Below are 72089 nucleotides of genomic sequence, written 5' to 3' on the forward strand. Positions count from 1 at the left end.
ATATTTATCAGGCTCGGTCACGTGATTATTGGTTAGAATTTCCTCAGTCACTAACTTCAATAGTTAGATTCAACATCAAGACTTGGCTTCACCATCAATAGGGGTAGAAAACATTCACGGTGCTTAATTCCTAGACTATCACCGTCTCGAACAAGAATAAGCCCAGCGACCATCCCGGGCCCTCAACAGCACCAACATTGTCGAATGACCCAACAGCATCTTGAAAGACAACATTGCGGAGAAGCTTAACTGTATCAAGTGTAACAACACAGTGACTAAAGAGCAGGGCAGAGGCTGGGTACTCTGCGAGGATTGACTCACCACTTTCCCCCTCAATGTCTCTCCACCATTTACAAAGCTCTCTTCAGGAGCATGGTGTATACTTCCCACTCACTTGAATAGGTGCAGCCTAGACAGCCCACACAATGTTCAAAACAATGAAGCACCATGTTTTTTCGGTCTGCACCCGTGCCACTGGATTCAGTGCCCCCACCACATGCACACTGCACCTTGAAAGGGGAAAGGTAAAGAATAAAGTTCGTGTAGAGTAGAGTTGAATGACGGGGGCTCGGTTCTATACAGACAATGGTCAAGGAGAGCAGGGTGCAACTATAGGAGGGGCGGTACTGAGGGAGTGCCGCACTGTCGGAGGGGCAGTACTGAGTGAGCGACGTACAGTCGGAGGGGCACTATTGAGGGAGCATCGCACTGTCGGAGGGGCAGTACTGAGGGAGCGCCGCATTGTCAGAGGGGCAGTAATGAGGGAACGTCGCACTGTCAGAGGTGTCATCTTTCAGATGAGAGGTTAAACCCGAGGCCCCATCTGCCCGCTCAGGTGGATATAAAAGATCCCGCAGCCACTATTTCAAAGAGGAGCAGGGCAGTTCTCCCCGCTGTCCGAAGGCCAATATTTATCCCTCAACCAACATCTGGTGATGATCACATTTCTGTTTGTGGGAGCTTGCTGTGCACAAACTGGCTGCCGGGTTTCCTACATTACAACAGTGACTACACTTCAAAAAAAAAGTATTCATTGGCTGTAAGGAGCTGTGGGACGTCCTGAGGTAGTGAAAGGCGCTATAGAAATGCAAGTCTTTCTTTCTTCAATCAAAGGCTCACTCGGGGCGAGTTGGATCAGTGACTTGCTGTGCAGCAGATTGAAAGTTCCCGGTCTGTGCGGAGCCGCCTGATTGGTCAGTAGCCTGGAGCCCAGGGTTGCAGGACTGGTGGGGTGGGGGGTCGGGGAGTGTGCTCTGTACAAAAACCACTCACAACTGGGTATTTAGAACAAGAGTGGGAAGAGAAGAGCCGAAAGGGCGTTTGTAAATCTGATGCCAAGGTGTCCATTTAATCCAGCGGGCTGATCCACCATGTGGGCCATCGCAACCGGTGCAGCATGTGTGTCCATTCGCACACGGGCGGGCCTTTCAACCCACGCCGGGAGGGAGGAGGGGGGTGGAAAGGGGTGAGGGGAGGACAAAGGAGGTCACTGGATCGCAGTCGGGATCAGGAAGCCCGGTCGACGCTCCCGTCTCACACAGCCCAGGGAGGGCCCCAGTCAAACTGCAGCGTCGCCAAGGCGCTTTGCGATGGGCAGCGCGGTGAGATCGCGGGCGTGGCGGAGTGACGCTCGCGACACAGGCCGACCCCGAAGACCCCGCGGCCCCCCTCTCCACCAGCTGGAAAGCAAGGGCCGATCAGTCAAACCCGCAGGCTCCTTCCCAGCACAGACAGAGGCCAGTCGGCCCCTCCAGCCTGCCCTCCTTCTGTACGCGAGCAATCCCCAAACCCATCCCACTGCCCCGCTCTCTCCATTGACAAATATTGATCTCAAATTCCCCCTTTCACAGAAGCCATGGTCTCTACCTCAACCTCCTCCCCATGGCTTCAGTGAGGTGGAGGATTGGAGAAGCTGGGATTGTTCTTCGAGCAGAGAAGGTTTAGGGCAGATTTAACAGAATCATAGAATGATACAGCGCAGGAGGAGGCCATTCGGCCCATCGTGCCTGTGCTGGCTCTTTGGACCCACTCCCCTGCCCTTTCCCAGAGCCCGGAAAATGTTTCCTTTTCAAGTATTTATCCAATTCCCTTTTGAAAGTTATTATTGAATCTGCTTCCACCGGCCTTTCGGGCAGCACATTCCAGATCACAACAACTCGCTGTGTAAAAAAAAATAATCTCATCTCCCCTCTGGTTCTTTAACCAATCACCTTCAATCTGTGTCCTCTGGTTACCGACCCTTCTACCACTGGACACAGTTTCTCCTCATTTACTCTCAAAACCATTTATGATTTTGAACACAATCTTCCCCTTAACCTTCTCTGCTCTAAGGAGAAGAATCCCAGCTCCTCCAGTCTCTCCACATAACTGAAGTCCCTCATCCCTGGAACCATTCTCCTAAAGAGCGGCGTTCAAAATCATGAGGGGTTTTGATCGAGTAAATGAGGAGCAGTACTGAGGGAGTGCTGCACTGTCGGAGGGCAGCACTGAGGGAGCGCCACACTGTCGGAGGGGCAGCACTGAGGGAGCGCCGCACTGTCGGAGGGGCAGCACTGAGGGAGCGCCGCACTGTCGGAGGGGCAGCACTGAGGGAGCGCCGCACTGTCGGAGGGGCAGCACTGAGGGAGCGCCGCACTGTCGGAGGGGCAGCACTGAGGGCGTGCTGCACTGTCGGAGGGCAGTACTGAGGGAACGCCGCACTGTCGGAGGGGCAGCACTGAGGGAGCGCCGCACTGTCGGAGGGGCAGCACTGAGGGAGCGCCGCACTGTCAGAGGGGCAGCACTGAGGGGGCGCTGAACTTCATAGGTGCTGTCTTTCGGATGAGACTTTAAACCGAGGCCCCATCTGCCCTCTCAGGTGAACGTAGAAGACTCTGCAGCCTCTATTGGAACAAGAGCAGGGGAAGTTATCCCAGGTGTCCTGGGCCAATATTTACCCCTCAACCAATAATCAATAAAAACAAATGGTCTGGTCTTATTTTTAATCCATTCCTGGGATGTGGCCGTCGCTGGTAAGGCCAGCATTTATTGCCCTTCCCTAACTGCCCTTGGGAAGGTGGTGGTGAGCCGCCTTCTTGAACCGCTGCAGTCTGTGTGGTGAAGGTACTCCCACAGTGCTGTTAGGTAGGGAGTTCCAGGATTTTGACCCAGCGACGATGAATAAACGGCGATATATCTCCAAGTCAGGATGGTGTGTGACTTGGAGGGGAAACCTGGAGGTGGTGGTGTTCCCAACATATTGCTGTTTGTGGGAGCTTGCTGTGCGCAAATTGGCTGCTCTGTTACCTACATTACAACAGTGACCACACTTGAAAAAGTACATCATTTGCTGTGAAGAGCTTTGGGATGTCCCGAGGATGTGAAAGTCGCTATATAATTGCGAATCTCTTTGTTGTCTATGGAACAATAGCGTCCCATCCCTGGTCAGTCCCTGGACACTCCTGCAGGGATCCTCCAGGACACTCCTGCACTGAGCCCTGGGTGCGTCTCTGTTCCGGGACCTGGTTCCTTTGTTTGCTGCGATGCTTCGATCAGGCACAGGATGAGATTCCTTCTTTGATCCCTTTCGATGTCCTTTTGGTGACTATCCCTCCCTCCCCTCTCTCCCTCCCCTCCCCTCTCTCTCTCCCTCCCCTCTCTCCCTCCCTCCCCTCCCCTCTCTCCCCTCTCTCCCTCCCCTCCCCTCTCTCCCCTCTCTCCCTCCCCTCCCCTCTCTCCCTCCCTCCCCTCCCCTCTCTCCCTCCCCTCCCCTCTCTCCCTCCCTCCCCTCTCTCCCTCCCCTCCCCTCTCTCCCTCCCTCCCCTCCCCTCTCTCCCTCCACTCCCCTGTCTCCCTCTCCCCCCTACCCCTCCCCCACTCCCCTCTGTCCCTCTCTCCGGCCCCTCCCCCTGCCTAGCGAGCCCCGCGTTGCCAGGGCAATTTTGGGGCGCGAGGGCAATTTTGGGGTGTTTGGTCTCCCTGCCCCTGTGTGTCCCCCCTCTCCCTGTCATGTCCTCTCCCTGTCCTATCCCTCCCTCCCCTCCCCTCTCTCCCTCCCCTCCCCTGTCTCCCTCTCCCCCGCTCCCCCACTCCCCTCTGTCCCTCTCTCCGGCCCCTCCCCCTGCCTAGCGCCTGAGGTCCGGTGCCGTTGCTGAGGTCCCCCGCGTATCGCGCGGCTGATGGACGGCCGCTGCGTGCGGGCGTGCGGCGCATGCGCGGTGAGTGCGGGCGGCGCATGCGCGGTCAGTGCGAGCGGCCCGCGGGAGCCGGCAAGGCCGTTAGCGAGCTGGAAACTTCGGGCGGCGCGCCCGCGCTCCGTCCGCGACACCTGAGAGGGGGAAGTAGAGAGAGACAGAGAGGGAAGAGGAGAAGGAGAGAGAGGGAAGAGGAGAGAGGGAAGAGGAGAAGGAGAGAGAGGGAAGAGGAGAAGGAGAGAGAGAGAGAGAGAAATTTTTTCAGCTTCAGGCCCCGAGTCCCCCCTGCGCGAGGGTGAGGAGGAGGGGGGGGTGGTTGCTAAACACAATATAAAACTCAAATAAATTGTTAATTAATTGCCTAACACATAATTGAAATATTTACCTTAGTTCCCTAACACACAGAAAGTGTGGGGGAAAAAATCGTGGAAAATCAAGATGGCGGCCACTCACCTCGCTTCAGAAGGATAAGGCCCGCCCACACACGCACCGATTGGTCGACCAGTCAGGTCACCGAAGCGTAGGATTGGTCAATCGTCGAGTCACTCGACACTCAACTGTAGGAAGACCTCGACGTCACACGGTCGCTAATGAGATGCTAATGAGCGGAACGCTGAACGTTTTTGGGATACCGCGGGCGGGATTTTTGTCCGGCCGAAACGTAAATACGCCTATGACCGGTCTGGAATCGCAAGCTTTCTTTTGAGGCGATGCGCGCGTCGGTACGCTCTGTAACTTCCAAACGTATAGAGACCAGGCGGACAGACAGACAGAAGAGCCGCTTTATATATATAGATACTAGCTGGGGAGCCCCGCGTTGCGAGGGCAATTTTGGGGCGCGAGGGCAATTTTGGGGCATTTGGTCTCCCTGACCCTGTGTGTCCCCCCTCTCCCTGTCATGTCCTCTCCCTGTCCTATCCCTCCCTCCCCTCTCTCCCTCCCCTCCCCTCCCTCCCTCCCCTCCCGTCTCCCTCCCTCCCCTCCCCTGTCTCCCTCTCCCCCCCTCCCGTCTCCCTCTCCCCCCGTCCCCTGTCTCCCACTCCCCCCCTCCCCTGTCTCCCACTCCCCCCCTCCCACCTGTCCCTCTCTCCGGCCCCTCCCCCTGCCTAGCGCCTGAGGTCCGGTGCCGTTGCTGAGGTCCCCCGCGTATCGCGCGGCTGATGGACGGCCGCTGCGGGCGGGCGGGCGGGCGGTGCATGCGCGGTGAGTGCGGGCGGCGCATGCGCGGTGAGTGCGGGCGGCGCATGCGCGGTGAGTGCGGGCGGCACATGCGCGGTCAGTGCAAGCGGCCCGCGGGAGCCGGCAAGGCCGTTAGCGAGCGGGAAACTTCGGGCGGCGCGCCCGCGCTCCGTCCGCGACACCTGAGAGGGGGAAGTAGAGAGAGACAGAGAGGGAAGAGGAGGAGAGAGAGGGAAGAGGAGAGAGGGAAGAGGAGAAGGAGAGAGAGGGAAGAGGAGAAGGAGAGAGAGAGAGGGAAGAAAGAGAGAGAGAGAGAGGGAAGAAAGAGAGAGAGAAATTTTTTCAGCTTCAGGCCCCGAGTCCCCCCTGCGCGAGGGTGAGGAGGAGGGGGGGGGTTGCTAAACACAATATAAAACTCAAATAAATTGTTAATTAATTGCCTAACACATAATTGAAATATTTACCTTAGTTCCCTAACACACAGAAAGTGTGGGGGAAAAAATCGTGGAAAATCAAGATGGCGGCCACTCACCTCGGTTCAGAAGGATAAGGCCCGCCCACACACGCACCGATTGGTCGACCGGTCAGGTCACCGAAGCGTAGGATTGGTCAATCGTCGAGTCACTCGACACTCAACTGTCGGAAGACCTCGACGTCACACGGTCGCTAATGAGATGCTAATGAGCGGAACGCTGAACGTTTTTGGGATACCGCGGGTGGGATTTTTGTCCGGCCAAAACGTAAATACGCCTATGACCGGTCCGGAATCGCAAGCTTTCTTTTGAGGCGACGCGCGCGTCGGTATGCTCTGTAACTTCCAAACGTATAGAGACCAGGCGGACAGACAGACAGATAGAAGAGCCGCTTTATATATATAGAATATTTATATGTAATTCATAAGACGATAGTCATTTCCTCAAACTCCCCGCCAATAGTGTTACTTGGAGTGAGGTGACGCCAGTTGGACCTGAGTGAAACAGTCGCTGTTACTTTGAGTTTTGTTCAGTGTTTCTTTGACACGAAAACTCACCGTCCTGTTCGGGTATTTCCAAGCTCGGGTTCGAGCTTCGCTTTTGTACCGGTGACATTCGATTCTTCTGGGATCTTATGTTTCCACCCTCCGTTTACTCAGCACTGTCTGTATTTGGGGAGTGGTGTTCTGGGACCCCGGGCTTGGCCACTGATGCTCATTACTGACTTTATTTGGTTGTATTTAGTGAATTTAAGGCAGTGATCAAATGCTCGACCTAAATCGCTCACATTTCACTTGAGTTTAAAATGACATCGGAGGCCATTAAGTTGCACTGATCTTTCAGAATTTATTCGGACGGTATATCATTTCCGGCCATTGTATTACACAACCGTCTCATCACTTTAACACTGCCTCAGACTTACAAAGCACAATTTTGTGCCCTCGGCTGCTATCTATAACCGGCTAAAGACTAAAATATGTTAAATAAACTGCTCAATGACAATGAATCAGACACAATTTGCTTGTTTAATAATGTTTGAATAACACTGTACATCAACATAGATTTTACTTGGACAATGTAGACACACATCAATCAGTTTGCATGGAAATATTTTAAATACAACACTGAATAATACAAATTAAAATACATTTTGGTCTGTCGAGCCTGAGTCAAATAAATTACACATTTCAACACTTACAACTTTTCAATTTTCAAATTCAGCTTCTGCTTAAACTTTCGTCGATACTTTCTTAAACTTTGAAAACTACCATAACTGCATTTTACTGATCATCTGTGTTATGTTCATTAATAACTAGTCATTTTTATAAAGAACAGCTAGCTTTTGCTAGACACTTTATTGAGCACATGTGGACTAGGTACAGTATCTGTAGAGGCCTCCATCTTGACTGCTGCCTTGTGGGTAGCCTAGTGCATCATGGGTAGCCCACTCTTATATACATACAGCACCACCTAGTGTACCATTCCAGAATGACAGGTTACTGATCATTACATCCCCCTTCTTTGAGGTTAAACAAAATCAGTATCAATCAATATCAATCAATAACAACATAAACATCTTCAACAGTCAATACATTTTCAATGTAGTTTTCTTTGTACTCAAAGATTAAGTCTATCAGGCTTTTTTACTTCACGTGTGGATCTTCTCAGCACAGGTAAGTCTGATGTGTTTTCATGAGAGCCTATATGTGTTTTTGTGTTAGATTGTTCTGGTGGTGAGTGACAAGATTCAGTTGCGGCATTGTCATCGATTTGCTCTTCGATAGTCTCTTGTGTTTTTAGGAGGGAACGGCGGTTCCTCCTGAGAATCTGTCCTTCCTCAGTTCTAACAGTGTATGACCTTGGTCCTACTTCCTCAAGAACTGTAGCTTTCCTGTTCCATGCATCTGGATCCTCAATCCTGACAACATCATCCCTTGTCAATGGTTTAAGAGTTTTGGATGACTTGTCATAGTATGATTTCTGTTTCAGCTTTAACAGTTGAAGTCTCTGTCTCAGTTCCTTACTCTGCTTTTCTTTTGCACAGCAGGGTAGCATGGTACGCAACTTGCGACCCATTAGGAGTTCAGCAGGTGAAGAACCAGAGTCTAAAGGTGAGGCTCAGTAGCTCAGCAGGGCGAGATAAGGATCAGACTTGTTTTCTGTCGCTTTCTTCAGTAGCTGCTTGAGAACTTGAACACCTTTCTCTGCCTTACCATTTGACTGAGCATACAAAGGACTGGATGTGATGTGTTGAAAGTCATAATGTGCTGCAAACTGTTGCCACTCCTTACAGTTGAAGCACGGACCATTGTTGCTAACGGCAATCCTGGGAATTCCATGTCTGGCGAAGATGGATTTCACATGCATTATGACACTGCTTGCTGTGGTGCTTGAGAGCAGCGCCATCTCAGGATAGTTAGAATAGTAGTCAATCACTATTAGATAGTCTTTACCATTTAAATGAAAAAGGTCCATACCAACCTTTTGCCATGGTGCTGTTGGTATGTCAGCTACTATCATTGGTTCCTTTGCTTGTTTGTTTTGGTGTTTCTGACATGTCTCACATTTGCCTATCATGTTCTCAATGTCCTTATTTATGCCAGGCCAATAAACAGTGTCTCTTGCTCTCCTTTTGCATTTTTCAATTCCGAGGTGTCCCTCATGAATCCTTTTGAGCATGTCTTGACGTAGAGCCTGTGGAATTACTATTCTGTTCTGTTTTAGTAATAGTCCACTTGCGACACTCAATTCTGACCTTATGTGAAAATATTTTGGACAGGAACCTTTTGGCCAACCATGATGAATGTTCTCTATTACTGTTTGTAATACTGTATCTTTTACTGTTTCTTCTGCTATTTGCTTTGATTTTGTGTCTGACACGGGCAGCGCAGCAGTGACCATACTCACATGAACATCCACGTCTTCTTCAGTAGAGCTCACATGACTCATTGTGGGTGCTCGGGATAGTGCATCTGCTAACACTATGTATTTGCCTGGTGTGTAGATCAGTTCAAAGTCATATTTTTGCAGCTTCATCATGAGTCATTGAATCCTTGGAGACATCTCATTCAGGTTCTTTTTTATGATGGCAACCAGTGGGCTGTGGTCTGTCTCAACTGTGAAGGTGGGAAGTCCATATATGTAGCCATGAAACTTTTCCAGTCCATCTACCAAGCCTAGACATTCCTTTTCAATCTGGGCGTATCGACACTCAGTATCAGTCATAGACCTGGAGGCATAGGCAACAGGCTTCCAATCTTCACCCTCTGCTTGTAGCAAGACCGCACCTAGGCCATCTGTTGATGCATCCGTTGACACTTTGATTCTTTTTGTTGGGTCAAAGAAGGTGAGTACAGGTGTGGTTGTCAGCACTGTTTTGAGGTTTATCCACTCTTGTTCATGTCTTTCTGTCCATGCGAACTCATTTGTTTTGCGTAGCAGATCTCGCAGACAGGCTGTCTTGGCTGACAAGTTAGGAATGAACTTTCCAATGAAGTTTATCATCCCCATGATGTGTAGCACTCCTTTTTTGTCAGTGGGTCGGGGCATTTTGAGTATGGCGTTTACTTTTTCCATATCTGGCTCTATTCCATTACCAGATAGATTATCTCCTAGGAAAGTGACTTCCTGGACGCCAAACTGACACTTGGCTTTGTTGAGCTTCAGTCCATTCCGGCGTATGCTCTGTAGCACTTTAGTCAGTCTCTCACTGTGTTCTTTCAGTGTAGAGCCCCAGATGATGATGTCATCAACATAGACACGAACTCCTTCCAGACCTTCAATTGCGTGTTCCATCACTCTATGAAAGATTTCAGATGCAGATATTATCCCAAAAGGCATTCTGAGGAAACAATACCTGCCAAATGGTGTGTTGAAGGTACAGTATTTGGTGCTCTCTTCATCCAGTTTTAGTTGCCAAAATCCTCGTGAGGCATCGAGCTTTGTAAATTATCTGGCACCTGACATTTCACTGGTGATTTCTTCTCGCTTGGGAATCTGGTAGTGTTCACATTTTATGTTTGCATTTAAGTCCTTTGGATCCATGCATATTCTTAGATCATTGTTCTTTTTCTTTACACATACCATGGAGTTAACCCAGTCTGTTGGCTCTTCGACTTTCCTGATGACTCCTAGTGTGGTCATTCTGTCCAGTTCATTCTTGAGCTGGTCACGCAGGGGCGCTGGAACTCTTCGTGGAGCATGTACCACTGGCTGAGCATCCTCCTTTAGCTGGATCTTGTAAGTGAATGGTAGAACTCCAAAACCTTTGAACACATTCTGGAAATTATTTACTACAGAATCCACCGAGTCATCTGGTCTGCTTATGGCACAGTTTATACGGTATACTCTCTTGACCAGTTCTAAGTCCTCACAAGCTTTGTCACCCAGTAGTGAATCAAGTCCTTCAGCCACAACAGAAAACATGAGATGATGCACTTTGTCTTTGACTGTCACTTTAAGTCTGCATACACCTAAGCTATCTATTTTCTGTCCATTATAGTCCTTCAGTAGTACTGACTTTTTCTGTATTTTGGGCTTTTCTTTCATGTTTTTAATGTCACTCATACTGATTAAGTTTGCTTTTGCCAGTGTCCAGTTTCAATGTAACTAATGCTCCATTTATCTGCAGTGGGATCATCCATTTGTCCTCTTTTACCAATCTCCAGTCTCCGAAGTCAGAGGGAAGGAGAGAGGTAAAAAGTAATCCAAGTGTGACGTCACCAGAAAGCGGGTAAGTGATTGGTTGGTAGGTATTTCTCTCTTTTTTAAGCTTAAACTCTGTGGTTTATAGTTTCTAAGGTGCGATATTCATCATCTAGAATCGGGGCAGAGGGTATTTAAAAATAATATTAATAAATTTAATTAATTACATAGAATGGGAGATCAGGTGATGTGTTGCTGCTGCAATATGTGGGAGCTGGTGGACACCATTGATGTTCACGGTGATCACATTTGCAGTAAGTGTTGGCTGCTTGAGGAATTCCGGCTCCGTGTTGAAGAACTGGAGTCCGAGCTTCAAACACTGAGACACATCAGGGAGGGGGAGAGTTACCTGGACTCTGTGCATCAGGAGGTAGTCACACCAGTTAGATTAATTAATTCAGATGTAGTCCGTGGCCAGGGTCAGGATGGTGTGACTAGAAGTGAGGCAGGTACGGGGATCCAGGAGGTAGTGTTGGAGGAGCCGCAGACCTTGCTCTTGTCCAACAGGTTTGAGGCTCTTACTCCCTGTGAGGATGGGAACAGGGACTGCGGGGAGGATGAGCAACCTGGCCACAGCACCGTGGAGTGGGGGGCCAGTCAAGTGGGGGGAGTTAAAAGAAATGTTGTAGTGGTAGGGGATAGTATCGTTAGTGTTCTTTGCAGCCGAGAGCGAGAGTCCCGAAGGCTGTGTTGCCTGCCCGGTGCCAGGGTTAAGGACATCTCCTCTGGGCTGGAGAGAAACTTGGAGTGGGAGGGGGAGGATCCAGTTGTCGTGGTCCACGTTGGTACCAATGACATAGATAGGACAAGGAAGGAGGTTCTGCTGAGGGAGTTTGAGCAGCTAGGGGCCAAATTAAAAAGCAGAACCACAAGGGTAATAATCTCTGGATTACTACCTGAGCCACGTGCAAATTTGGCTAGGGTAAATAAAATTAGAGAGTTAAATGCGTGGCTCAAAGACTGGTGTGGGAGAAATGGGTTTTGCTTCCTGGGACACTGGTATCAGTACTGGGACGGGAGAGAGATGTTCTGTTGGGACGGACTTCACTTGGCCAGTGCTGGGACTAGAATCCTGGTGAATCGAATAACTAGGGCTGTAGAGAGGGCTTTAAACTAATTAGTGGAGGGGGGGGAGGTTTTAAGAGAGCGAAAAATAAAAATGACAGCGGAGAAGGCAATAGAGCAAGGTAGCAGTGGGGGAATTAAAAACCAGAGCGTGTCAGGAAGGGACAGAATGTATAATGATGAAGGTAAAGTAGTAAAAGGGGTAAAAGCAGGAATAAATTGTCAGAAAACATATTTGAAAGTTCTTTATCTGAATGCACGCAGCATTCGTAACAAAATTGATGAGTTGACGGTGCAAATAACTACACATGGGTATGATCTGGTGGCCATTACGGAAACATGGCTGCAAGATAATCATGAATGGGAACTAAACATACCAGGGTATTTGACAATTAGGAAGGACAGACAGGAAGGAAAGGGAGGTGGGGTTGCTATGTTAATCAAGGATGGAATCACTGCAATAGTCAGAAATGATATTGGGTCAAAGGATCAGGATAGTGAAACAGTTTGGGTGGAGATAAGGAATAATAAGGGGAAAAAGTCACTAGTGGGCGTAGTCTATAGGCCTGCTAACAGTTGCAACTCTGTTGGTCAGAGTATAAATCAGGAAATAGTTGGGGCTTGTAATAAGGGAACAGCTATAATCATGGGGGATTTTAACTTTCATATTGACTGGACTAATCAAATTGGGCATGGCAGCATTGAGGAAGAGTTCATAGAGTGTATTAGGGATGGGTTCCTTGAGCAGTATGTAACTGAACCAACCAGGGGGCAGGCAATCTTAGATCTGGTCCTGTGTAATGAGACAGGATTAATAAAAAATGTCCTAGTAAAGGATCCCCTTGGAATGAGTGACCATAATATGGTTGAATTCCAAATTCAGTTTGAGGGTGAGAGAGTTGGATCTCAAACCAGCGTACTAAGCTTAAATAAAGGAGACTATGAAGGTATGAGAGTAGAATTGACTAAAGTGGACTGGGAAAACAGATTAAAGTGTAAGACGGTACAAGAGCAGTGGTCTACATTCAAGGAGATATTTCACATCTTTCAAGATAAATATATTCCACTGAGGAAAAAGGGGAGTAAAAGAAAAGACAGCTATCCGTGGCTTAGTAAAGTAATAAAGGATAGTATTCGACTGAAAACAAGGGCATATAAATTAGCCAAATCTAGTGGGAGGATAGAAGATTGGGAAGCATTTAAAAGCCAGCAAACAATAACTAAAAGATTAATTAAGAAAGGGAAGATAGATTATGAAAGTAAACTAGCAAAAAATATAAAAACAGATAGCAAGAGTTTCTACAGCTATATAAAAAGAAAAAGGGTGGCTAAAGTGAACGTTGGTCCCTTAGAGGATGGGACTGGGAAACTAGTGGTGGGGAACATGGAGATGGCAAAGACGCTGAACAAATATTTTGTATCAGTCTTTACAGTAGAGGACACTAAAAATATCCCAACACTGGACAAACAGGGGGCAATGGGGGGGGGGGAGGAGCTAAACACGATTAAAATCACTAAGGAGATGGTACTTAGTAAAATAATGGGACTTAAGGTGGATAAATCCCCCGGACCTGATGGCCTACATCCTAGGGTCTTGAGAGAAGTGGCGGTAGGGATTGTAGATGCATTGGTGATCATTTTCCAGAACTCCCTGGACTCAGGAAAGGTCCCGGCAGATTGGAAAACTGCTAATGTAACACCCTTATTTAAGAAGGGAAGTAGACAAAAAGCTGGAAACTATAGACCAGTTAGCCTAACATCTGTGGTTGGCAAAATGTTGGAGTCCATTATTAAGGAAACAGTAACAAAGCATTTGGATAAACATAATTTAATAGGACAGAGTCAGCATGGTTTTACGAAGGGGAAGTAATGTTTGACAAATTTGCTCGAATTCTTTGAGGATGTAACATACAGGGTGGATAAAGGGGAACCAGTGGATGTAGTGTATTTGGACTTCCAAAAGGCAATTGACAAGGTTCCACACAAAAGATTACTGATCAAGATAAAAAATCACGGGATTGGGGGTAATATACTGGCATGGGTGGAAGATTGGCTATCTAACAGAAAACAAAGAGTTGGGATAAATGGTTCATTCTCGGGCTGGCAATCAGTAACTAGTGGTGTTCTGCAGGGGTCAGTGCTGGGACCCCAACTCTTTACAATCTATATTAACGATTTGGAGGAAGGGACCGAGTGCAACATATCCAAGTTTGCCAATGATACAAAGATGGGAGGGAAAGCAGTGAGTGAGGAGGACATAAAAAACCTGAAAAGGACATAGACAGGCTAAGTGAGTGGGCAGAGATTTGGCAGATGCAATATAATGTTCGAAAGTGTGAGGTTATGCACTTTGGCAGAAAAAAAATCAAAGAGCAAGTTATTATCTAAATGGAGAGAAACTGCAAAGTGCTACAGTACAAAGGGATCTGGGGGTCCTGGTGCATGAAACACAAAAAGTTAGTATGCAGGTGCAGCAGGTGATCAGGAAGGCCAATGGAATCTTGGCTTTTATTGCGAGGGGGATGGAGTATAAAAACAGGGAAGTCTTGCTGCTGTTATACAGGGTATTGGTGAGGCCACACCTGGAATACTGCGTGCAGTTTTGGTTTCCATATTTAAGAAAAGATATACTTGCTCTCGAGGCGGTTCAGAGAAGGTTCACTCGGTTGATTCCAGAGATGAGGAGGTTGACGTATGAGGAAAGGTTGAGTAGGTTGGGACTCTACTCACTGGAGTTCAGAAGAATGAGGCGATCTTATCGAAACATATAAGATTGTGAGGGGGCTTGTTATCGGGTGGATGCGGTGAGGATGTTTCCACTGATGGGTGAGATTAGAACTAGGGGGCATAATCTTAGAATAAGGGGCTGCCCTTTCAAAACTGAGATGAGGAGAAACTTCTTCACTCAGAGGGTAGTAAATCTATGGAATTTGCTACCCCAGAGAGCTGTGGAAGCTGCAACATTAAATAAATTTAAAATGGAGATAGACATTTTCCTAGCAGATAAGGGAATTAGGGGTTACGGGGAGAGGGCAGGGAAGTGGACGTGAGTCTAGATTCAGATCAGCCATGATCCTATTGAATGGCGGAGCAGGCCCGAGGGGCCGTATGGCCTACTCCTGCTCCTATTTCTTATGTTCTTATGTTAACATTTTGAAATCCCACCTGACTTGCACCTTGTAGAAGGTGGAGAGGCTTTGAGGAGTCAGGCTATGAGTCACTCATCACAGAGCACCCGGCATCTGCCCTGCTCTTGTAGCCACATTGTTGATATGTAGGTCCAGTTAAGCTTCTGGGCAATGGTAACTCCCAGGATACTGATGGCGGGCGAACTTGGCAATGGCTGTACCGTTGAATATCAGGAGGTAGCTGGTCCTTTCTCAGTGGAGTTGGTCATTGCTTGGCATTGATAAGCTTGACTGTTAGCTGCCACTTGTCAGCCCAGGCCTGGATGTTGCCGAGCTCCTGCTGTAGGCTGGCACAGGGTGCAACAATATCTTAGGAGATGTGAATGGAGCTGAACATTTGGAGATTGTCAGCTAATGGTAACGGTGTTATACTGGTAATGTTACTGGACCAGTAATCCTGTCGGCCTGGACTAATAACACAGGGGACAAGAGTTCAAATCCCACCTCGGCAGCTAAGTAAAGAAATCTGGAATAAAAAACTAGTATCAGTGTTGTGTATGTACCTTTAAGAGAGAACTGCTTTTATGTTGTAGTACCGGCAGTGACCACACCTGTATATAAAGCAGTAGCAGGCTTCTGTACTTTCAGTTCAGCAGACTCTCTGTGCAGTAAACATCTATTATTATCGTTCTCCTGCAGTCCGTGTGTTATTAAGGCGCGGACACTACAGTGGCAACGAGCAGGTTTGAACTCACCTGCAGTACTGCATCACCTCACGGGGATCCATCCCTGGGAAGAAGCTTCTTGGAGGTCGAAGCCAGAGCAATGGGCGTCGACCGGGGGCAACCGCCCAGTGATCCATCGGAGTCCAGAGAGTTGCAGGGGAAGCTGTGGCGAGCTGGGCCTGGTTCTCCAATCAAGGTGTCCCAGCAAATCGGACTGGTAGCAGGTCGTGCGCTGACCCTCCCCGGACTACGGCGGGCTAGAGCTCGGGCGAGCGGCTCTGTAAGGAGGCCGAGCAGCGTCATCGGGAAGACAGAGAGAGAGAGGGTGGAGCGCACAGGGCGCGGCCGGTGCTGAAGAGTCGGGCAGCGTTGAAAAAGAGACGCGCAGAAAGCCGTGGGGCGCCGCCATTACCTGTTAGAACGCGAGGAGCAGCATTGGCAGCAAGGGGAAGAAGGAAAAGTGCAGGAGGCGCCATTTTAATCCTTTGGGGAAGAAGGAAAAGCGCGGAGGCACCATTTTAATCCATTGGGGAAGAAGGAAAGCACGGGAGGCGCCATTTTAAACCACCCAAGATGCCGAAGAGTGGCAGCATCACTGTTTTCGATAACGAAATAGAAGACTGGACCACGTATGTGGAAAGAGTTGAAGTGTACTGCAGGGCAAATGAGGTGGCCGCTGAAAAGAAGGCGTCGATATTATTAAATTTGATGGTCGCGAGAACGTACGGCCTATTGCGAAATTTAATTACCCCAGCTAAACCAATGGAGAAAAATTTTGAAGAGATTGTCAATATCTTACAGGAACATCTAAACCCTACACCGCTGCTGATAGCAGAAAGGTTCAAGTTCCATAAACAAAACCAGCACAAAGACGAGAGTAATGCTGACTATCTTACGGAACTACGCAAGTTATCGACACACTGCCAGTTCGGAACAGGACTGGCAGATACCTTAAGGGATAAGTTTGTCTGTGGGCTCCAGAGTGAAGGAACCCAGAAACGACTACTTTCGGAAAAGGACCTTACGCTAGAAAAAGCTTTCAGCGTTGCAGTATCCTACGAAGCAGCATCACGGGGAGCTGCGGAAATACAACAGAAACAGCAAGAATATAGCACTAATGAAATGGCATATGGAGCAGAAAAGTGCTATCGCTGCGGCAGAACAACCCATGACCAGAAGGATTGCTGGGCTAAGGACAAAGTATGCAGGCAATGTGGAAAAATGGGACACATAGCACGAGTCTGCAGGTCGGGAACGAAAACCAACACTAAAAGAACTACTAAGGAAAAGTACAAGAAAGTAGAAAAGATGACGGACGGTAGTTCAGAAGACCAGAGTAGTGACAATGACTCCGGGAGCAGGGGACTAAGTTGTCTAAAGCTACACAACGTGATCGCAAAGGAGGATCACCAAACCATTTGGGTCACCCTCGTGATAGCAGGGTCCCAAGTAAAGTTGGAATTGGACACAGGATCAGCCCTAACAGTCATGAGTCGACGAGACTACGAGCGGCTATTCTCACACATTCCTTTGAAGGATATATCCATTCTCTTGAAGACTTATACGGGGCAAAAAAGTCTACCCCAGAGGAAAAATAAGGGTGCCCGTTAAATACAACGGCAAGGATACACAGGAACTGTATCTATATATACTACAAGATGGAGGACCACCATTATTGGGACGTGAATGGATCCGAAAAATACAATTGGATTGGCATTCCATTCAGGCACTAACTGTGGCTGACAAAAAAGTTGACGACGCCACACCTGGACGATGGTCAAAAATTCTAACTGATGCGAAAGAGGTGTTCCAGCAAGGACTTGGGACTCTAAAAGGCGTAACGGCAATGATAAAAATTGAAGATAATGTAAACCCAAATTTTTTTAAGGCCAGACCGGTACCGTATGCGATCCGCCCAGCTGTTGAAGCAGAGCTGGAGAGTCTGGAGTGTTCGGGTGTGCTGTCCAAGGTGGACTGGAGCGAGTGGGACACACCCATCGTCCCTGTAATGAAGAAATCATTGAGCAGCACGCCTGGGGAACCGAAGAAGATTCACATCTGTGGGGACTTTAAGGTTACTGTGAACCCAGTCCTTCACACGGTACAATATCCACTTCCGCGGATAGAGGATATTTTCACCTCACCAGCTGGGGGGAAATGCTTTACGAAGATTGATCTGGCCCAAGCTTATCTACAAATGGAGGTAGATGAATCATCTAGAAAATACCTCACGATAAACACTCACAGAGGTCTTTACCAGTACAATCGACTGGTATTTGGGGTAGCATCAGCTCCGGCTATTTGGCAGAGGGCGATGGAACAAGTCCTGCAAGGGATCTCGGGGACCCAGTGTTATTTGGACGACATCCTGGTTATGGGCGGAAATGACAGTGAACACCTTGCCAACCTGGAGCAGGTGCTCACTAGATTACAAGAATATGGACTACGAGCCAACCGCCCCAAATGCGAGTTTTTCAGGAAACACATCTCGTATTGTGGCCACGTGATTGATGAAGAGGGGTTGCATAAGTCCCCAGACAAGATTGAGGCAGTAGTCAAGGCTCCAGCGCCGGAAAATGTGTCACAACTGAGGTCGTTCCTCAGGTTGGTGAACTACTACCATAAGTTCTTGCCAAATTTGTCTACAATTCTGCACCCGCTGAACGCCCTGCTGCAAACTGGAGTAGCATGGAAGTGGAGTGATGAGTGTAGGCGTGCCTTTCAGAAATGTAAATGCCTAATTACTTCAAAAGAAGTATTGGCTCACTACAATCCATCACTACTGATTCGGTTGGCATGTGATGCATTTCCCTACGGCATTGGAGCGGTGCTGTCGCACAAATTCCTTGACGGTTCAGAGAGGCCAATAGCCTTTGCGTCACGCTCGTTAACATCAGCCGAGCATACCTAGGCCCAGATTGACAGGGAGGCCCTCAGCCTGGTGTGGGGGGTGAAGAAGTTCAATCACTACCTGCACGGGCAGAAATTCACCTTACTGACTGATCACCAGCCTCTTGTCTCCATTTTTAACCCAAAGAAGGGCGTTCCGGTGATGACGGCGCAACAGCTGCAAAGATGGTCCCTTTTTCTAGGAGCACATCAATACGACATAGAGTATAAGGGCACGAAACAGCATGGAAACGCTGATGGGCTGTCGCGCCTGCCGCTGCCTACGGTGGAGGAAGCACCTGCAGTGGACCCTGTTGAGATATTCCATTCGACCATAGTCGAATGTCTACCTGTTACAAACTCAAGTATAGAGAAGGAAACCCTAAATGACCCGACACTCTCTCGGATCTATGATTTGACGGTGAAGGGATGGCCAGCACATGGTGACTCACTGTTGCCAGCATTCTCGCCAAGGAGAGAACAGCTGTCAGTGTGCCGTGGGACCTTGATGTGCGGATCCCGAGTGGTAATTCCACCCAAGTTGAGAGATAGAGTGCTCAATGAGCTTCATGATGGTCATCTGGGAGGGGTAAAAATGAAGAGCCTAGCCAGGGCGTTTGTGTGGTGGCCGGGAATCGATAAAGAAATCGAGGAAATGACCAAGAGATGCACAGGATGCCAGAAAGTCCAAAACGCTCCACCACAGGCCCCGCTACACCCATGGGAGTGGCCCTCATCTCCATGGCAACAGGTACACATTGATTTTGCTGGTCCATTTATGGACTCAATGTTTTTAATCGCCGTGGATGCACATTCGAAATGGCCAGAGGTCATCAAAATGTCCTCCACCACCACGGAGAAAACTATTGCAGTCCTATGGATCATCTTCACCAGGAATGGCTTGCCAGAACAGATTTGCTCCGACAATGGACCACAGTTTGTGTCCGAGGATTTCCGGATGTTTTTGAGGAATAATGGGGTGAAACATTACACATCCGCCCCATATCATCCAGCCACAAATGGATTGGCCGAGAGGTTTGTTCAAACCTTTAAAAAAGCAGTAAAGGCGATGTATAACGACAACATACCACTGCAACACAAGGTGGGTAATTTCTTGTTCGCTTACCGAAATGCGACACATGCAGTCACCAACCAATCTCCAGCCATGATGTTCTTTAACCGCGGGTTACGATGTCACCTGGACTTGCTCAAACCAAACATAAGACGAGATGTTGAGAATAAGCAATTCCAGCACGTCAATGAAAGGCCAACCAGGAGCTTCAAGATAGGGCAACCAGTCTTGGCCCGCGACTACCGAACAGAAAAATGGCAGCCAGGAATGATATGCACACGGCAGGGACCACTAATGTACACAGTGGACGTTGGAGAGAGCATCGTGAGACGCCATGCTGACCAGATTCTAGAGTCACAGGAACAAGTCAAACCCATACCACGAGCATGCGCACCTGGTGATGAAACCGAAGTCTATCTCAGAATCAGTGGTATTGGAAGCTGACGAACCAACCAATGACAATGAGCCAGAATCGACTCCGCCGCAAGAACAGTATACTCGAGAAAGGCGCTATCCAGACAGGATCAGGAAGCCTCCTCAAAGACTGAATTTATAAATGTTTACTTTCAGCTGATGTATATAGTACAAAGAAAATTGTAATTGTAATTAGTTATTATTCAATTGTTAAATGAATGTTATGTACTGGTTATCTAAAAGGGGAAGAATTGTTGTGTATGTACCTTTAAGAGAGAACTGCTTTTATGCTGTAGTACCAGCAGTGACCACACCTGTATATAAAGCAGTAGCAGGCTTCTGTACTTTCAGTTCAGCAGACTCTCTGTGCAGTAAACATCTATTATTATCGTTCTCCTGCAGTCCAGTCCGTGTGTTATTAAGGCGCGGACTCTACAATCAGTAATTGTGACCACGAAGCTACCGGATTGTCGTAAAAACTCAGCTTGTTCACTAATGTCCTTTAGGGAAGAAAATCTGCCGCCCTTACCCGGTCTGGCCTGTATGTGAGTCCAGACCCTCAGCAATGTGGTTGACTCTTAATGGCCCAGCAAGCCACTCAAGGGCAATTAATGCGGGCCTTGCCAGTGATGCCCACATCCCGTGAATGAATACAACAAAACAATGGCCCCACTCAAGACCTTATGACAGAAGCGAGGTTGTTGGCGAAACATCTGGGCCAAGGATCCTGCATCCTGAATAACTCCTGCAGCGATGTCCAGATGGAACCTTCATGCCGTAATCTCAGACAAGTGAGAACCAAATACAATCTTAAACAAAACAAGGCAGTGAAGCCTAAGGCATTCCCTATCCACACGACATAGAAGACGATAGAAATCTGCCATTAAGGCGTGCAACTCACTGAGTCCTGCTCACAGAAGTTGCTGTCTTGAAAAAATAAAATAAACCTCACAGGAGCTCATGTGATTCAAAGTGTCATTACCAACATGCTTGGGAAAGTGCAAATAACGGATGTGCATTTGACGACACTCTCCTTTATTGAGATCACATGCTGCCCTGCTGCCTCACCCTGAAACCCATATTCTGAGGAAACTTGGTGACAGTCGTGTTTCACCAGACCAAGATTGCAGGACAAGGCACATCACCTACAATTAGATCAAACTGCAACAAGGATGTAGTGGGCAAAACAGCTCCATAAAGCCCAGTACAGCCATGCTAGATACAAATTTCCTTTGCTGCCGATATCTCTACCACCAGTCGCTGCGTGTTCAAGAGCCAGGCATCCAATTGAAAGTTTCAAAGGCCACTGTGGCAAGTACCAGATGAATGAGAGGGATCTCCCACAACCACAAGTCTTCCATCCAGGATTCTGGAGCAAAACTGGCAGTTTTTTTTTAATACGGCCACCAGAACTATCTCTGGATAGCTTTAATTTTTCTTTTATTAATTCCTGGGATCTGGGCATCGCTGGCAAGGCCAGCATTTATTGCCCATCCCTAGATGCCCTCGAGAAGGTGGTGGTGAGCCTCCTTCTTGAACCGCTGCAGTCCCTGTGGTGATGGAGGAATCTGGGACGTTGGCTGAAAGGTATGATTCTGTGAGTATGACTACGTCAGGCTGTTGCTTGACGAGCCTGTGGGACAGCTCTCCCAATTTTAGCACAAGTCCCCAGATATTAATGAGGAGGACTTTGTAGGATCGACTGGGCTGGGTGTGCCTTTGTTGTGTCCTAACCTGATGCCAGGGTCGATGCCGGGTGGTCTGTCTGTTTATTTCATTCTTATTGTATCTTTTTGTACAATAAGATTACAACTGAGTGACTTGCTCGGCCATTTCAGAGTGCAGTTCAGAGTCAACCACATTACTGAACCCCTGAACCACTTCACCACCCCTTGAATCCATTTCCCCACCCCATGGATCAATTTCCCCACCCCTGAACACCTTCTCCACTCCTGAACCCTTCCCCACCCCCTTCCCACCCTCTGAATCTCTTCCCCATTCCTTGAACCCCTTCCCCACTCCCGAACCCCTTCCCCACCCCCTGAATCTCTTCCTCACCCCCTGAACCCTTTCCCACCCCTGAACCCCTTCTCCATTCCCAAACCCTTCCCCACCCCTGAACCCCTTCTCCACTTTTCCATGCCCTGCACCACTTCTCCACGCCCTGAACCCAGTACACAAAGGATAACAGGGAACGTTTCACTCCCATCCTGGATTCTACAGCTCCATCCCCCCATTTTAATTCTAGTCACACCTCTCTCTATCTCCCTCTGTTGGTGTCTCTCTGTATCACTCACTGTACTCAGTCACACCTCTATCTCCCTCTGTTGGTGTCTCTCTGTATGACTCACTGGACTCAGTCACACCTCTCACTATCTCCCTCTGCTGGTGTCTCTCTGTATCACTCACTGTGCTCAGTCACACCTCTCACTATCTCCCTCTGCTGGTGTCTCTCTGTATCACTCACTGTACTCAGTTACACCTTTCACTATCTCCCTCTGTTGGTGTCTCTCTGTATCACTCACTGTACTCAGTCACACCTCTCTCTATCTCCCTCTGTTGGTGTCTCTCTGTATCACTGTACTCAGTCACACCTCTCAATTCACAATTCACAATTCAAATCGCTTTATTGGCATGATAAGTTACATCTTATGTTGCCAAAGCATCAAAATACATTTATGGTTGAGCACATAAACGCAGTTCTATTCATACAGTGTATAAACAGGTATATCCCTGAGTGTATAAATATACATTTGCATTGTTTATATATATTCATTTCTTAGTTTACTGGTTGTCCCTCTGTTCATGGCAAGCTGTAACATAGTGTGCCGCCAGTGTTACACAGCTTCTCTCCTCTCCCAGTAGGAATGGGAGTTTTTGGTTGTCATTCAGATTTCTGAATTCAGGGCATATTTGTGAGAATTTTTGGTAGAAATTCTCCCTGATGTCCTGATATTTTCCACAGGCTGTGAGGAAGTGCATCTCTGTCTCCACTACTCCCTGACTGCAGTGAGAGCATATCCTGTCTTCTCTTGGCAGCCTGGTCTGCCTGTGTCTGCCTTTTTCGATCGCTAGGCTATGTTCGCTAAGTCTGTACCTTGTCAAGGTTCTTCTCAGTTTGTTATCCTTTACCATGGTCAGGTAATCAGCTATGTTGTATTGTCTGTTTAGGGCCAAGTAGCAATTGAGTTTGCTTTGGGTTTTTGTTGTTTCTGCCCAATATGTCAGATATTTTTCCTTTTGCTTAGCGACGATTGTGTTGGGTCGAATTCTTTGTGTTACGCTGTCACTGTCCTGTGGCTGGTTATTGTTAGTAGTGTTAGAAGTTACTTCACTGAGTCCCAGGACTAGTTGACTGAGGGTATTCTTCTTTATGGTCAGCTCTTGGCATTTCAGGGCGTCGTAGTGATAGCATTGGGGGTTGCTCATTTGTAGGTGATTCCAAAATTTGGTGGCTCTTTTTTGGATAGTGATTATTAATGGATATTGGCCTAGTTCCGCCCTGCATGCATTGTTTACTGTTTTCCTTTGAGTCCGGAGGATACTTTTACAGAATTCTGCATGTAGGATCTCAATTCGGTGTTTGTCCCATTTTGCGAATTCTTGTTGAGTTAGCGGTCCCCATACCTCACTGCCATAGAGTGCAATTGGTTCAATTACTGATTTGAAAATTTTGAGCCAAATGCTAATTGGGATTTCTATTTGGATTGATTTTTTGATGGCATAGAAAGCCCTTCTTGCTTTCTCTTTCAGTTCATTCACAGCCAGTTTGAAGTTTCCCGTAGAACTGATTTTTAAGCCCAAGTATGTGTGGTTAGTGGTTTGTTCAATTTTGGTTGTTCCTACTGTGAAATTTATTTTGGGTCCCTGATGTTTGGATCTTTGCTGGAACACAAGGACTTTGGTTTTTTGGGGATTTATTGTCAGGGCCCAAGTCTGGCAGTACAACTCCAGCAGGTCCAGGTTCTGCTGTAGACCCTCTTTAGTTGGTGACAGCAGAACCAGGTCATCTGCATAGAGGAGGAATTTAACCTTGGATTCATATAGGGTGAGGCCGGGTGCTGTAGATTGTTCAAGTAGTTTTGCCAATCCATTTATGTAAATATTAAAGAGTGTCGGTGAGATTGGCGAGCCCTGCGTCACCCCCCGCCCCTGTGGGAAGTATTTTGTTTGTTTGTCTCCAATTTTAACTGCACATTTGTTGTTTGTATACATTGATTTAATTACATCATATGTTTTCCCTCCTACCCCGCTTTCAATAGGTTTCAGGAATAAACCGTCATGCCAGATGGAGTCGAAAGCCTTCTGGAAATCTACAAAGCATGCGTAGATTTTGCTTTTGTTATGGTGAACGTGTTTGTCAATTAGGGTCTGTAGGGTGAAGATATGATCGGATGTTCTATAGTTTGGCAGGAATCCAATTTGGCTTTTACTCAAGACATTGTGCTCCTCAAGGAAGTTTATAAGTCTTTTGTTTATGATGCTACAGAATACCTTCCCCAGGTTACTGTTTACACAGACGCCTCGATAGTTGTTTGGGTCGATTTTGTCCCCACTTTTGTATATGGGCGTTATGAGTCCTTTGTTCCAGATATCAGGGAAATAACCGACACTCAGAACCAAGTTGAAGAGTTTTAGGATAGCCAGTTTCATTTTGTTGTCTGTGTGTTTAATCATCTCGTTTAGTATGCCGTCTGTCCCACAGGCTTTTCCTGGTCGCAGGTCCTTGAGTTTTTCAAGAAGTTCTTTTTCTGTTATTATGGCGTCTAGCGGGTTTTGGTTATCTTTTATGGCCATTTCTAGCTTTTCCAGTTTTTGGCATATTTGGTGTTGCTCTGATCTTAGTGTGTTTTTCTGGTATAATTTTTCAAAGTGGTTTACCCATGTGTCCCCATTTTGAATGGCCAAATCGTCGTGTTGTTTTTTGTGTAGTGTTTTCAAGTTTTCCCAGAAACAATTGGAATCAATGGATTCCTCCATGGAGCTGAGTGTATTCTTAATATATTGCTCTTTTTTGGTTCTGAGTGTGTTTCTGTATTGTGTTAGTGTCTGACAATAAATAAGGCGTAATTCCTTGTTTTCTGGATGTCTGTGTTTTTGGTTTGATATTTTTCTAAGTTTTTTCCTCATGTTATGGCAATCTCGGTCAAACCATTTTTCATAGTTTTTTGTTTTGGGTTTGTTCTTGCAAGCTTTCAAGTTTGCATTTGTTGCCAAATTATCAAAAATATTGTTTAGTTTAATAACTGCCCGGTTTATGCCTTCTTTATTGTGAGTGTATATGTTATCCAGAAAGGTGTCTAAGAGAGCTTGAGTTGATGCATTGCTAATTGTTTTCTGGTATTTTTCCGTGTCGTTTTTGGCCCATCTGTACGATTTTTTGGTGTTGTACAGTTTACTGGGTTGTGTTTCTATGTTGTTTGTTTCTGTCTTTTTGAGGAACATAGTAATTTGACTGTGATCTGACAGTGTTGTTTGTGGTTTGACTGTGAATGCTCTGAAAGAGGATGGGTCTAAGTCTGTAATCATATAGTCTACTGTGCTGCAGCCAAGAGGTGAGCAATAGGTCGATCTTCCTAGGAGGTCTCCTGTGAACCTACCATTGACAATGTACAGACCCAGGTTTCGACAGAGCTGTAGTAGCTGTTTTCCATTGGTATTTGACTGCTTGTCACAGTTATGCCTGTATGGAAGGGAAGGGATGTCAAAGTGGTTATTCCCGAAAATGTAATTGTTTCCCTGATTATTGGTGAAGTCTGGTTCTTCGCCCGTTCTTGAATTGAGGTCCCCACAGATCAACACGTTCCCCTGGGCCTGGTATTGGATAATTTCCCCCTCCATGTTGGAGAAGGTGTCCTCTTTAAAGTACGGGGAATCGATTGGGGGGATATAAAGTGCGCAAATGTAAACATCTTGGGTGTTTGAGATAATCTCCCTCTCAAGTTTGAGCCACATATGGTTTTCGCCCTTTTTTATAAATTTGATGTAATTCTTAAGTTCTGTTTTAAACCAGATCAGTATGCCTCCGGAGTCTCTGCCTTGGGTTACACTTGGTAATTTATTGGAGGGGACCACCAGCTCAGTGTACCCTTGGGGACAGCCAGTGTGTCCTTTTCCTTTATACCAAGTTTCCTGTAAAATGATGATATCTAGGTCTTTAGTTTCATCTATGAACTCTGGGGTCCTACTCTTCACGTCTCGCACTGAAGAGCGCAGACCTTGGATATTCCAGGTCGAAATATATAAGGATTTCATGTTAAGTTTGATCTTTTACTATGATAGGTTAAAGAGTGGTACGTGTTTGTCGTGTCTAAGTGTGGGGGAAAAAAAGATCACTTCAGTTGTCTATAAAAGTTAATACAATTTGGTTACAGTTCTTTCTATTAATTAGTCCTTGATCCATAAGGCGGAAGTAGATGCTGCTGCACATCTGCTTATTGTCTCTTAATGGATTGTTTCTGTCTGAGGTATTGCGTACGTCCTGTGCATCTCTCCCTCTGTCTGGCTGGGAGCGGTCCTATTCCCCTGTGGGACAGGAGTGGTGCAGGTCTGATATTGTTGTTTTGCATGGGGATCCTCTCTGGTCTCGGTTGGTGTGTTGGTGGTCTTTGTAGTGTTCCTGATATGTACCCCGCTGATCTCTGGTGGTCGGGGGGGGGGGGTCCTCTTGGAGTCTGGGTATGGACCCGGTTAAAAGCGACGTCCTTCAGGGCTTTAGCAAAGATCGATATTCTTTGCCTTTGGATGTGGACGTGGTCGTAAAGACATTCCTCATCGAGGGTGGGGTGTTGGGCCAGGTGTACGTTGTGATTTGATTCGCAGTCTCTTGCTATGCTGGCATTTATCTCATGAATTGTGTTGTTGTTGAAGTCTGTTCTCGGCAATATTGTGGAAACAGTGATTCTAGTGTTTGGAAATGTACTGCTTGCCTTCCTAATCATTGCTCTGAGCGATGTTGCTACCTCTTTCTGTTGGGCCTTTAGGTCATTTGTGCCCGTGTGTATTATTATGTGTTGGGGGGAGCCTAATCTGGCTTTGGTCAGCCATCCCATGGCTCTGTTTGTTGTTGGGCACCAGATCTTTTCTACTTTACTTCTAGGGAAAAGCTTTTTCTCCCATAGAAATTTCCCATTTGAGTCTATGAGTATTACGACGTCAGCCTTGTTTGTGTTTACTGTCTGGTGGCTTTCGCTTGGACTCATAGTGTGTGTGCTGGGCTGGGGTGTCTGGTGTGTGCGTATCTCTTGTGAGCGGCTCGCTTGTGGTTTCACGGTGGTGGGGGAAGATTGCGAATCAGTATGCTGGTCGGTTTGTGTGGCACCCCTTGTATTGTGTGTCTGTTGCTTTTGTTCCGTGTGGGAGTGCAGCCGTTCCGTCCGGCTCTGTCTTGTCTTATCTCTAGCCTCTGGTTGCTGGTCTAATGGTGTTATCTCTCCTCTATGGCTCTCTTCTTTTTCCTGCAGCTCTTTCACCTGATTCCTAAGTAGATTCACCTGGTTCTCAAGTAGATTCAGCTCTCTCTTGTGTCTCTCCCTCTCCTGATTTTGTTCGTCATTCATTTTGAGGAACTCCTCTCTAAGTTTAACCATCTCTATCTCTAATTGATTAAATTTATCTTTTGGTTGTATCTGTCTGTGTGATCCCGGGGTATGTGTCTGGTCGGCCCTGGAAGGCTCACTCACTTCCTGGCTAGGCTGGTCGGCCCTGGAAGGCTCACTCACTTCCTGGCTATGCTGCTCTTCTCTTGGTGAGCTGGGAATGTTAGGGGGACTATGTGTGGCTTCCTCCCTGGTAGTTATGCTGGGGTTTGTCAGTTGTATCGTGTGGCTGTGGTTCCCCGGGGTTAGTGTCTGGTTTGAACTGTGTGGCTCGTTCACCTCCTGACCAGGCAGATTTTCTCCTGGTAAGTTGTCAATGTTGGGGGGAGTGCGGGCCACTCTGGGGCTGTTCCTTCCCCCCTTAGTTAATCTTTTCAGTGTCCTGAAGGTCGTTGCAAATCTGTCGAGGTTGCCTTGCACTAATATTGTTCCGGTATTGTACGCGTTGACCGTCGTGGTTGAACTGTCTCCTGGTGTGTTAATTTTCATTATGGACCCATTTGCGGTATTTTCTAGCTTAACATTGGTATAGTGTGATTTTATTGCTGTGATCCAAGCCGCTGGCTGATGTGAGTAGAAAATGAGGTTACTTTTTGTCCCATTGTTGTAACAGTCAGCAAAAAGAGTTTCTGGTTTTTCTCTCATCTGATCATGCTTGATCGCTTTTATAGCTTTTTTTGCGGTGTTGGGGGGAATCTGGAAGCGGGGCTGTTGTGGATCTTCTGATTCGCTCATTTTTGGTAAAGTATTGTTGATCTTAGAATAAGCTTTTCTGGGGCCCCGGGTTTGGTGTTTCCCTCTCCCAGTTCGCGAACTTTCCCAGTCCCCCTCTCCGACCCCGTGGTCCCTGAGCCTCGGCTCCTGAGTTCACCCTTCTCAGGTCTGAGTCTGTGAGCTGCTGTTTCCCGGTGCCTTCGGGCTGTTCCCCTCCCCCTCAGAGGTCTCTGGGCCTCTGTCTCGGCCTGGCTCCTCGGGCCTTTCCCTGGCTTCAGTCTCCCTCCCTGGGCCCTGTACTCACAGTCTTGGATTGCTTCTGGGAGCCTTCTGGTTGCTCCCCTTCTCCTCCGATGTCTCTGGGCCTGGCTCCTCGGGCCTTTTCCGGGCTTTCTATCCCAGCCGCCGCTCGGGCTGTGCCTCGTTCGCCGTTCGGGTGCTGGACTGCGGCCGTCGCTCGGGTGCTGGACTGCGGCCGTCGCTCGGGTGCTGGACTGCGGCCGTCGCTCGGGTGCTGGACTGCGGCCGTCGCTCGGGTGCTGGACTGCGGCCGTCGCTCGGGTGCTGGACTGCGGCCGTCGCTCGGGTGCTGGACTGCGGCCGTCGCTCGGGTGCTGGACTGCGGCCGTCGCTCGGGTGCTGGACTGCGGCCGTCGCTCGGGTGCTGGACTGCGGCCGTCGCTCGGGTGCTGGACTGCGGCCGCCGATCGGGCCGTGTCTCTTTCGCCGCTCGGGCTCCCCGAGTCACCTCGCTCCGGCTGCCGCTGCGTCTCCGTGCGGCCTCCCCGATTCGCCTCGCCTCGTTTCCCGAAGCGGCCTCCCCGAGTCACCTCGCTCCGGCTGCCGCTGCGTCTCCGTGCGGCCTTCGTCGAGTCACCTCACCTCGGTTCCCGATGCGGCCGAGTCACCTCGCTTCTGCTGCTGCTGTGGCCCCGTGCGACCGCTGTTCTTTGGTTTGTACATTTCTTCCCTTATTTCTTTATTGCTTTGGCTTTTTTTTTCTAATTTCCTCTGGTTTTTGTTTTCCTTTGGTGGTCTCTTTGGCGGTCTTTTCCTTCCTTACTTAATCTAGACTAAACTAAACTTAAACTTAACTAAACAAAACTAAACTAACTTAACTAGAACTAAATTTAACTTTAAAACCTTTTTAAACTTGAAATGAACCTTTTTTTCCCCACTTTAAACACTAAAAACACTAAAAATTCAGCAGCCCATCTTCAGCGTGTGTATTCACTCTGTCTGGCTCTCTCAGACACTCTCACTATCTCCCTCTGTTGGTGTCTCTCTGCATCACTGTACTCAGTCACACCTCTCACTATACAATACAATACAAATCACTTTATTGGCATGATAAGGTACATCTTGTGTTGCCAAAGCATCAAAATACATTTATGGTTGAACACATAAACGCGGTTCCATTCATACAGTGTATAAACAGGTATATCCCTGAGTTTATAAATATACATTCGCCTTGTTTATATATACTCTTGTCTTAGTTTACTGGTTGTCCCTCTGTTCATGGCAAGCTGTAAAATAGTGTGCTGCCAGTGTTACACAGCTTCTCTCCTCCCCCAGTAGGAATGGGAGTTTTTGGTTGTCAGTCAGATTTCTGAATTCAGGGCATATTTGTGAGAATTTTTGGTAGAAATTCTCTCTGATGCCCTGATATTTTCCACAGGCTGTGAGGAAGTGCATCTCTGTCTCAACTACTCCCTGACTGCAGTGAGAGCATATCCTGTCTTCTCTTGGCAGCCTGGTCTGCCTGTGTCTGCCTTTTTCGATCGCTAGGCTATGTTCGCTAAGTCTGTACCTTGTCAAGGTTCTTCTCAGTTTGTTATCCTTTACCATGGTCAGGTAATCAGCTATGTTGTATTGTCTGTTTAGGGCCAAGTAGCAATTGAGTTTGCTTTGGGTTTTTGTTGTTTCTGCCCAATATGACAGATATTTTTCCTTTTGCTTAGCGACGATTGTGTTGGGTCGAATTCTTTGTGTTACCCTGTCACTGTCCTGGGACTGGTTATTGTTAGTATTGTTATTAGTTACTTCACTGAGTCCCAGGACTAGTTGACTGAGGGTATTCTTCTTTATGGTCAGCTCTTGGCATTTCAGGGCGTCGTAGTGATAGCATTGGGGGTTGCTCATTTGTAGGTGATTCCAAAATTTGGTGGCTCTTTTTTGGATAGTGATTATTAATGGGTATTGGCCTAGTTCCGCCCTGCATGCGTTGTTTACTGTTTTCCTTTGAGTCCGGAGGATACTTTTACAGAATTCCGCATGTAGGATCTCAATTGGGTGTTTGTCCCATTTTGCAAAATCTTGTTGTGTTAGTGGTCCCCAGACCTCACTGCCATAGAGTGCAATTGGTTCAATTACTGATTTGAAAATTTTGAGCCAAATGCTAATTGGGATTTCTATTTGGATTGATTTTTTGATGGCATAGAAAGCCCTTCTTGCTTTCTCTTTCAGTTCATTCACAGCCAGTTTGAAGTTCCCCGTAGAACTGATTTTTAAGCCCAAGTATGTGTAGTGAGTGGTTTGTTCAATTTTGGTTGTTCCTACTGTGAAATTTATTGTGGGTCCATGTTGTTTGGACCTTTGCTGGAACACAAGGACTTTGGTTTTTTGGGGATTTATTGTCAGGGCCCAAGTCTGGCAGTACGACTCCAGCAGGTCCAGGTTCTGCTGTAGACCCTCCTTAGTTGGTGACAGCAGAACCAGGTCGTCGGCATAGAGGAGGAATTTAACCTTGGATTCATATAGGGTGAGGCCGGGTGCTGTAGATTGTTCAAGTAGTTTTGCCAATCCATTAATGTAAATATTAAAGAGTGTCGGTGAGATTGGCGAGCCCTGCGTCACCCCCCCGCCCCTGTGGGAAGTATTTTGTTTGTTTGTCTCCAATTTTAACTGCACATTTATTGTTTGTATACATTGATTTAATTACATCATATGTTTTCCCTCCTACCCCGCTTTCGATATGTTTCAGGAATAAGCCGTCATGCCAGATGGAGTCGAAAGCCTTCTGGAAATCTACAAAGCATGCGTAGATTTTGCTTTTGTTATGGTGAACGTGTTTGTCAATTAGGGTCTGTAGGGTGAAGATATGATCGGATGTTCTATAGTTTGGCAGGAATCCAATTTGGCTTTTACTCAAGACATTGTGCTCCTCAAGGAAGTTTATAAGTCTTTTGTTTATGATGCTACAGAATACCTTCCCCAGGTTACTGTTTACACAGATGCCTCGATAGTTGTTTGGGTCGATTTTGTCCCCACCTTTGTATATGGGTGTTATGAGTCCTTTGTTCCAGATGTCAGGGAAATAACCGACACTCAGAACCAAGTTGAAGAGTTTTAGGATAGCCAGTTTCAGTTTGTCGTCTGCGTGTTTAATCATCTCGTTTAGTATGCCGTCTGTCCCGCAAGCTTTTCCTGGTCGCAGGTCCTTGAGTTTTTCAAGAAGTTCTTTTTCTGTTATTATGGCGTCTAGCGGGTTTTGGTTATCTTTTATGGCCTCTCCCTCTGTTGGTGTCTCTCTGTATCACTCACTGTACTCAGTCACACCTCTCACTATCTCCCTCTGCTGGTGTCTCTCGTTTTACGCTGAGAAGGTAATCACTTCCTCCCTTCGAACACCCCGTTTATCTTGTTCCTTCCTGCCGTCTGCCCAGGCTGCTGTTACTCTGCTTTCCTCCGAATCAACCCCGTCCCACACTGATCACTGACCCACAGCTCCCTTATCTATTCTACCAGTTACATCCTCAACAAATTCCAGTAAATTATTCAAACACGATTTACCCTTTGTAAATCCATGTTGACTTTGTCCGATCCTGTCACTGCACTGGAGTGTCCGCCTAGATTTTTGTGCTCAAGTCTCTGGAGTGGGACTTCCCACAACCTTCTGACTCAGAGGCGAGGGTGCTACTTACTGAGCCACTGGCTGACACATTGCCAACCCACCATTTTAATGTATTATTTATTCATTCATGGGATGTGGGCGTCGCTGCCAAGGCCAGCATTTATTGCCCATCCCGAGTTGCCCCTTGAGAAGGTGGTGGTGGGCCTTCTTGAACCGCTGCAGTCCGTGTGGTGAAGGTACTCCCACAGTGCCGTTAGCGAGGGAGTTCGAGGTATATTCTCAACGAATATACATTCCATGGAGAATTAAACATGCCACAGGAAAAGTGGTCCATCCGTGGCCAACTAAAGATGTTAAGGAGATTATTACATTAAAAGAGGCTTATAATCTTGTGCAGAATAGTAGTATGTCTGAGGATCGGGAGAGCTTTAGAAACCAGCAAAAGATGACCAAAAATTGATAAAAAGGGAGAAAATAGAATATGAGAGTAAAGTAGCAAGAAATATAAAAACAGATTGTAAGAGCATCGACAAGTATGTAGGAAGGAAGAGAGTAGCAAAAGTAAACGTTGCTCACTTAGAGGCTGAGGCAGGAAAAATTCGAGTCTCACTCCACAAACTTCAGTACATAATCCAGGCCGACACTCCCAGCGCAATAATGAGGGAGCGCCGCACTGTCGGAGGGGCAGTACTGAGGGAGCGCCGCACTGTCGGAGGGGCAGTACTGAGGGAGTACCGCACTGTCGGAGGGGCAGTGCTGAGGGAGCGCTGCACTGTTGGAGCGGCAGTACTGAGGGAGCGCCGCACTGTCGGAGGGGCAGTACTGAGGGAGCGCCGCACTGTCGGAGGGGCAGTACTGAGGGAGCGCCGCACTGTCGGAGGGGCAATACTGAGGGAGCGCCGCACTGTCGGAGGGGCAGTACTGAGGGACCGCCGCACTGTCGGAGGGGCAGTACTGAGGGAGCGCCGCACTGTCGGAGGGGCAGTACTGAGGGAGCGCCGCACTGTCGGAGGGGCAGTACTGAGGGAGCGCCGCACTGTCGGAGGGGCAGTACTGAGGGAGTGCCGCACTGTCGGAGCTGCCGTCTTTCGGATGAGACGTTAAACTGAGGCCCCGTCTGCCCTCTCAGGTGGACGTAAAAGACTCTGCAGCCTCTATTGGAACAAGAGCAGGGGAAGTTATCCCAGGTGTCCTGGGTTAATATTTATCACTCAACCAATAATCACTAAAAACAGATGGTCTGGTCTTATTTTTAATCTATTCATGGATTTATGGGATGTGAGCGTCGCTGTTAAGGCCGGCATTTATTGCCCATCCCTAGTTGCCCCTTGAGAAGGTGGTGGTGAGCCGCCTTCTTGAACCGCTGCAGTCCGTGTGGTGAAGGTACTCCTACAGTGCTGTTAGGGAGGGAGTTCCAGGATTTTGACCCAGCGACGATGAAGGAACAGCGATATATCTCCAAGTCGGGATGGTGTGTGACTTGGAGGGAAACTTGAAGGTGGTGGTGTTCCCATCACATCACTGTTTGTGGGAGCTTGCTGTGCGCAAACTGGCTGCTGTGTTGTCTACATTACAACAGTGACCACACTTCAAAAAGTACATCATTGGCTGTGAAGAGCTTTGGGATGTCCCGAGGATGTGAAAGGCGCTATATAAATGCGAATCTCTTTCTTGTCTATGGAACAATAGCGTCCCATCCCTGGTCAGTCCCTGGACACTCCTGCACTGGGCCCTGGGTGCGTCTCTGCTCCGGGACCCGGTTCCTACCGCTCAGAAGGACAAGGGCAGCAGGCGCATTGGAACACCATCACCTCCAAGTTCCCCTCGAAGTCACACACCATCCTGACTTGGAGATACATCGGCCGATCCTCCATCGTCGCTGGGTCAAAATCCTGGAACTCCCTCCCTAACAGCACTGTGGGAGCACCTTCACCACACGGACTGGACCCAGTACATTTAAAAGAAAGACTTGCATTTATATAGCACCTTTCACTACCACCAGACATCCCAAAGTGCTTTACGCCAATGAAGCATTTTGAAGTGTGGTCACTGATGTAATGTAGGAAACGCGGCAGCCAATTTGTACACAGCAAGCTCCCACAAACAGCAATGTGATGATGACCAGATAATCTGTTTTCTAGTGATGTTGGTTGAGGGATAAGCGCTATATAAATGCAAGTCTTTCTTTCTTTGAATAAGGTTAGATTTAAAAAAATAGAAAATAAATTTATATTTAAGAAATTAAGATCATGTTTTTTTAAATCAAATAGATTACAATAAAATTAAAGAGGGGTTAAAAGGAGCTAATGTTTTTAAGTGTGACTAAGTGTAAGAGGTTGAAGTGAATGAGAAGTTTGAGTGGAATGTGAAAGTGCTGCTCAGGTTGAACTGGGCTGAATGTGGGTCCTGGGCCTGAGGCTGGGGGAGGGGAGAGGAGGGGGACCTGGGCCTAGTCTCCAGGGCCCAGCCCGCCCACTCATTCCCGCTCCCGGCGCCTCTCCGGCCCCACTTACCCCAACTCCGGGGCCTTATCGGCGACTAGCGGGTGCCCACTCCCAGGGTGGCTCTTTCTCCGCGGCTCCGGCGGGTTTTTTAAACCCGGTTTTCTTCCTCTTTTAAACAACAAGAAGCCGCTTTTCCCCCTCACATGGGCGCCGCCATCTTCCTTCCGGCCTGCGTCCCCGCGCTAAACCCACCGGCCGGCGCACCTCACCCCGCCAACAAACGTTCCGCCTGACTCCCCTCGGGTCAGAGGCAATTCAGTCATTTTCAGAATAAAAAGAAAGACTTGCATTTATATAGCACCTTTCACGACCACCGGACGTCTCAAAGCGCTTTTCAGCCAATGAAGTACTTTTGGAAGTGGAGTCACTGTTGTAATGTGGGAAATGCAGCAGCCAATTTGTGAACAGCAAGATCCCACAAACAGCAATGTGATAATGACCAGATCATGTGTTTTTGTTGCACCCACTATTAGAGCCAGGGGAACTTAAACAGCAGAAGAGAGAAGACTGGGGGAGAAAGAGCAAAGGATGGCAACGGATGGCCAAGGAGCTCCCTCGGGAGCTGCCAGCCCAGGAGCTATTTGTAAAACAATTGATCTTTCACAATTTTGTGCCCTCGACCGCTATCTATAACTGGCTAGAGGCTAAAATATATTAGCATTAAATAAACTGCTCAATGACAATGAATCAGATCACAATTTGCTTGTTTAATAATGTTTGAATAACTCTGTACACCAACATAGATTTTACTTGGACAATGTAGACAGAGAGCAACCAGTTTGCATGGAAATATTTTAAATACAATACACAATAATACAAATTAAATCACATTTCGGCCTGTCGAGCCTGAGTCAAATAAATTACACGTTTCAACCAACTTTACAATTTTCAAATTCAGCTTCTGCTTAAACTTCTGTCGACACTTTCTTAAACTTTGAAAACTACAATAACAACATTTTACTGAACATCTGTTCACGAAATCTCATGGGCAACAATTTTTCAGTCACTATATTTATTAACACAGTATATTTTGTGATCGGCACCTTTACCAACACAGATGTAACCAGACTGCATAAAGACAGCATCGATCCCAGCGATCTCTCACCATCAGAATAAAGGGGCTGTGACAGCTCGGTGGGACAAAGACTCACGGAGATTAAACACATTCTGCAGATGCTGCAGTTTATATCAGAGGGAACATTTTGAAATCCCAGTCAGAAGATACAATTTCAGAACGAGTGGGTCAGACATTAGGCTACAGCAACAGAGCCCCAAATCTCCAATCCTCACTGGGAGCGAGGAATTGTGGAATTTACCCTTATATTCCATCTTAATCCACACACAAATATTATCATAAAGAGTGAAAGGTAAGAATTATAAATATGAGTAATATTTGAGATAACTAGTGGTTATTGAAGGTCATTCAAATAGAAAGAAATATTTAAACTTAGTCAAATTATAAATTGGTTACCGTTCTCTTCATTATGTTTCGGAACATTTTCTCAGGTGAATTTTGAAAGCTGTTGAATCCTTGAAGAATTCCCCACAATGACGGCAGGTTTCAAAGCATGTGTGAGCTTTCAACTGATAGATGTAAACAAAACACTCTCCACATTCAGCACATTTATGCGGCCTCTCTCCTGTGTGGATCCGCTGGTGTCTATGGAGGGTCCCTGAATCTGTGAAACTCTTTCCACATTCAGCACATTTATACGGCCTCTCTCCTGTGTGGATCCGCTGGTGTCTATGGAGGTGCCCTGAATCTGTGAAACTCTTTCCACATTCAGTACATTTATACGGCCTCTCTCCTGTGTGGATCCGCTGGTGTGTATGGAGGTGCCCTGACACTGTGAAACTCTTTCCACATTCAGCACATTTATACGGCCTCTCTCCTGTGTGGATCCGCTGGTGTCTATGGAGGGTCCCTGAATCTGTGAAACACTTTCCACATTCAGCACATTTATACGGCCTCTCTCCTGTGTGGATCCGCTGGTGTTTGTGGAGGTGCCCTGCCCGTGTGAAACTCTTTCCACATTCAGCACATTTATATGGCCTCTCTCCTGTGTGGATCCGCTGGTGTCCATGGAGGTGCCCTGCCTGTGTGAAAGTCTTTCCACATTCAGCACATTTATACGGCCTCTCTCCTGTGTGGATCTGCTGGTCTAGGTGGAAATCTCCTGATTTTATACATTCTCTCCTGTGGATAGATTGTGTGAACGATCCCTTCCCATTTTTGCGTTGTGCAAGATACTTTATGCTGGAAGGAGGAGATTGCCCTGCTGAAATTTGTCCACTGGATTCTGGATGTCTTCTGATGTGTTTCTGAAGAAAATCTGCAGTGGTAAAAGCAACATTGCAATGTGGGCAAGGATGGCACTCATCTCCGTGCACTTGTTGCCCTGTTGGAGAAGGAAGAAAGAGAAATTGTCAGTGCAATGAATCATCTAGAAGTATCTTTTGGTAGTACAATTTGTGGTTATTTCAGTGTAAACGCAGGGCTCTTTAGATGTTATTATAGTGAATTTAGAGCCTCCTCCAGTGAATGAAGTGGTGAGGGGGGAATCATCAATAGTGTGTGGCGATTTAAAGGGCAGTCCCAGCCCCGCTCACAGCCCCCAGACACAGCCCCACCCCCAGTCCACAGTAACAGCCCCGCCCCCATTCCAGTCACAGCCCCGCCCCCAGTCCTGCCACAGCCCCGCCCCCAGTCCACAGTAACAGCCCCGCCCCCAGTCCAGTCACAGCCCCGCCCCCAGTCCACAGTCACAGCCCCGCCGCAGTCCACAGTAACAGCCCCACCCCCAGTCCACAGTAACAGCCCTGCCCCCAGTCCCAGACCCCACACCCCAGAGAGAGAGAGAGAGTGGGGCAGAGAGAGAGAGAGAGTGGGGCAGAGAGAGAGAGTGAGGCAGAGAGAGAGAGAGTGGGACAGAGAGAGAGAGAGTGGGGCAGAGAGAGAGAGAGAGTGGGGCAGAGAGAGAGAGAGAGAGAGTGGGGCAGAGAGAGAGAGAGAGAGTGGGGCAGAGAGAGAGAGAGAGTGGGCAGAGAGAGAGAGAGAGAGTGGGGCAGAGAGAGAGAGAGTGGGGCAGAGAGAGAGAGAGAGTGGGCAGAGAGAGAGAGAGAGAGAGAGAGTGGGACAGAGAGAGAGAGAGAGTGGGGCAGAGAGAGAGAGAGTGGGGGAGAGAGAGAGAGAGAGTGGGGCAGAGAGAGAGAGAGTGTGGGGCAGAGAGAGAGAGAGTGTGGGAGAGAGAGAGAGAGAGAGTGGGGCAGAGAGAGAGAGAGAGAGTGGGGCAGAGAGAGAGAGAGAGAGAGAAAGTGGGGCAGAGAGAGAGAGAGGGACAGAGAGAGAGAGAGAGAGAGAGAGAGTGGGACAGAGAGAGAGAGAGTGGGGGAGAGAGAGAGAGAGTGGGAGAGAGAGAGAGTGCGGGAGAGAGAGAGAGAGTGGGAGAGAGAGAGAGAGAGTGGGGCAGAGAGTGTGGGGTGGAGAGAGAGGGAGAGAGATTCGGGCAGAGAGAAAGGCAGAGAGGGAGCAGAGAGAGGGAGCAGGCATAGAGAGAGGGGGGAGGCTGAAAGAAAGCGGAGGTTGGAGGGGGGAGAGAGAGAGGGAGGGGGGAGAGAGAGAGGGAGGGGGGAGAGAGAGAGGGAGGGGGGAGAGAGCGAGGGAGGGGGAGAGAGAGAGGGAGGGGAGAGAGAGAGAGGGAGGGGTGGAGGTCAGGAAGTTGGGTGGGGCGGGGAGGGGGTCAGGAAGTTGGGTGGGCAGGGGAGGGGGTCAGGAAGTTGGGCGGGGTGGGGAGGGGTTCAGGAAGTTGGGTGAGGTGGGGAGGAGGTCAGCAAGTTGGGTGGGGTGGGGATGAGGTCAGGAAGTTGAGTGGGGTGGGGAGGAGGTCAGGAAGTTGGGTGGGGTGGGGAGGGGTTCAGGAAGTTGGGTGGGGTGGGGAGGAGGTCAGGAAGTTGGGTGGGGTGGGGAGGAGGTCAGGAAGTTGGGTGGGGAGGGGAGGGGGTCAGGAAGTTGGGTGGGTGGGGAGGAGGTCAGGAAGTTGGGCGGGGTGATGGGGTCAGGAAGTTGAGTGGGGTGGGGAGGAGGTCAGGAAGTTGGGTGGGGTGGGGAGGGGGTCAGGAAGTTGGGTGGGGTGGGGAGGGGGGTCAGGAAGTTGGGCGGGGTGAGGAGGGGGTCAGGAAGTTGGGCGGGGTGAGGAGGAGGTCAGGAAGTTGGGCGGGGTGACGGGGTCAGGAAGTTGGGTGGGGTGGGGAGGAGGTCAGGAAGTTTGGTGGGGAGGGGGTCAGGAACTTGTTTGGGGGGTGGGAGATGATCTTAACCCGCGAGGGTGAGCCCTGTCTGTTCCAAGTGAGCTCTGTTCTGTCTGGAGTTCGCAGTCAGAATGGCTCGAATTACACTTTGCAAAGTAACTGATTACGTCGGCTGGGAGGATCTAATTACACATTCCAGAGAAACTGCTGGGTGTGTCTTGTCCGCCAAGGGGACCAATCGGCAATCAGGACTTGTGATCCAAGGGAACCAATCAGAGCTTTAGGTGTTGCAAATAAACACATCCTTTAAAGAATACGACCAAAGATTTCAAGGTTCATACATTCAGTCTTTGAAATCCTCCAAGGAACAAGGTAGATATCAATACTCTTTCAATAACTTTTATAAACCAGTGTGAAAATCAGTTTTCTTAAAACAGGACAGAAAATTAAACAGCAAGTGTTGAATAAAAGAGCAGGGGAAGTTGCAGAGGCCCCAACAGTGCAATGAAACTCACTGTATCTTTATAAATAACAACAACAACTTATATTTATATAGCACCTTTAACGTAGTAAAACGTCCCAAGGCACTTCACAGGAGTATTATAAGGAGAACAACCCCAGCTTCTTTAGTCTCTATACATAACATAAGATCATAAGAGTTCTGACGAAGGGTCATCGACCTGAAACGTTAACTCTGTTTCTCTCTCCACAGATGCTGTCTGACCTGCTGAGCATTGCCAGCATTTTCTGTTTTTATGTTATATTATATAAGAACAATAAGAATTAGGAGCAGGAGTCGGCCATACGGCCCCTCAAGCCTTCTCCACCATTCAATAAGATCATGACTGATCTTCGACCTCAACTCCACTTTCCCGCCCGATCTCCATATCCCTTGATTCCCCTAGATTCCAAAAGTCTATCTATCTCAGCATTGAATATACTCAATGACTCAGCATCCATAGCCCTTTGGGGCAGAGAATTCTAAAGATTCACAACTCCCTGAGTGAAGAAATTCCTCCTCATCTCAGTCTTAAATGGCCGACCCCTTATCCTGAGACTCTGCCCCCGAGTTCTCGACTGTCCAGCCAGGGGAAACAGCCTCTCAGTCTACCCTACAATCGCCCTCAGAATCTTATATGTTTCAATGAGATCACCCCTCATTCTTCTAAACTCCAGTGTATGGGCTCAATCTACTCAATCTCTCCTCATAGGATAACCCGCTCATCCCAGGAATCAATCCAGTGAACCTTTGTTGCACCGCCTCTAAGGCAAGTATATCCTTCCTCAGATAAGGTGACCAAAACTGTGCACAGTACTCCAGGTGTGGTCTCACCAAAGCCCTGCACAATTGTAGCGAGACTTCCTTAATCTTGTCCTACAGCCCCCTTGCAATAAAGACCGTCTTGCCATTTGCCATCCTAATTGCTTGCTGTACCTGCTTGCTAACTCTGTGCTTCCTGTATGAGGACACCTAAATCTTTCTGAACACCAACATTTAATAGTTTCTCACCATTTAAAATATATTCTGTTTTTCTATTCTTCCTACCAAACTGAATAACCTCAGATTTCCTCACATTATACTCCATCTGCCACCTTATTGCCCACTCACTTAACCTGTCTATACCCCTTTACAGGCTCTTTGTGCCCTCCTCACAGCTTACTTTCCCACCTAGTTTTGTAACGTCAGCAAACCTGGATACATTACACTCGGTCCCTTCATCTAAGTTATTAATATAAATTGTGAATAACTGAGGCCCAAGTACTGATCCTTGCGGCACCCCACTAGTTACAGCCCGCCAACCCGAAAATGATGCGTTTATCCCTACTCTCTGTTTTCTGTCCGTCAACCAATCCTCTATCCATGCTGATAAATTACCCTCAACCGCATGAGCCCTTATCTTGCATAACAACCTTTTATGTGGCACCTTATCGAATGCCTTTTGGAAATCCAAATTTACAATCTACCCTGCGAGTTACATCCTCAAAAAACTCTAATAAATTTGTTAAACACGATTTCTCTTTCATAAAACCATGTTGACTCTGCCTAATGATATTACGATTTTCTAAATGCCCTGTTACCACTTCCTTAATAATGGATTCCAGCATTTTCTCGACAATTGATGTCAAGCTAATTGGACGGTAGTTCTATGTTTTCTCTCTCCCTCCTTTCTTGAATAGCGGTGTTACATTTGCTACCTTCCAATCCGCTGGGACTGTTCTAGAATCTAGGGAATTGTGGAAAATCACAACCAATGCACCCACTATCTCTGCAGTTATCTCTTGTAGAACCCGAGGATGTAGGGGTCCAGGGGATGTGGTGGCTTTCAGTCCCATTATTTTCTCAAGTACTTTTTCTCTACTGTTCTTAATCATTTCCCTTCCTTTCATTTGCCCCTTGGTGCCCCACTATTTTTGGTATGTTTTTTTGTCTTCTCCTGTGAAAACAGATACAAAATATTTGTTTAAGGTCTCTGCCATTTCCTTATTCCCCATTATAATTTCTCCTGTCTCAGCTCCTAAGGGATCAATGCTTATTTTGCTACTCTCTTCCGTTCTACATACTTGTAGATACTCTTACAATCTGTTCTTATATTTCTTGCTACTTTACTCTCCTATTCTATTTTGTCCCTTTTTATCAATGTTTTAGTCATTCTTTGATGGTCCCTAAAGCTTATTACTATTCTTTGTAACATTATAAGCCTCTTTTAATCCAATACTATCCTTAACTTCTTCAGTTAGCCAAGGATGGATCAGTTTTCAACAGGAGTTTTTAATTCTTCACTGAGAATATTGGAATATGTTTTTAAATGTTTGCCACTGTTTATCTACCATCAGATCTTCTAATCTAATTTCCCAATCTACCATAGCCAACACACCACTCATACCTATGTAATTGACTTTATTTAAGTTTAAGACACTAGTTCAGACATAAGTATTTCACTCTCAAGCCCAATGTGATATTCTATCATATTATGATCACTCTTTCCCAGAGGATCCTTTACTATGAGATAACTGAAGCCTCCCATCCCTGGTATGATTCTGGTAAATCTCCTTTGCAACTTCTCTAAGGCTTTGACATTCCTTCTAAAGTGCAGTGCACAGATTTGGGCACAATACACTAGCTGAGGCCTAAACAGTGATTTATAAAGGTTTACCATAATTTCCTTGCGTTGGTACTCCATGCCGCTATTGATAAAGCCTAGGGTCCCAAATGATTTATTAATAGACTTAACAATATGCCCTGCCACCTTCAAAGATTTGAGTATGTGAATCCTAAGGTGTCTGTTGCCTCTCCTCAGTTTTCCTTCCAAAATGCATCACTTCACACTGCTCTGCATTAAATTTCATCTCCCATGTGACTGCCCATGTCATTAGTCTATCCACATCTTCCTGAAAACTTCTACTATCCTTTTCACTGTTTACTACGTTTCCAAGCTTTGTGCCATCTGCAAACATTGAAATTATGCCCCCAATTGTCAAAGTCCAGATCATAAAGAGCAGGGGTCTTAATACTGACCCCTGGGGGATACCACTGTATACTTCCCTCCAGTCTCATAAACAACCATTCAGCACTACTCTTTGCTTTCTGTCTCATGGCCAATTTTGAATCAACGCTAACATTCCCCCTTTGGTCCCATGGGCTTCAATTTTGCTAACAAGTCTATTACGTCGCACTTTATCAAACACCTTTGAGACTGTAACAGAAAACAAATGATACTTTGGCTACAGTTCCCAATTTTGGTCAGAATCCTTACATTTTGGTTCTTGTTTTGCCACCGACATTGTGGTCCATTTGATACCGAGTTCCTTGGCATATTCATCACCATACCAGACCAGCAGCTCGCACCGAGGAGGAACAGGCTTGCAGGTCCTGTAATAAATTTTGCCGCAGTGCTGAAAGGCTACAAGGTTCTGCTCCTCCTCCTTTCTGGCACAGTTAACAAACCTGGAACATAACATACAAATATTTAAGTGGCCAAAAATAAGTTAAAATTGTGAAATGAATACAGAATGTAAAGCATATTAGTATAGTGAGTTAGAATGAGAGAACATGTCCCCAGCCATGGACAAATTTCAAATTCAAACATACTGTCAGGAGAGGACACTCAAGGGTAGATTTTGCCGAACCTGTCGGGAAGAAGGCGGGACTTCCCCTTTCGGGTTTTTGACCCGCCTACTTCGACGTCCGGCCAATCGACGCAATTTTCCCTTGATTGACCTTGTTGAGCCCGCCCAGCGGGCTCAGCAGGCCAATTAAGGGCCACCCGGCAACAGGTGACGTAACAGACTGAAATTTCATCTGTCAGGAGTTCTTGACAGATGAAATATCAGTGTTTTACAGCTGTTTGAAGCTGTGAAACACTGACACTCTGAGTTCTAAGCGGAGTCCTTCTACGCAGACTCAGTTAGAACTGTCACCGGCACTCAAAGCTGAAGACTGTCACTTTTGACAGATCGCAGCCGTTCAGCTTTCAGTTCCGGCTGAGTGATGGGCTCCCGACGGCTACAGGAAGAAAGGCTGTTAAGATAAGTACAGGTAAAAGTTCTTTACACACTTTAGACACACCAAACACACTTACCTTTGCACTCATGCACCCATCACTTACCTGAGCGCCGATATCGCGACCCCTCCAACTACTTCAACCCGACGGCCCGCCTCACTAACCTGGCGTGATTTGGAGCCATCAGGAAACCCACACGAAACCCCTCAAAATAGGGATTAGGCTAAAAAATGCCTGTTAACTACCTGTTAATAGGCAGTTAATTGGCACTAATCCCTTCCCGCCTGGTTTCGGCGGGTCCCAGTGCGGGGCGAGTACCCGCCGCCCCTGAAACTTACGTGGGGCTGGGTATTGGGCGGGATGGTGTCGGGACCCCCAAATTTGGGATTTCCCCCCCCCTCCACATGCCTGAAACCCCGCCTGACGGCTCTCCGAAAATCTAGCCCTCAGTGTAGATACGAAAGATAATGGGAAAAAATTCAGTATCGCCCCGTTTGGGGCGCCATTATTGGCCACGAGCAAAGTTTAGCGCCTGGTGCTAATCATCGCCTCCGACAGCAAACTTGGCTTTCATCGCCCCTGGAGGTGATTGGTGCGCTAAATCAGGCACTTCACACCTGTCTTAAGGCGCAAAGGCCGAGGAGCGAGGCGCTACCTCAGAGTGCTGGCGAAGCAAGGAAGGGCAAATCAAAATAAACCTGCAAAGTGCTGCTCAGTACTCAAAACTCCTTCACACAACGTTGAATCTCTCCAGAAGTCTCTCTCTCTCTCTCAGAATGCATGGTGCAAAAATGTCAGACAAAAAAAGGCAGCAAGCGGTCGCCTTTAAATAGCGCTTCCCTAGTCCCTTTCTGACAGCATAACGCTCCCCTCAACCTGTCATTGCTAGCGGCAGGCGGTAAAGCAGGGGGCGCCACTCAATATCCGGTCCGGGGCACTAAAGGGTCGTTGCGCACTCGACTGACGTCACTATCTGCCGGCGCAGGAGATCGTGGCGGTAGTGTTTAGCGCCGCCGCAAAATGTCTGCTTAATTTAGCGAGCGGCGCAAACATCGTCGTGCCCGGGCGCTAGTTGCTTTGCGCCCCATTAGCGCCCTCTTAAGGCACTAACGGGAGGCGCAAACAACTGAATTTTTCCCCCAATGGCCCCAATATTTCCAAGGAGGGAGTGTCTGACAGGGGGTGGGGGAGGTGCAGCGATCCAGAAATATGGGTTTCCCGGAGTTCCTGCTGAATTTAACGCCTCGAGCTGATTGAGAATTTTGGCTCGTTTTCTCGGCCACAGCCACCCAGAATGAGAGGCTGACTGGCTGTTGGGTGGGATATTGTTCTGGGCGGATCAAATGAAATGGGACAAATGATCTTCTTCATCCGTTACTATCTTGTGATCCTCACTATATGGTATCAGTCTTCCCTCACCTCATCCAATTTGATGTAGATTCATCCTTCGCATCAATGTATTCAAAATCCTTGTTGGATTTGCTAATCTGCAGAAAGGTGTTTTGATAAAAAGACTGAATTAATAAAAATTTTAAAAGCAACTTTATCTTTATATTAGGCTTAACACGTATTGCAAGATTCTAGTACATAGCCTCCCAATTCTTTGAGTAAAAATTGACCTTCCTCTTACCTGTGTCCTGTGATTATACCTTTTCATCCGAGTGCCCAGATCAGCATGATGGCTGGGACTGAAATGATGTAGCATAGGAGCTCGAAAAATAGTATAATGGTGCTGAACAGTTTCAGGAAGCTTTGTAAAGTTGGGAAACGTCCCTGAATTACTGCATTGTCAGAGCACTACTGTTCAATACATTCTGAAACTAGGAATGATGAGAGTTGGTTGAGGTGATGCCTGACTCACCTCTGTCCATAAATACAATGACAGCAGGCTCTGGGAATCTCCTGGAACTGCTTTAATAGGATAATACCTGAATTAGAGCAGCAGGACTAAATTAATCAGAAGATGAACAAAGTACAAGGGACTGGAATGTAGGCTCATTCTTAGTTGACCTTGGCTCCAGTACAAAGCCATTGGATTAAAATGATAACAGCTACAAGGTCACCCAATACCAACAGGCTCTATTCCTCAAAAACAGGAGCGGGGAATCAATAGACAGAGGTCTAGAAATTGGATAAGGCCCAAAAACAGGTGCGGGCAGCACAATGTGCCCACGCCCGTTCAAAGTAGCGCAGGCAGCACATAAAATTCATGCTGCCTGCTCATTATAATGATTGTAGCGCTGAAATGTGCTGCTGATTGTCTTAGTGCTGATTCAGGGGCCAATATTGGGTGGAGTCTAGTGGCCAATAAAGTTTGTTCAAGGCTCTAATACAGGGGAAGTGCTTTTTTGCACAAACACCTCATTGTCATTGTGGAGAAAACCATGGCCCAATAGCCAAGAAAAAGGGCAAGGAGATTTTCTGATGTGGCACTGGAGGCCTTGATCCTGGAGGTTCTATGACATCCTCAGGTCCTCTACCAACAGGGGGCAGGAGGCCCGCGGACACAAGAAGGCTGTGGGTGGAGACTGCTGAAGCCATCAGTATGATGAGTGTTGGATCCAGTGCTGCAAAATGTTTAGTGACCTCACACGACTGGTCAAGGTGAGTAAATGCATCTTCAAATACCATATCCCACCATCTGTGCCATTAATCGCACACACTGTTCAATGCACCACACCCCCACCAACAATCTCTAGCCAGCACCACTCATACCTCACACACTTACCACTGCTGCAAGACTTACAGCCACATCTCACACCTTGCACAAACTGACAGCTATTCAACCATGGCAGGCACATCACCCAAACATATTGTACCACACTCACTGACACTTCCCTTTCTCTTGCAGGCCAACTTGCCGCACAACCTCCGGGAGCACCAGCAGATGGGTGAAGGGTCATCGGGTGGCAGTTCTGTCAACAAGGGCAAACGGCGATGACGAAGTCCAGCACCGCCTTCAGTGTGCCAGTGCAGCCTTCGGTCGCCTCAGGAAGAGAGTGTTTGAAGACCAGGACCTCAAACCCGGCACCAAGCTCATGGTCTACAGAGCAGCAGTGATACCCGCCCTCCTGTATGCCTCAGAGACATGGACCATTTACAGCAGGCACCTCAAAGCACTGGAGAGGTACCACCAACGCTGCCTCCGCAAGATCCTGCAAATCCATTGGCAGGATAGGCTCACCAACGTCAGTGTTCTCGCTCAGGCCAACATTCCCAGCCTCGAAGCTTTGACCACGCTCGATCAGCTCCGATGGACAAGTCACATCGTCCACATGCCCGATACGAGACTCCCAAAACAAGCGCTCTACTCGGAGCTCTGACACGGCAAGAGGGCCCCAGGTGGGCAGAGGAAATGCTTCAAGGACACCCTCAAAGCTTCCTTGAAAAAGTGCAACGTCCCCACCAACACCTGGGAATCCCTGGCCCAAGACCGCACAAAATGGAGGAGAAGCATCCGGGAAGGCACTGAACACCTAGAGTCTCTTCGCCGGGAGGAAGCGGCAATCAAGCGCAGGCAGCACAAGGAGTGCACGTCAACCCAAGCACCCCAGCCACCCGCCCCTGCAAACACCGTCTGCCCCACCTGTGACAGAGACTGCAGGTCCTGCATTGGACTCATCAGTCACCTGAGAACTCATGTTTAATGTGGAAGCAAGTCATCCTCGGTTCCGCCTAAGAAGTAAGAAGAAGGGTAAGTCAGAATTGAGAACCTCATGGACTTGAAGGAAGTAGAGCTCGCAATAATTGTTGGGGCAGTGACAGAGTCCGTGGTGAGCGCGGAAGTGAAAAACATTGCTGATGATGACGGTATGCTTATTACAATTTTACAATTTAAATCGCTTTATTGGCATGATAAGTTACATCTTATGTTGCCAAAGCATCAAAATACATTTATGGTTCAGCACATAAACGCAGTTCTATTCATACAGTGTATAAACAGGTATATCCCTGAGTGTATAAATATACATTCGCATTGTTTATATATTTTTTTTTCTTAGCTTACTGGTTGTCCCTCTGTTCATGGCAAGCTGCAACATAGTGCGCCGCCAGCGTTACACAGCTTCTCTCCTCTCCCAGTAGGAATGGGAGTTTTTGGTTGTCATTCAGATTTCTGAAATCAGGGCATATTTGTGAGAATTTTTGGTAGAAATTCTCCCTGATGCCCTGATATTTTCCACAAGCTGTGAGGAAGTGCATCTCTGTCTCCACCACTCCCTGACTGCAGTGAGAGCATATCCTGTCCTCTCTTGGCAGCCTGGTCTGCCTGTGTCTGCCTTTTTCGATCGCTAGGCTATGTTCGCTAAGTCTGTACCTTGTCAAGGTTCTTCTCAGTTTGTTATCCTTTACCATGGTCAGGTAATCAGCTATGTTGTATTGTCTGTTTAGGGCCAAGTAGCAATTGAGTTTGCTTTGGGTTTTTGTTGTTTCTGCCCAATATGTCAGATATTTTTCCTTTTGCTTAGCGACGATTGTGTTGGGTCGAATTCTTTGTGTTACCCTGTCACTGTCCTGGGGCTGGTTATTGTTAGTATTGTTAGTAGTTACTTCACTGAGTCCCAGGACTAGTTGACTGAGGGTATTCTTCTTTATGGTCAGCTCTTGGCATTTCAGGGCGTCGTAGTGATAGCATTGGGGATTGCTCATTTGTAGGTGATTCCAAAATTTGGTGGCTCTTTTTTGGATAGTGATTATTAATGGATTATAATGCTTATACCTAAAAGGTATAATGCTTATACCTAATCCTTCTTCTCACAGCCCACTATCCCTCATCCCACAATCTCTTTTCACTTGCACGCTGCTGATGGTGTATGCATGGATATCTGGATTTCCCTCCTACTTCAACACAACCCGACCCTTGTACATTTCTCCTTTCAGATACCCAAGCACTGTCAGTAGCCCAGCCTGTCTCTGAAGTTCTGGAGGAGGAGAGTGATGGAGGAGAAGAAGACACAGCGGCACTGGAACTGACACTCGCAGACACCAGCTCAGCAAATGGCACTGCCTGTACTTTAGGTGGTAGTATAGAGGCAGGATCTGCACGTGGTGAATCACCAGGCATGAGTGGGCTGCAGCCAAGCCAGGGGGAAAGTGTAGCTCGGGTGCCAGCTCCCCGCAGGATGAGATTATGCACGAGTTCTGCTGCACAGGACTCAGATGATATTCTCGATGGGGTAGCCTTCAGAAGATGGGTGATGGGCATGCACACAGAAATGCTTGGTGTAATGGCAAGCCTGCCAGAGAGCCTCTGGTAAGTGTCAAGCAGCATGGAGGAGTCCGGCTCCAATATTATGGGTTTTTGCGTTGGGTTTGGAGCCCATGATTTCCAGGGTGGAAATAATAGGCAACTCAATTAGATAACTTGTTGACCCAACCGTGATGCTGGGTGTGATGGGCGAACTCACATTTCCATTGTAGCACAACAGAAGCGACCCAACGTCTCACTGCTGCAGTGGAAGCGCAGACTGCTCTCCTGCAGTCTCAACTTGTTGCCACGCAAGCTCAGACTGATGCCATTGTGGCTGGGTTTACGAGTGTGGAAAAGTGCTTGCAGATTGTCACAGCAGTCCAGCAATCTGTGCTCCAACAGGTGGCTAATAGTGCTGAGGCCCCATCCCGAGGGAGTGGCAGTGGCCCCGTGGAGCAAGAACCTGCTGTCCTCTCGCAAGAAGACAGCATTCGTACTCCCACCACTGCCACCCTGCCAGTGCGCTTGCACCAGCCAGCCCAGACTTCTGCCGCCCATACCAAAGTGGCACAGTCTATAGCCGGGCTTTCTAGGGCCAGAGCTGCTCAAGGTCGTCCTGCAGGCCCATCTGTAGTCTCCCCACTGAAAGTCAGCAGCTTTCCACCAGCTGCTGCAGCCACTGGGGGAGCACTTTGTAGGAGCACTAGAGTAGGAAAAGGCACACTTAAGACAGACACTAAGGGAATGCACAAGGGTGATTAGTTGACTTTGTTCTTTTGATTTGAATTTGATAAATTTATAAATTATGTTTGAAATGTGTGTTTTGTGCTGGCTCTCATTTCAGCTTTGTGCCCAGGAGGACGCTGTGATGTTCTGTGACAGAGGGATGGTAAGATGGGGAAGTGGTGAGCAACGGGGATCTGGGGTTTCACTCACTGCAACCAGAGTCTCTTGAGGTGCTCATGGACAGCCCATCTGGATCGGGGATGTGCTGCCTGCCTGCTCACTTCCTCCTCCTCCTCCTCTCTTATTTATCAGGATAGCATCTTTGTTATCAAGATAGGCTAAAAGAGTTGGGACTCTACACTTTAGGGAAGCGTAGACTTAAGGGGAATTTGATTGAGGTTCAGAAGATAATGAAGGGGTGAAGGGAATGATTGTGTTCCAGCTGATAGTTTGTTTCAATTAAATAGGTTAGGAAGGAGTAGGGGTCACAAATTTAAGTTGTATAAGGCTAGATCTAGGTTAGCTGTCAGGAGGTGGTTCTTTTCCCATAGAATAGTGGACCTCAGGAACAGGCTGCCGTCTCGTGTGGTGGACACGGACTCGCTGAATTCTTTCAAGTGAGAGCTGGACTTGTTTCTGGCTGGGGCAGAGATCACCTCTTACAGAAGGTAGGGACTGCAGGGAATTCAGGACCAGAGTGATCTCCTGGACTAGTTTCGATCACCTAGTTAGGTTGGAAAGGAATTTCCCAGATTTTTCTTTCCCAAATTAGCCTTGGTAATTTATGGTTTTGGGTGGGATGGAGTGTATATATTGTGATACACAAGGCATCGCAATTGTATGGGACAGGCTTGATGGACCCGTGGTGGCATGGGCTGTGCCCTCATGTGGACAAGTTGTGGAGCATGCAGCAGACCACCACGAAATGGGAAACCCGCTCCGGCCTGTACTGGAGGGCTCCTCCTGAGCGGTCAAGGCAGTGGAACTGTTGCTTGAGAACCTCAATGGTCTGCTCGATGAGACTCCTCATGGCAGCATGGCTGTCGTTATATGAGTGTTGGCCATGATTGGTATGGTTATGGAGGGAACTCATCAGCCAGGAGCAGAGTGGATAGCCCTTGTCCCTAAGCAGCCACCCTCGGGTTTGACGTGGTGGTTCAAAGACTGCTGGCAAAGCGGTCTGGTGCAGGATGAAGGAATCATGGCTGCTGCCACGATACCGGGCATTCACCATCATGATGTGCTGGACATGGTCCCACAAGTGCACATTAAGTGAGTTGTAGCCCTTGCAGTTACGGAGTATCTCAGGATTGGTATGCGGTGCCCGCAAAGCCACAAGTGTGCAGTCGATGCCGCACTGCACCATGAGGAAGCCCGCTAGCCTGGCAAAGCCACATGCACGCTCCTCCTACTTCTCTCTGTTTGGAGAGAAGACAATGAAGTCCCTTCTCCTGGAGTAGACAGCTTTGTGACTTCCTGGTTGCAGCGATGGACAGCAAACTGGGAGATGTTAGCTATGTCTCCTGGTCCAGACTGGTGAAAAAATTTAGGGCCACGGTGACTTCAGGGCCACTGGGAGAGCCGCTGAGCTCTGAGACTGCATGTTCAGCTGCAGGAGGTGGCAGAGTTCTGTGACTGCCTCCTTGGTGAAGCAGAGCCTCCTAATACACTGCTCCTGGCTTAAGCACAGGTAGAAGAAGTGCTCTTGGAAGACCTCCGCTCCATCTCCGTCATACTCGAGCACGAGGGGGACTGCAAGTAGAGACCCCATGACTGGGAGCAAGTGGTGTGAGCAGAAGCCTTTAAATGAGTAGCAAGGTCCCTGTCACCTCAACAACATTAAATAACTGTAGAAAGCTCCAAACAGCCGCACAAATTGTGCCAGAGCCAGGACAGATCAAAAAGCAAGTCAGCTGTAAGTTGTTGATGATACCTTTAAATAGCAGACCTGGGAGGTCCTTCCTGCTGCTGAACATATAGTCAGCTGGTTGTGATAGGGAGAGGATGCAAAATGGAGTAGCATGTCAAAAATGGCAGATATTGTGTCAAACCAGCGTTCGACACTCATTGGGCTGGATTTTCCAAGCCCCGAGGAGGCAGGCATGGAGGCAGGACGGCCAGTAAAGTAGCAGAAGTGCCAGGAGGCGGGAAGATGTGCTGCTTCAGGTCCCGTCTCCTGGAGGCGGGAAAGGCATTAAATACTTTTAACTGCCTGTTAACAGGCAGAAAAAAGGATTAGTGCCATTTTACCTTCACAGCTGAAGGCTTCCCGACCTCGGAGAACCACGCCGGGTTGGAGGTGACATGGAGGAGGTCTTCGGCGGTCGGAGGTACCTGGAAGTAAGATGTAGAGGTGAGTGATGGGTGCAAGTGTGGAGTGGTAAGTATGTAAGGTGAGTGACAAGTGTAAAAAAATGGTCACTTACCTTGTTTTCTTCCTACAGCCTTCATCCTCATCCTCTCTGGATCGGGAGACCCGACATCCTCCTTGTCGATTTCACAGACTGGCTGTTGGATCCTCCGAACCAACAGCCATGTGAAATCCACAAATTGAAAGGTTTGATGAGTCCTGGACATAAGTACTCATCAAACTAGAGAATGTCAGTGTTTGACAGCTTCACAGAGCTGTCAAACGCTGATATTTTTTCTTTCAAGAAGTCTTGACAGATAGCACGTCTGACGTTGACGTGCTCTGTCAGTGACTTCCTCCCTAATTGGCCTGCTGAGCCAGCAGGATGGGCTTAACAAGGTCAATCAGGGGAAAATACTTCTGGTTGGTCAGACGAGGGTAGAGATGGGACATTGACACAAGCAACAGTCCCGCCTCCAACTTGTCTCCATTGAGAAAATCCAGCCCATTGATGTGACGAATTGTCTCATCTAACTATCTGGGGTATGCGCAGGCAACAGCAGCACTACCGACCTCGCAAACTGGCAGCCACCGCAGGACCCACCGAAAGCAAGGCAGCCACCATTTCTCAGCAAAACCAGCCTGACTAGCCAGTTCTGAAACTTCAGAATTCGCGGTCACGGAGTTCAATAATTGCCTCAGCTGGCAGGGGGGTGGGGAGGAATTCTAGTGAGGGATTTTGTTTCAGAGTGTGAACATGCTGCCTCAGCTGGGGGCGGGGCAGGTGGCAGAGTTTTTATAAATGGTTGGGAGTCTGCTATGGCCTCAGTGGGGTGAGAGGATTTTTCTCTCAGCACTGACACTATCAGCTGTGGGGAAGGTGCTGTGAATTTTGATACACCTTTGGTCTCAGTGGGGTGAATTGCAATTGTTTCCTCTGTGGTGGTGTTTGGTGGGTTTCAGTCAGATAGGAGCATGTTTGCTTTCTTGCTTCCTGATGGTGGTGAGTCATGTTCGGGTAGTTCCGTGGCTGCTCCCAGCCCTACAATAAACACACCCAGTAATCCGTTCTTCATTTGTGAACATTTCCATGTGCTGACAGGCTAAGTGAACACAAGAGGCCTCACAGCAAAGATTAATTCTGTCTTCACTCGCTGTCTACTTACCAGTAGGACTCACTGAGTAGCAACCAGGAATGGGAACCTTGGATAATTTATAGAAAATAAATTCCAATAAGTCCTGAACTTTTTTATAAAATAAGGAACTTGATAACGACAGTAGTCACTTACCGCCCATGAATACCCACTGACAGCCTCTGCTTCTTCATTTGATACTACTCCTTCATAGGGTCCAAAGTGAACGCCTTTGGGAATAACCTGCCCTTCATTCCATACACCAAGACCAGCTTTTCGAATTTTTGAAGTCGCTATGCTGAGACCCTCCGGAAGGGTTAAACGTGCTCTGTCTGGCTGACTGAATTCCACCACCGTGTCCTTTATGAACACTGGAGGACCATGCACAGGGCATTCTTCAATAAAAAATGTCTCGCAGTCTTCACAAACTAACACATAAAATAAAAATTGAAGATGGATCAGGATCTCAATTCATTATTCAGTGTTCATGAAGGTGAAAGGTGCTAGTACTGAGAAAGGATAGATTATCTGTCGTAGATTTGATTTTCCTCATTGTTTGATTGCAATTCAGTCTCCACACACAAGTACAATATTTCCATGATCTATCAGCTGGGGAAAACACTTGGGGCATCTTCCCTCTATGAAAATTACACCCAGTGCCAGTCAGATCTTCCCCCACTCTGTTGTATACAAGGGCTTGTTCTGGGCGACATGTTCGGTTCTTTACTCCAAGAAGGGAGTACTGACCACAATTAACAACAGCATTGCAAAAACTGTCAACAGTATCTCCAGGCTGTGCCGCACCAGATAAGATTAGGAGTGGGCAGCAAGGGAATTTTGCACAAGGAGGCTGAATTACCTCCTATAGCTTCCTCATTCTTTGAATGAAGTTCAACCTGCATATCCAGTAACAAAAGTCCCTCTAAACTATCAGGCAAATCACACTAGGGGACAGTGTCACTTCTCAAATTTGCCCTTTCAGTTAGGCCATCATCTTCTTCCCACACCCCTTCCCAAACCATGCTGACTCCTAACTTAATTCTGGCTGCACCGTCAATTCTTCGGAGATGGTTATTGTTTGCTGTTCATAAGTTTGAATGTTAGCTGCCGCTTGTCAGCCCAAGCCTGGATGTTGTCCAGGTCCTGCTGCAGGCTGGTATAGGATGCTTCAATATCTTAGACAAGGGGCTGCTATTCCCTATAATCAGGGGCCATTAGTTTATAATTACTGAAAGTCCTATTCTATTTTATTACAAGATTCCAGAATTATTATCAATAGTTTGGGGATCATATTTGTGATTGTTTTTCCTCAATGAAAAAGAACAATCGGTGCCTGTTTGTGGGCAAACACAGGCCTGCACTCCTGTCCCACCACTCTGACATGCTGTATTGCTCCACCAATCCCCCGGCCTACCAAGGCCATGTGTCATCACACCAAAACGCCCAATAAATTATTCCTGCCCTGAGGAAATGGATAGGTTAATTTGCACATACACAGGTAATCATCGTCACAAAGTTCCCTTTCTTCCGTATAAACTTTTCTCTCTCTATTTCTGAAACTGTATCTTCTGCTTTCAGTCTTTTTGGTTGTTTCATTTGCTGACCCCAAGATCTTTCCAGTACAGACAACTGTGGAATAAATCCAGAAAATCAGGATCAAAAATTGAACCAATTAGTTTTAATATTCTTGCATGTAAAGCTTGTTTGTTGTTGAACAGGAGATGCTGAAGATATGTGGCTCTGTGGGTAGCCATTCAGGATCCCACCTTCCTTTCCCATTCTTTTTATTACCTTGTCATCATATCCCTTTTTTTTTTACCATCTTTTCCTTAACTTTCTCATACTTATCGTGCACAAATTCATACGGCAAGTTACGTTACGCCGTCCTGTTTGTCCGTCGATTTCTTTCCCAGGCATTTTCTAGCCGCTCGGGAATTTCCGTGAGGTTTTCTCACTTCCCCGGGGTCTTTTTACCCCGCCCCTATCAGAATTTCCGTTATCCGATACTATCGCGTACAAATTCATACGGCAAGTTACCTTATGCCCTACTGTTGTCCGTCGATACCTAGCGCATACAAATTCATACGGGAGTTTAGATCTTTTGGCGTCCTTTTTGTTCGCCATCCTTTTAGGGTGGATTTGCTAGTTTCCTCCCTCGTTTCCTACCTCCGGGACTCACCCGGACCTTCAGGGACCTTTCCCTGCTTACGCGGTTTTAACTCCGCCTAGATTGGATTTTCCCTATATCCAATCCTATATAACCCGAGCTCCTCAACTTATTCAGACATTATCATTTCTATAATGTCCTAGCATGCACCCAAGTTGCTTTACTCATGTATCCCGACTCCGCCTCTGATTCATTGGATCTCCGGCCCTGAGCTTCGATGCGAGGAGACAATGTCTCTACTCAGCCCATCCGGTAGATCCTGCCGACTACGCCAAGTTGTAAGGGTAAACCGGGAGAGCTTCTTCTCCCCTAGACGGACCCTGTGATATAAAGGGTCGACGTCCGCCTTATTCCCAATCAATCACTCGGAGTCCGGAGGTGCGTTCAGTAAAACAACTTTATTTACAAGTTGACAGGGAAGACACCCATCCTGGGATGAATGTTCCCGATCGTTGAAAATCTCCTGCCTTATATACAGGTTTTGTTCTGAGTCGTGGCTACTGTTTACAATTAGGTGCATTACACGTATACATTTCTTTCATCATACAGTTGGCTTTGGGTGCAAATTCTTGTGACCTGTGTGCATTGGTCTTGTGACCCCATACGTTATCTCTCAATACATTCCTGTTAGTGATTCACGGTTTGTGCACTTTGGCCACGACTACACCAGACTTTCCTTCTGGACATTGTTCATACCAATTCCTTATATGGTTGGAGATATGCTCTGTTCCTTAATCCCCTCATCTTAGCCCTTTTTTAACCTTTTCACAGCCTCTCTCCTGTGTGGATCCGCTGGTGTGTATGGAGGTCCCAACACTGTAAAACTCTCTCCACATTCAGCACATTTATACGGCCTCCTGTGTGGATCCACTGGTGTGTATGGAGGTTCCCTGCCTGTGGGAAACTGCCTCCACATTCAGTACATTTATACGGCCTCTCTCCTGTGTGGATCCGCTGGTGTCTCTGGAGGTTCCCTGCCTGTGTGAAACTCTCGCCACATTCAATACATTTATACGGCCTCTCTCCTGTGTGGGTCCACTGGTGTGTATGGAGGTTCCCTGCCTGTGTGAAACTCTTTCCACATTCAGTACATTTATACGGCCTCTCTCCAGTGTGGATCCACTGGTGTGTATGGAGGTTCCCTGCCTGTGTGAAACTCTCTCCGCATTCAGTACATTTATACGGCCTCTCTCCTGTGTGGATCCGCTGGTGTGTATGGAGGTTCCCTGCCTGTGTGAAACTCTTTCCACATTCAGTACATTTATACGGCCTCTCTCCTGTGTGGATCCGCTGGTGTGTATGGAGGTTCCCTGCCTGTGTGAAACTCTTTCCACATTCAGTACATTTATACGGCCTCTCTCCTGTGTGGATCCGCTGGTGTCTCTGGAGGTTCCCTGACACTGTGAAACTCTTTCCACATTCAGTACATTTATACGGCCTCTCTCCTGTGTGGATCCACTGGTGTCTCTGGAGGTTCCCTGCCTCTGTGAAACTCTCTCCACATTCAGTACATTTATACGGCCTCTCTCCTGTGTGGATACGCTGGCGTAGGTGAAGATCACCTGATTTTATAAATTCTCTCCTCTGGACAGAGAGTGTGAATGATCCCTGCCCACTTTCGCGTTGTCAAAGATATTTTGTGCTGGGAGGCGAAGATTGTCCTGCTGAAATTTGTCCACAGGATTCAGGATGTCTCCTGATGTGCTTCTGAAGAAACTCTGCAGTGGTAAAAGCAACATTGCAATGAGGGCAAGGATGAGACTCATCTCGGTGCACTTGGTGAGCTGCTGGAGAAGGAAGAAAGAGAAATTGTCAGTGTAATGAAAGATCTGGAAGTTTCTTTTGGAAGTACAATTCGTGGTTATATCAATGTTAACGCAAGGGTCTTGGGGCGCTACCGGTGAATTTCGGCCGCGGGGCGCGACTCAATTTTCCCCCTTGGGCTTTGCTTCCTCATTCTTTGAATGAAGCTCAATCGGCCAATCCAGTTAGAAAAGTCCCTCTAAACCATCAGGCAAATCACTCTCGGGGGTCAGTGCCACTTCTCAACTTTGCCCTTTCAGTTATGTCATCATCTCCACACAACCTTCCCAAACCATGCTGACTCCCAACTTAATTCTGGCTGCATCGTCAATTCTTTGGAGATGGCCACTGCTTGACATTCATAAGTTTGAATGTTAGCTGCCGCTTGTCAGCCCAAGCCTGGATGTTGTCCAGGTCCTGCTGTAGGCTGGTATAGGATGCTTTAAATCTTAGACAAGGAGCTGCTATTCCCTGTAATCAGGGGCCATTAGTTTATGATTACTGAAAGTCCTATAATATTTCATTAGAAGATTCCAGAATTATTATCAATAGTTTGGGGATCATATTTGTGATTGTTTTTCCTCAATGATAAAGAACAATCGGTGCCTGTTTGTGGGCAAACACAGGCCTGCACTCCTGTCCCACCACTCTGACATGCTGCATTACTCCACCAATCCCCCGGCCTACCAAGGCCCCTATGCCATCACACCAAAACGCCCAATAAATTATTCCTGCCCTGAGGAAATGGATAGGTTACTTTGCACATACACAGGTAATTATCGTCACAAAGTTCCCTTTCTTCAGTGTAAACTTTTCTCTCTCTCTTTCTCAAACTGTGTCTTCTGCTTTCAGTCTCTTTGGTTGTTTCCTCATTTGCTGACCCTAAGATCTTTCCAGTACAGACAACTGTGGAATAAATCAAAAAGATTATGAACAAAAATTGAACCAATTAATTGTAATATTCTTGCATGTAAGGTTTGTTTCTGGTTGCACAGAAGATGCTGAAGACATTTACATAATAATGCAAGACACTGTGTTAATCTGATTTGAATGACTACGGTAGTGGTCACATTATCAACATAGAGCATCTCTTCCTCATTAAAAAAAATAATTATTCAAAATAGTAATACTTTACTGAAATCCTTTATTCCAGGACAAATACCTTTATTGGATTCACTACAAGATTCATTTTCACAAAGCAAGGTGCTCGTTTCTCTTTTGATCTTTTTAACTGGAGCTGTCTCTTCCATCGCTGAGGCATTGTCCTCAGTGAAGCCCCTGGAAACTTCAGCTTTATCCTCTTCTGATTGGGATGCAATCTGTGATGGGGCTTTTTGGTTCTGAAATGCAGAATATGACAGTAAAACTGTATCTCACCGCTTCTGAATGAAAGAATAGCTGCCTCAAGACTGCCTGTATGACTAAAGAGATTGTGTACAAGTCAAAGTGTTTGTCTATTTTTCCTGTTCGTTAGTTGTTTTCGAATATTTAATAAACAAAGCTACCCAACTACCCGTTGGATAAATGCAGTTGCTCCCCAGTGTAATACTGAGCCACACATATCAGAAAGTTCCCATGTTTGATACTGTACTCCTCTGTTAAGTTTGCTGATCTCAGCAAATGTGGTAAACTTAATAGAATCATAGAATGGTTACAGCACAGAGGTAGGCGATTTGGCCTGTCGAGCCCATGCTGGCTCTCTGCAAGAGCACTTCAGCTAGTCCCACTCCCTGCCCTCTCCCCAGAGCCCTGCACATTTATTTCCATCAGGTACTTATCCAATTCCCTATTGAAAGCCACAATGCAGCACGGTGGCATAGTGGTTAGCACTGTTGCCTCACAGCGCCAGGGACCCGGGTTCAAATCCGGTCCTCGGGCGACTGTCTGTGTGGAGTTTGCACATTCTCCCCGTGTTTGCGTGGGTTTCCTCCGGGTGCTCCGGTTTCCTCCCACAGTCCAAAGATGTGCTGGTTAGGTTGATTGGCTATGATAAATTGACCCTTAGTGTTAGGGGGATTAAATACGTGGGGTTACGGGGATGGGGTGGGATATGTGTCGGTGCAGGCTCGATGGGCCGAAATGGCCTCTATCTGCACTGTGGGGTTCCTGTGATTTCCTGTGAATCTGCCTCCACCATCCTTTCAGGCAGTGAATTCCAGATCCTAACCACTCGCTGCGTAAAACAGTTTTCCTCATGTCGCCTTTGGTTCTTTTGCCAATCACCTTAAATCTGTGTCCTCTGATTCTCGACCCTTCCGCCAATGGGAACAGTTTCTATCTTCTATGTTTCTCTCTATCTACTCTGTTTAAACCCCTCATGATTTTGAACTCTTCTATCAAATCTCATCTCAACCATTTCTGCTCTAAGAAGAACAACCCCAGCTTCTCCAGTCTATCCACATAACTGAAGTCCTTCATCCCTGGAACCATTCTCTAAGGCTTTCGCATCCTTCCTAAAGTGCGGTGCCCAGAATTGGACTCAATACTCCAGTTGAGGCCTGTAATGAAATCTGTTTGTTCTTGCCTGTATTCGTTCTTGCCTGTATTCGTTTTGCACTCATGTATATTACCCTCCCCCACACGGTGTATAGTTTCACTTCCTCTTTCCTGACTAACCTGCATGACTCATTCCTGCGAGCCAGTCAGTGTGTTGAGATGGTAGCTCTGATCTTAGTGATTAAAAGCCAACTTGTTAAAGTCTATAACTTCTAGTTTTGTGGTTATTGAAGGCACATCAATTTTAATCACTAAAGAATACTAGGATGGATCGACTCCTAAAACCAGAGCGTCTGGACTTGGATCCACATTCTGCTGAAGCATCAAATCAATTTGGACACTGGCTCAAATGCTTCGAACTCTTCGCGAGGGCCTCATCCGCTAGCGAGGTAGATAAACTGAGCCTACTGACTACTCGCGTTAATCATCGGATTTATTCGTTCATCCGGGACGCCACCTCTTACACGGAGGCCATCACTATCCTGAAGGCCCAATACCAGAGGCCAGTAAACGAAGTGTACGCCAGACATCTGCTGGCTACACGCAGGCAGCAACCTGAGGAATCAATGGACGATTTCTTACAGGGCCTAAAGGACTTGGTCCAGGACCGTAACTGCAAGGCCGTGACGGCCAACGTGTACTCTGACGAATTGGTCCGCGATTCCTTCATCACGGGCCTCAAATCGAATTATATCCGGCAGAGACTGCTGGAGAAGGAGGTCCTGGACTTAAAAAAGGCAGTGGCCACTGCGCGATCGCTGGACGTGGCCCAGAAAAACTCTGACTCTTATTCTTCCGGCCATGCGGCCCTCACCGCCTCGTGCGTGCCGAGCGGGCCGCCATCTTGGAATCAGCCATCTTCCCCATCCAGGTCTCAGACCAGCTCTACACCGCCGGAGTCCCCACACAGAAGTTCACCCAGGAGTCCTACTACAGCGGCAATGTCTCGAGGCCCGAAATGCTACTTCTGCGGCCAGGCCAAGCACCCCAGGCAACGATGCCCAGCGAAGGACGCTACATGCTTCAAATGTAAGAAAAAGGGGCATTTTAGCAAAGTCTGCAGGGGGAATCCGATTTCCAACTCAGTCACCGCCTCGTGCGTGCCGCCATCTTGGGATCCGCCATCTTTTCCCGACTCAACGGCCGCCCAGGGCCCAACAGTGGCTTCGATCACGGTGGATCAATCCAGGCCACACCCGTTGACAAAATCTATGATGGACATACAGGTAAACGGGAATTTAACGAAATGTTTAATTGACTGTGGGAGTACCGAGAGTTTTATCCACCCTAGCCTGGTACGGCAGCACTCATTAACAGTAACCCCTACACGGAGCAGAATTGCTATGGCTGCTAAGCCCCACACTTCGGACATTTTGGGCTACTGTGTGGTAACACTGACTGTAAAAGGCACGGACTACAAGGATTTTAAACTCCTCATGATGCCAGAACTCTGTGTTAATGTAATCTTGGGCCTGGGCTTCCAGTGCCACCACGAAAGTGTCACGCTAGCATATGGCGGGTCCCAGCCACCACTCACAGTCTGTGGCCTATCAACCTTAAAAATCAGCCCGCCCTCTTTATTCGCTAATCTCGCTCCGAACTGTCGGCCCATAGCGACCAAAAGTAGACGGTACAGTCTGGAAGACAGACACTTTATCAAGGCGGAAGTGGACAGACTCCTGCGGGAAGGCATTATTAAATGCAGTACCAGTCCGTGGCGTGCCCAAGTAGTCATAGTTAAAAATAGCGAAAAGAAACGGATGGTAATTGACTACAGCCAGACTGTTAATATTTATACCCAGCTGGACGCCTACCCTTTACCCCGCATATCAGAAATGGTCAACCAGATCGCGCAATACCGAGTCTTCTCGACTATCAACCTCAAATCCGCGTATCACCAGCTCCCCATTAGAACGGAGGACCGCCCATACACCGCCTTTGAGGCGAACGGACGCCTCTACCATTTTCTCAGAGTGCCCTTCGGGGTAACAAATGGGGTCTCGGTCTTCCAACGTGAGATGGACCGCATGGTTGAGGAGAATAAACTACAAGCTACCTACCCCTATCTGGACAATGTCACTATCTGCGGGCACAACCAGCAAGACCACGATCTAAATCTTGCGAGATTTTTAAAAACTGCCCTAAAGCTGAATCTAACCTACAACGAAGACAAATGTGTCTTCAACACAACCCGTCTCTGTATCCTCGGCTGTGTGGTGGAAGATGGGGTAATTGGACCGGACCCTGACCGATTACGCCACCTAAAGGAACTGCCCCTGCCACACAATCCCAAAGCTTTAAAAAGGTGCCTGGGATTTTTTTCGTATTATGCCCAATGGGTGCCCAATTACTCTGATAAGGCCCGACCCCTCATTAAATCGACGTCCTTCCCACTATCAGCTGAAGCTCGGGAGGCTTTCACCAGTATCAAACAGGACATTGAAAGGGCTGCAGTGTGCAGTGGACGAAAGCATTCCCTTTCAAGTCGAAAGCGATGCGTCAGACTTTGCTTTAGCTGCGACCCTCAATCAGGCTGGGAGACCTGTGGCCTTCTTCTCCCGAACCCTTCAGGGACCTGAAATCAGGCACTCTTCTGTCGAGAAGGAGGCACAGGCTATAGTGGAGGCAGTGCGGCACTGGAGACACTACCTAGCCGGCAAACGTTTCACCCTGCTCACCGACCAGCGGTCGGTGGCTTTCATGTTTAATAACAAAGGGGGAAAATCAAGAATGACAAAATACTCAGGTGGAGGATCGAACTATCCACGTTCGACTATGATATTATGTACAGGCCGGGAGCCCTTAATGAACCCCCAGACGCCCTATCGCGGGGAATGTGTGCCAGCATTCATACGGACAAATTACAGGGTCTCCACAATGACCTCTGTCACCCAGGGGTCACCCGACTATACCATTTTATAAAGTCCCGCAATCTGCCCCACTCCATCGAGGAGGTCAGGGCAATGACCAGAGCCTGCCGCATCTGTGCGGAATGCAAGCCTCGTTTCTACAGGCCTGACCGTGCACACCTTATCAAAGCCACACGGCCATTCGAGCGCCTAAGTCTGGACTTCAAGGGACCCCTTACCTCTGCCGACCGTAACGTATACTTCCTCAATATCATCGATGAATATTCCCGCTTCCCCTTCGCCATTCCCTGCCCAGACATGACCAGTGCCACGGTCATCAAGTGTCTCGGTAATCTATTCTGCATGTTTGGCATGCCGAACTACATACACAGCGATAGGGGGACGTCATTTATGAGTGACGAACTGCGCCAGTTCTTGCTCTCAAAGGGGATAGCCACTAGCAGAACCACTAGCTACAACCCCCGGGGTAATGGGCAAGTGGAAAGGGAGAATGCTACTGTTTGGAAGGCTGTCACGTTAGCCTTAAAGTCAAAAGGCCTTCCGACCTCCCGCTGGCAGGAAGTCCTCCCAGACGTGCTCCACTCCATAAGGTCTCTGTTATGTACAGCCACTAACGCTACCCCCTCACGAAAAGATGTTCGTTTTCCCCCGGAAATCGACCTTGGGCATATCTCTACCCGCGTGGCTGACGTCCCCGGGGACAGTACTATTGCGGAAGCACGTGAGAGGCCATAAAACGGACCCCCTTGTGGAAAAGGTACAGCTCCTCCAGGCAAACCCTCAGTACGCCTATATCGAATACTCTGACGGGCGAGAGGACACTGTTTCCATAAAAGACCTCGCTCCCTCGGGGAGCAGAGAGAACGATGAGAGACTACCCGAGGAAGACCTACACAAAGAGACAGGACGCCCAGAGGTATCAATACCCAACTTTAACCTGGAGGACACTGCAGATAACCTGGAAGACACTGCGGAGGCCCGGACAGCGGAGGAACCAGAATCCACTCCCCTAGAGGCACCCCAACCGGCTTTGCGCCGATCACTGAGAACCGCAAAACCTCCTGGCAGACTCACTTATACCAACTTTTAAGAAACATCACCCCGATGGACTAAATCTAAAGAAGGGGTGAATGTAATGAAATCTGTTTGTTCTTGCCTGTATTCGTTCTTGCCTGTATTCGTTCTTGCCTGTATTCGTTTTGCACTCATGTATATTACCCTCCCCCACACGGTGTATAGTTTCACTTCCTCTTTCCTGACTAACCTGCATGACTCATTCCTGCGAGCCAGTCAGTGTGTTGAGATGTTAGCTCTGATCTTAGTGATTAAAAGCCAACTTGTTAAAGTCTATAACTTCTAGTTTTGTGGTTATTGAAGGCACATCAAGGCCGAACCAGTGTTTTATAAAGGTTCATCATAACTTCCTTGCTTTTGTACTCTATGCCTCTATTTATGAAGCCCAGGATCCCGTATGCTTTTTTAACCACGTTCTCAACCTGCCCTGCCACATTCAACGATTTGTGTACATATACCTCCAGGTCTCTGTTCATGCACCCCCTTTGGAATTGTACCCTTTACATTATATTGCCTCTCCTTGTTCTTCCTTCCAAAATGTATCACTTCACACTTTTCTGCATTAAATTTCATCTGCCACGTGTCCGCCCATTCCACCAGGCTGTCTATCGTCTTGAAGTCTATCACTATCCTCCTTACTGTTCAGTATACTTCCAAGTTCTGTGTCATCTGCAAATTGTGCCCTGTACACCCAAGTCTAATTACAATTTACCTCAGCACCCTTTTGCAAGGGAGGGAATAAAATTAGCCAGGATTCCCACTAAATACTAACTAATCATCAGTTGTGGAAAGGGTCTCTGCGTGTATACAAAAAAAGGGACAGATCTTCTCCAACAATGATGAGTCTAACACATGAAGAACAGCCATTTAGGAAATGCCAACAGGGCTGCACATTAAGTCAGCCTAGACTTAGGAAGCATGAATCAGTGCATTCAGGAAAATGGGAGAGGAGATTAGGTGCATAGTTTTACTACTTTACCTTTGGTCTTCACAAACCACCCACAATCCTGAAGGGATTCGCAAAATTTCATATGTTCCCCCCCCGAAGATTAATTGGAGTTATTAAAGAAACCTTGGAGTGACTGTGTTTTAAAAATCCAGGGCCTCTCAAAATGGCTGCGGTCAGACACATGGCCAAAGGGCCTGCGGCATCCATATGGATTTTCTGATAGCTTCACAGACTGCATGTTTAATTTGAACAATGCAGTGAGGCAAGCTCAGTTGTATTCACGCCCTGAGGCAGGTTATCAATTGTTTGCCTACACAATCTAAGTTCGGGCGGAGATAGTCCCAGTTGCTTGAGGAACATTCAGAACAATTGAGGAACATTCAGAACAATTAAGGACATTCAGAAAACAACGGAAAGGCAGTTGTGGTACTGATCGGTGCCATCAACGTAAATGGGCCAAAATCAAGGTCCTCTTGTCTTACGTTTTCGAGCCCAAATCGGGCAATGGAACAGACTGATGAGGCGCGATAATGACCCATTGCCGAGAGGATATAACTGGGGCGGCCCAGCACCTCTGTCTCTCTCTCTTCGCCTCGGCCCAGTGTCCTGTTTGTCTGCTAGCAACCAAGAAGGAAAACCATCTAGAAAGCATCGCAAGCACATTTCGACGGCAGCAGCGGGGCACAAGGGCCAGGCCTTTTCATCTGTTTCACCGGTGAGCATTATCTTTCTGGCCGTCACAAGACAACCTAGCTAGGTGTAAGGGTGGGAGTTAAAGGGGTATTACAAAATTGTGATTTTAGAATTTTTCCCTCGTTGTGTCCGTTTCTTCTCCCGTTAAGTGTAAAACTGTATTGCATCCATAGCGATTTATTTTATCTTCTGTATAATACTGTTTTCTTGTAGTGTTAGCTTTTCTAATTAATAAACATTGGTTTTCCTTGCACCAATCCACTGGTCTGTTCGTTTGTCCTTGTTACCACTCGATAAGTCCTGCGCTCAGAATCAGGAAGGGGAAAGCGATTCGCTACCACACAGCGGGCAGGGCAGCTCAGGAAAACATAACTGGCTGACCTACAATAAGCCCCTGGAACAAAACCCCCTACAATCCCTAAAAGACAGGTAGGGCTCGAAATTCGGTCGCCCCCAAAAACGGGTGGTTGGGTTGCGGAGTGGAGTCACGAGCCAGGTGGTCAAGAGATAGCCCTGGTCGCCCAGTAGCCACCCACTGGTTTGTCTTGGTGTCTCAAAGACTGAGGGAGTAGCCGACTGGCGCAGAACAAAAGCATCGTGACTGCTGCCAGGATACTGGGCATTCACCATCATGATATGCTGAGCATGGTCACACACCAACTGCACATTTAGCGAGTGGTAACCTCTGCGGTTGTGGTATAACTCAGCATTATACAGATTAAGTTAACGGCCAAAACTGTGGCAAATGGATTTCAATGTAGACAAGTGAGAGGTTATCCTCTTTGGACCTAAAAAGGATAGAACAGGATACTTTCTAAATGATGAAAAGCTAAAAACAGTGGCGGTCCAAAGAGACTTGGGGGTCCAGGTACAAACATCATTAAAATGTCATGAACAGGTACAGAAAATAATGAAAAAGACTTATGGAATGCTGGCCTTTATATCTAGAGGGCTAGAGTACAGGGGGTAGAAGTCATGCTGCAGCGATACAAAACCCTGGTTAGACCACACCTGGAGTACTGTGAGCAGTTCTGGGCACCACATCTTAGGAAGGATATATTGGCCTTGGAAGGAGGGCAGCATAGGTTTACCAGAATGATACCCGGACTTCAAGGGTTAAGTTACGAGGAGAGATTACACAAATTGTATTCCCTAGAATTTAGAAGGTTAAGGGGTGATCTGATCGAAGTTTTCAAGGTATTAAGGGGAACAGATCGGGTAGATAGAGAGAAACTATTTCTGTTGGTTGGGAATTGTAGAACTAGGGGGTATAGTCCAAAAATTAGAGCCAGGCCTTTCAGGAGTGAAATGAGGAAACACTCCTACGCACAAAGGGTTGGAGAAGTCTGGAACTCTCTTCCGCAAACGGCAATTGGTGCTAGATCAATTGTTAATTTTAAATCAGAGATTGATAGCTTTTGGTTAATTAAAGGTATTAAGGGATATGGGCCAAATGTGGGTATACGGAGTTATGTCACAGATCAGCCATGATCTCATTGAATGGTGGAACAGGCTCGAGGGGCTCAATGGCTTACTGCTATATTCCTAAGCATTTATATATGGTGCCCGCAATGCAACCTGCGCCATGGGGAAATCGCTATCATGGCAAAGTCAAGTGCATGCTCCATTTGCTTCTCTCTGGTCAGGGAGAAGACAATGAAGTCCTCTTTCCTGGTGTAAAGAGCTCCTGTCACCTCACTTGTGCAGCAGTGGACAGTGAACTGTGAGATGTTACAGATGTCGCCTGCTCCAGCCTGGCAGGATCCTGACGCTCAGAAAGTCACGGTCACCTGCACAGCCACTGCTGGCGCTGTCCTTGCCCTGGAGTGAGGCTGCAGGTCTGGCTGCAAGAGGTGGCAGACTTCTGTGAACACCTCCTTCATAACTCGCAGATGCCTCAGACACTGCTCCTGGCTCAGGTTGAGGTTAGAGAATTGCTCTCGGAAGACCCTAGGTGGGTAAGGCCACCTGCTGAGAGCCCTCCCTCTGTGAGCAGCTTGTCCTCTTCTTTGTCGCCTCTGCTCCAACTCCCTGACATGTTGCAGGCCAAGGGGGATGACAACTAGAGCACCCATGACTGGGAGCAAGTAGTCTGACAAGAACCCTTGAATTCAGAAACAAGGGGCTCGATTTTACCAGCCTCGTGGAGGCGGGTTTGGAGGGGGAACTGCTGGCAAAATCAAAAATATTGGAAGCAGGTCCTGAACCCGCTTCCAACCCGCCTCCAATCAATCTTCCTGGTGCTCAAGTCCCCGATTTGCGCAGGGACCCGACTCCTAGCGGCGGGAAGAGGATTATAGCCACTTAACTGCTTGTTAACAGGTAGGACAGAGATGAGGAGGAATTTCTTCACCCAGAGAGTGGTGAACCTGTGGAATTCTTTACCACAGAAGGCAGTTGAGGTCAATTCATTAAATATATTCAAGAAGGAGTTGGATATATTTCTTAAGGCTAAAGGGATCAAGGGATATATGGAGAAAGCAGGGACAGGGTACTGAATTTGGATGATCAGCCATGATCTCATTGAATGGCGGAGCAAGCTCAAGGGGCCGAATGGCCTACTCCTGCTCCTATCTTCTATGTTTCTATGTAACAAAGATCTTCATTCTGTAGAAAATGGAATTATCTTTCCAAACTTTAGCACATCCACTCCACCAAGTGTTTTTGTGAAGGCTGTACACAGGAATTTAGAATACAAAAACAAAATCAGAGATAAGGAATTAACTGTATGAATAAATACCTATCAGCAACCATACTTGCTTTTCCTGTTTTCTCCCTGCTCGCCTGAAGAAACTGAAGTACAGTTCTATAGGTGCTAATTGTCCTCCAGTGCCTTGTCCAAGTGTCTAAACAGCAAGTATTGGCAGGGAACTCAAGTATCAGGAGGCATCACTACGCACAAGTACTTTTCCAGCAGAGCTCAAAACATAATAATCAAGAGCAAGGATCCTGGCTACAAACTAGGAACCTTGAGATCTTAGTGCTGCAGCAGGGACCAAAGAAGTGTGTCCTTGTGAACCAGTTAGAGCCATACTATGGAGCCTCGTGACTAACATATAAAGTTTAATCCATGTTCCAATTAATTTGCCAATATTTCAAGCTGCTGCTGTTCACATATTTTGAGATGCTGATGGAGGATTTATCCACAAGCAGTGTTAAGGATAGTTCATTTCCAAATCTCCAAGTCATGAAATTCAAATAGGACAAGTAAGAAAGTAAGAAATATAATTACCAATAGAGTCAAGTTGCCAAGGTCATCGGCTGCAGATTGGGCACTCATCCAACAGAATTAAAAAGAAAATTAATTGCTGGAAATGAGAGATAAAGACAGAAAATGCTGGAAGTGTGTAGCAGGTCAATTCATGTCTGAAGGAGAAAGACTGGTTAATGTTTGAGGAGGACCCTGTATCAATATGTCTTTCAGATGCTGACAGGCCTGCTGTGAATTTCTAGCAGTTTGTTTCCACCTTGACACATTAGTCTGATAAGAATTTCTGTTCACACTGAATTACCTTTCTGGTGCTCTCTTTCTTAGTCTTCTTGGTATCTTCATTCTTAAAGGGAGGCTTAAAGATTCTCACCTCTTAAAAAAAAAGTTATGTCAGTGATTTGGATAATCTCAGAATTTAGTTTATTTATGTTAACAGCATGATGATTCTAAAAATATCTAGTGTATTCCAGCCCAAAGAAGAATCAACACATTATGCAGATAAAAATTAGAAAAAGAAAACTTGCATTAAGTATATATTTCAGCCAGGAAAAATATAAGTCAATTTACTTATCTTTCCAGTTAGGCAAAACCTAAAAGTAACTGCCTCCTGACAACAAATTTGTACGAGCTCCTGGCCAAACTGGTTGCAATCAGGTTTAAAAAATAAACACTTTTAATATTTTAACGAAGAAAACACATTCAATTTACGTGGTGGGTTTTTCACAAGAGGTTTAGGCGTCCAATCCTCATCCGAGTCACTCGATTCATACACACGAGGTTGGCACCCCCTGCTACGTCTTGACATGAATGCTGGCTTTGGTACATTCAATCCTGTGAAAATTAAAATATTCCAATCATCTACAGTTGGTAATTGCTTGTATTTAACTTACCGATGTAAGGCATCTGTTGAATCTAACCACTTTAGAATAATATCAGGTAAGAGCAGTACAGAGGCTTTCCTTTCATAGAAACATAGAAACATAGAAGATAGGAGCAGGAGTAGGCCATTCGGCCCCTCGAACCTGCTCCGCCATTTAATGAGATCATGGCTGATCATCCAAATTCAGTACCCTGTCCCTGCCTTCTCTACATATCCCTTGATCCCTTTAGCCTTAAAAAATATATCTAACTCCTTCTTGAATATATTTAATGAATTGGCCTCTACTGCCTTCTGTGGTAGAGAATTCCACAGGTTCACCACTCTCTGGGTGAAGAAATTCCTCCTCATCTCAGTCCTAAATGGCCTACCCCTTATCCTTAGACTGTGACCCCTGGTTCTGGACTCCCCCGCCATCGGGGACATCCTTCCTGCATCCAGTCTATCTAGTCCTGTTAGTATTTTATAAGTTTCAATGAGATCCCCTCTCATTCTTCTAAACTCCAGCGAGTATAAATCCAATCGACCCAATCTCTCCTCATACGTCATTCCTGCCATCCTAGGTATCAGCCTGGTGAATCTTCGCTGAACTCCCTCCATGGCAAGAACATCCTTCCTCAGATAAGGCGACCAAAACTGCACACAATACTCAAGGTGTGGTCTCACCAAGGCCCTGTACAACTGCAACAATACATCCTTGATCCTGTACTCAAACCCTCTCGCTACGAAGGCCAAAATACCATTTGCCTTCTTAACCGCCTGCTGCACCTGCATGCTTACCTTCAGCGACTGGTGCACAAGGACACCCAGCTCACGTTGCACTTCCCCTTCTCCCACTCTATTGCCATTCAGATAATAATCTGCCTTCCTGTTTTTGACACCAAAGTGGATAACCTCACATTTATCCACGTTATATTGCATCTGCCATGCTTCTGCCCAATCACCCAACCTGTCCAAATCATACTGGAGTTTCTCGGCATCCTCCTTTCAGTACACACTCCCACCTAGCTTTGTGTCATCTGCAAACTTGGAGATATTACATCCGATTCCCTCGTCTAGATCATTAATATATATTGTGAATAGCTGGGGTCCTAGGACCGATCCTTGCGGTACCCCACTAGTCACTGCCCGCCACTCGGAAAAAGACCCGTTTATTCCAACTCTTTGCTTTCTGTCTGCCAACCAGTTCTCTATCCAAGTCAATACCTTGCCCCCAGTCCCACGTGCCTTAACTTTACACGCTAATCTCTTCTGCAGGACCTTATCGAAAGCCTTCTGAAAGTCCAAATACACCACATCCACTGGTTCTCCCTTATCAATTTTACCAGTTACATCCTCAAAAAATTCCAGTAGATTAGTCAAGCACGATTTACCTTTTGTAAATCCATGTTGACTTTGTCCGATCCTGTCACTGTTTTCCAAGTGCTCTGCTATTACATCTTTTAAAATGGACTCTAGCATTTTCCCCACTACCGATGTCAGGCTTACCGGTCTATAATTCCCCACTTTCTCTCTACCACCTTTTTTGAACAGTGGGGTAACATTAGCTACCCTCCAATCCATGGGTACAGTTCCAGAGTCTATCGAATTTTGGAAGATGACCAGCAATGCATCTACTATTTCTAGGGCCACTTCCTTAAGTACCCTAGGATGTAGATTATCAGGCCCTGGGAATTTATCGGCCTTCAATCCCGTCAATTTCTCTAACACCATTTCCCTACAAATACTGATTTCTTTCAGTTCCTCCCTCTCATTAGGCCCTATGTTCCCCGACATCTCTGGGAGGTTATTTGTGTCCTCCTTTGTGAAGACAGAACCAAAGTATGTATTTAATTGGTCTGCCATTTCTTTGTTCCCCATGATAAATTCCCCTGATTCTGACTGCAAGGGACCTAAGCTTGACTTCACCAATCTTTTTCTCTTCACATATCTATAAAAGCTTTTACAGTCAGTTTTTATGTTCCCTGCAAGCTTACTCTCATACTCTATTTTCCCCCTCTTAATTAATCCCTTTGTCCTCCTTTGCTGAATCCTAAACTGCTCCCAATCCTCAGGTTTACTGCTTTTTCTGGCCAATTTATATGTCCTCTCCTTGGATCTTAGTGTTAGCCATGGTTGAGTCACCATTTTTGTTTTATTTTTATGCCAAACTGGGATGAACAGATTCTGTAGTCCATTCATGCGATCTTTGAATGTTTGCCATTGCTTATCCAACGTCAACCCTTTGAGTGACATTCCCCAATCAATCCTACCCAACTCTCGCCTCATACCATCATAGTTTCCTTTATTTAAATTCAGGACCCTAGTCTCTGAGTCAACTACTTCACTCTCCTTCTTAATGAAGAATTCTATCATATTATGATCGCTCCGACCCAAGGGGCCTCGCACAACAAGATTGCTAATTAATCCTTTCTCATTACATAATACCCAGTCTAAGATGGTCTGATCTCTAGTTGGTTCCTCGACATATTGGGCCAGGAAACCATCCCTTATACACTCCAGGAATTCCTCCTCCACAGTATTGTTACTAATTTGGTTAGCCCAATCTATATGTAGATTAAAGTCACCCATGATAACTGCTGTGCCCTTATTGCACGCATCTCTAATTTTCCTTTTAATGCCATCCCCAACCACCACATTACTGTTTGGGGGTCTATATACCACTCCCACTAATGTTTTCTGCCCCTTGGTATTTCTCAGTTCTACCCATACAGATTCCACATCATCGGAGCCAATATCTTTCCTTACAATTGTGTTAATCCCTTCTTTAACCAGCAATGCCACCCCACCTCCTTTTCCTTTTTGCCTATCTTTCCTGAATATTGAATACCCCTGTATGTTGAGTTCCCAGCCTTGGCCACCCTGGAGCCATGTTTCCGTAATCCCAATCATATCATATTCGTTTACCTCTATTTGCGCAGCTAATTCATCCACCTTATTACGAATGCTCCTTGCATTAAGACACAAAGCCTTCAGGCTTGTTTTTTTAATGTTCTTAGACCTTTTAGAATGATTATTTACTGACTGCCACCTTTGTTATTCTCCTTCCTGTCTTTTGCTTCTATCCTTGTTTCCCTTTCCTCTGTCTCCCTGCTCAGGTTCCCAACCCCCTGCCATTTTAGTTTAAACCCTCCCCCAGAGCACTAGCAAACACTCCCCCAAGGGCATTGGTCCCGGTCCTTCTCAGGTGCAGACCATCAGGTTTGTACTGGTCCCAACTCCCCCAGAACCGGTTCCAATGTCCCAGGAATTTGAATCCCTCCACCTTGCACCATTCCTCTAGCCACGTATTCATCTGAAATATCCTTCTAT

General features: G+C 47.2%; 2 protein-coding genes across 2 annotated transcripts in view; both read right to left on the reverse strand.

Annotated features, from left to right (window-relative positions):
• The window catches only part of LOC147110201 (uncharacterized), a 12243-nt gene extending 11707 nt beyond the window's left edge, over window positions 1-536 (reverse strand). The window contains exon 1 of the mRNA XM_086004121.1: window positions 1-536. This exon is cut by the window's left edge and continues 146 nt beyond it. The gene's annotated coding sequence lies outside the window, so the exon portion shown is untranslated.
• A 34641-nt stretch (window positions 537-35177) lies between these two features.
• On the reverse strand, window positions 35178-57263 carry LOC147110202 (uncharacterized). Its single transcript, XM_086002492.1, is given in 7 exon segments — window positions 35178-36889; window positions 42494-42687; window positions 44660-44727; window positions 52794-53065; window positions 55555-55659; window positions 55662-56419; window positions 57253-57263. Coding segments are annotated over 7 exon segments (2325 nt in total). The 3' UTR covers window positions 35178-35972.
• Between the last annotated feature and the right edge of the window lie 14826 nt (window positions 57264-72089).

Source organism: Somniosus microcephalus, chromosome 12, assembly GCF_052327205.1.
Source record: "Somniosus microcephalus isolate GS21.2 chromosome 12, FLI_Smic_1.0, whole genome shotgun sequence".
NCBI classification, from domain to species: Eukaryota; Metazoa; Chordata; class Chondrichthyes; order Squaliformes; family Somniosidae; genus Somniosus; species Somniosus microcephalus.